The sequence below is a fragment of the Triticum aestivum genome, chromosome 2D (assembly GCF_018294505.1).
Source record: "Triticum aestivum cultivar Chinese Spring chromosome 2D, IWGSC CS RefSeq v2.1, whole genome shotgun sequence".
Classification (NCBI taxonomy): Eukaryota; Viridiplantae; Streptophyta; class Magnoliopsida; order Poales; family Poaceae; genus Triticum; species Triticum aestivum.
The window spans coordinates 393,602,105-393,674,193 of record NC_057799.1 but is presented as its reverse complement, the minus strand read 5'-3'; the positions used below and the strand labels follow the sequence as shown (position 1 = coordinate 393,674,193).

The 72,089-nt window shown below is 46.1% G+C and overlaps 3 protein-coding genes across 3 annotated transcripts; 2 read left to right on the top strand and 1 right to left on the bottom strand.

The window, feature by feature from the left end:
• The first annotated feature begins 39,930 nt into the window (after positions 1-39,930).
• On the top strand, positions 39,931-41,168 carry LOC123049400 (septin and tuftelin-interacting protein 1 homolog 1-like). The gene has a single exon (XM_044472325.1). The coding sequence runs from the start codon at positions 39,983-39,985 to the stop codon at positions 41,093-41,095; it is 1,113 nt and encodes a 370-aa protein (XP_044328260.1). The 5' UTR covers positions 39,931-39,982; the 3' UTR covers positions 41,096-41,168.
• A 990-nt stretch (positions 41,169-42,158) lies between these two features.
• On the bottom strand, positions 42,159-44,012 carry LOC123053364 (probable pectinesterase/pectinesterase inhibitor 51). The gene is made up of 2 exons (XM_044476827.1): positions 42,404-44,012; positions 42,159-42,307 (listed from the first exon to the last, which is right to left on the bottom strand). The coding sequence occupies exon 1, from the start codon at positions 43,990-43,992 to the stop codon at positions 42,607-42,609; it is 1,386 nt and encodes a 461-aa protein (XP_044332762.1). The 5' UTR covers positions 43,993-44,012; the 3' UTR covers positions 42,159-42,307; positions 42,404-42,606.
• A 144-nt stretch (positions 44,013-44,156) lies between these two features.
• LOC123053365 (uncharacterized) lies at positions 44,157-47,945 on the top strand. Its single transcript, XM_044476828.1, has 5 exons — positions 44,157-44,590; positions 46,289-46,374; positions 46,453-46,628; positions 47,078-47,186; positions 47,324-47,945. Exons 1-5 carry the CDS (start codon positions 44,275-44,277, stop codon positions 47,630-47,632), a joined length of 996 nt encoding a protein of 331 aa, XP_044332763.1. The 5' UTR covers positions 44,157-44,274; the 3' UTR covers positions 47,633-47,945.
• The last annotated feature ends 24,144 nt before the right edge of the window (positions 47,946-72,089 follow it).

Sequence of the window (72,089 nt, the reverse complement as noted above, 5' to 3'; positions counted from 1 at the left end):
ATGGCCAATATCATTTTGCTCCTTTGATCTCCATCTCCGGGGCGCCATGATCATCTTCGTCACCGGCATGACACCATGATCTCCATCATCATGATCTCCATCATCGTGTCTTCATGAAGTTGTCACGCCAACGATTACTTCTACTTCTATGGCTAACGTGTTTAGCAATAAAGTAAAGTAATTTACATGGCGTTATTCAATGACACGCAGGTCATACAAAAAATAAAGACAACTCCTATGGCTCCTGCCGGTTGTCATACTCATCGACATGCAAGTCATGATTCCTATTACAAGAACATGATCAATCTCATACATCACATATATTTCAATCATCACATCCTTTTGGCCATTTCACATCACAAGGCATATGCTGCAAAAACAAGTTAGACGTCCTCTAATTGTTGTTGCATGTTTTTACGTGGCTTCTATAGGTTTCTAGCAAGAACGTTTCTTACCTACGTAAAACCACAACGTGATATGCCAATTTCTATTTACCCTTCATAAGGACCCTTTTCAGCGTATTCGTTCCGACTAAAGTGGGAGAGACAGACACCCGCTAGCCACCTTATGCAACTAGTGCATGTCAGTCGGTGGAACCTGTCTCACGTAAGCGTACGTGTAAGGTCGGTCCGGGCCGCTTCATCCCACAATGCCGCCGAAACAAGATAAGACTAGTAGTGGCAAGAAAAATTGACAACATCTACGCCCACAACAAGTTTGTGTTCTACTCATGCATAGAAACTACGCATAGGCCTGGCTCATGATGCCACTGTTGGGGATCGTAGCAGAAATTTAAAATTTTCTACGCATCACCAAGATAAATCTATGGAGTCATCTAGCAACGAGGGAGAGGAGTGCATCTACATACCCTTGTAGATCGCGAGCGGAAGCGTTCAAGTGAACGGGGTTGATGGAGTTGTACTCGTCGTGATCCAAATCACCGATGACCGAGCGCCGAACGGACGGCACCTCCGCGTTCAACACACGTACAGAGCAGCAACGTCTCCTCCTTCTTGATCCAGCAAGGGGAAAGGAGAGGTTGATGGAGATCCAGCAGCACGACGGCGTGGTGGTGGAAGTAGCGGGATTCCGACAGGGCTTCGCCAAGCGCTACGGGAGGAGGGAGATGTGTCACGGGAGGGAGAGGGAGGCGCTAGGGGCTATGGTGCGGCTGCCCTCCCTCCCCCCCACTATATATAGGGCCCCTGGGGGGGCGCCGGCCTTGGGAGATGCAATCTCCAAGGGGGGCGGCGGCCAAGGGGGGTGGCTCCCCCCGCCCCAAGCCAAGTGGGACGCCCCCACCCCTAGGGTTTCCAACCCTAGGCGCAGGGGGAGGCCCAAGGGGGGCGCACCAGCCCACTAGGGGCTGGTTCCCCTCCCACTTCAGCCCATAGGGCCCTCCGGGATAGGTGGCCCCACTCGGTGGACCCCCAGGACCCTTCCGGTGGTCCCGGTACAATACCGGTGGCCCCCGAAACTTTCCCGGTGGCCGAAACTGGACTTCCTATATACAATTCTTTACCTCCGGAACTCCTCGTGACGTCCGGGATCTCATCCGGGACTCCGAACAACTTTCGGGTTACCGCATACTAATATCTCTACAACCCTAGCGTCACCGAACCTTAAGTGTGTAGACCCTACGGGTTCGGGAGACATGCAGAGATGACTGAGACGACTCTCCGGTCAATAACCAACAGCGGGATCTGGATACCCATGTTGGCTCCCACACGTTCCACGATGATCTCATCGGATGAACCACGATGTCGAGGATTCAATCAATCCCGTATACAATTCCCTTTGTCAATCGATACGTTACTTGCCCGAGATTCGATCGTCGGTATCCCAATACCTTGTTCAATCTCGTTACCGGCAAGTCACTTTACTCGTACCGTAATGCATGATCCCGTGACCAAACACTTGGTCACATTGAGCTCATTATGATGATGCATTACCGAGTGGGCCCAGAGATACCTCTCCGTCATACAGAGTGACAAATCCCAGTCTCGATCCGTGTCAACCCAACAGACACTTTCAGAAATACCTGTAGTGTACCTTTATAGTCACCCAGTTACGTTGTGACGTTTGGTACACCCGAAGCACTCCTACGGCATCCGGGAGTTACACGATCTCATGGTGTAAGGAAATGATACTTGACATTGGAAAAGCTCTAGCAAACGAACTACACGATCTTTGTGCTATGCTTAGGATTGGGTCTTGTCCATCACATCATTCTCCTAATGATGTGATCCCGTTATCAATGACATCCAATGTCCATAGTCAGGAAACCATGACCATCTGTTGATCAACGAGCTAGTCAACTAGAGGCTCACTGGGGACATGTTATGGTCTATGTATTCACACATGTATTATGATTTCCGGATAACACAATTATAGCATGAACAATAGACAATTATCATGGACAAGGAAATATAATAATAACCATTTTATTATTGCTTCTAGGGCGTATTTCCAACAACATGATGAACATGTTAGGTAGCATTCCACATCAAAACTTCTGTTTTTATAATTGACCTACACGAGGATGAGAAGGAGTTAAGCTTGGGGATGCTTGATACATCTCCAACGTATCTATCATTTTTATTGTTCCATACTATTATAGTATCAATCTTGGATTTTATATGCAACTATATGCTATTTTATATCATTTTATGAGACTAACCTATTGACCCTGTGCCAAATGTCAGTTGCTGTTTTTTTACCTGTTTTTGGTTTTCCAGGAAGTCAGTACCAAACGGAGTCCAAACACTACGAAACTTTTCGATGATTTTTTTCTAGACATAAGAGATCCTAGAAGCTTCAGGAGGAGACCAAAAGGAAAACAAGGAGACGGCAAGCCAACAGGGCGCCTGATTCCTTGTGGGCCCCTCGTGGCTCCATCTGACCTAATTCCACTTCTATAAATTCTCAAATATTGGGAAACCAACCAGGAGCCACCCGGAACACTTTTTCCACCAGTGCAAGTCTCTGTTCTTTTGTAATCCCTTCTGGAGGCATTTTTTGGTACTCTGCCGGGGGCAAAATAGATCACGGAGGGCTTCTACATCAACCTTACTGCCCTTCCAATGATGCGTGAGTAGTTCGCGACGGACCTGTGGGTCCATAGATAGTAGTTAGATGGTTTCTTCTCTCTCTTTGATCTTCAATACCATATTCTCCTCGATCTTCTTGGAGTTCTATCCGATGTAATTCTCTTTTGCGGTGTGTTTGTTGGAATTTGATGAATTATGGGTTTATGATCTGAATATTTATGAATATTAATGGAGTCTTTTCTAGAATTTATTATTCATGATTATTATAGATTTTATTTCTCTCTGATCTATCCGTTTGGTTTGGACAACTAGATTGATTTGTCTTGCAATGGGAGAGATCCTTTGCAATAGGTTCAATCTTGCGGTGCTCAATATCCCAGTGACAGAAAGGGACAAGACATGTATGTATATTGTTGCCATTAAGGGTAGAATGACGGGGTTTATTCGTATTGATTGGATTTACTTTGTCTACATCATGTCATCTCGCTTAAGGCGTTAATCTGTTTTTTTAACTTAATACCCTAGATGCATGCTTGATACGTCTCCAACGTATCTATAATTTATGAAGTATTCATGCTATTATATTATCCATCTTAGATGTTTTATATGCATTTATATGATATTTTATATGTTTTTTGGGACTAACCTATTAACCTAGAGCCCAGTGCCAGTTTATGTTTTTTCATTGTTTTTGAGTATCGTGGAAAAGGAATACCAAACGGAGTCCAATTGACGTGCCAATTTTTGATGATTTTTTATGGACCAAAAGAAGCCCCCGGAGTAAAAAGAGTTGGGCCAGAAGAGTCCCGAGCTGTCCACAAGGGTAGGGGCGCGCCCACCCCCCTGGGCGTGGGCCCCTATCTCGTGGACGACTTGGAGACCCCCCTGACGTGAAACCGATGCCAAAAAATCCTATAAAGACAGAAACCCCCAGAAAATAACCTAGACCGGAAGTTCCGCCGCCGCAAGCCTCTGTAGCCACGAGAAATCAATCTAGGCCCTCTCTGGCACCCTGCCGGAGGGGGCCATCATCACCGGAGGCCATGCAGGAGGATCCCGGAGGGGCCATCATCGCCATGAAGGCCAAGGACCAGAGGGAGAACCTCTCCCCATCTAGGGGGGAGGCCATGGAGGAGGAAGCACAAGGGGGAGAACCTCTCCTCCTCTCTCTCGGTGGCGCCGGAGTGCCATCGGGAGGGGAATCATCGCCGCGGTGATCGTCTTCATCAACATCACCATCATCATCACCATCCTCATCTCTTTTACGCGGTCCACTCTCCCGCACCCCGCTGTAATCCCTACTTGAACATGGTGCTTTATGCCACATATTATGATCCAATGATGTGTTGCCATCCTATGATGTTTTGAGTAGATATCCTTTGTCTTTGGGTTGATTGATGATCTAGAGTGGTACGAGTTGTATGTTTTATTTTGGTGTTATCCTATTGTGCCCTCCATGTCGCGCAAGTGTGAGGGATTCCCGCTGTAGGGTGTTGCAATACGTTCATGATTCGCTTATAGTGGGTTGCTTGAGTGACAGAAGCATAAACCCGAGTAAGGGGGTTGTGGCGTTTGGGATAAAGGGGACTTGATGCTTTAATGCTATGGTTGGGTTTTACCTTAATGATCTTTAGTAGTTGCGGATGCTTGCTAGAGTTCCAATCATAAGTGCATATGATCCAAGAAGAGAAAGTATGTTAGCTTATGCCTCTCCCTCATATGAAATTGCAATGACGACCACCGGTCTTATTAACAATTTCCTAGGACAATTCCGCATACCGATCCATCATTATTCCACACTCGCTATTTATAATATTTAGTAATATATTCTAACTTTATGATAACATCATCTACTTTTATATTTTAGCTCTCCGGTATCATGCAAAGTTATCCTCTTCATGCCCACAACGTAGTTTTTTTTTCTCGTTTCTAGTTGGAAGCAAACGTTCAGTGTACGTAGAGTCGTATCAGTGGCAGATAGGACTTGAGAGAATATTGATCTTACCTTTAGCTCCTTGTGGGTTCGATACTCCATACTTATCACTTCCACCTTTGGGAATTGCTACGATGATTCCCTGCACTTGGGGATTATCAATGCTGGATAGCGGCCGATGGGTGGAGTAATTGTTGGAAATATGCCCTAGAGGCAATAATAAAGTGGTTATTATTATATTTCCTTGTTCATGATAATTGTCTATTGTTCATGCTATAATTGTATTAACCGGAAACCGTAATACATGTGTGAATACATAGATCGTAATATGTCCCTAGTAAGCCTCTAGTTGACTAGCTCGTTGATCAATAGATGGTCATGGTTTCCTGACCATGGACATTGGATGTCGTTGATAACGGGATCACATCATTAGGAGAATGTTGTGATGGACAAGAACCAATCCTAAGCATAGCACAAGATCGTGTAGTTCGTTTGCTAGAACTTTTCTAATGTCAAGTATCATTTCCTTAAAATGAGATTGTGCAACTCCCGGATACCGTAGGAGTACTTTGGATGCATCAAACGTCACAACATAATTGGGTGACTATAAAGGTGCACTACAGGTATCTCCGAAAGTGTCTGTTCGGTTGGCATGAATCGAGACTTGAATTTGTCACTCTGTATGACAGAGAGGTATCTCTGGGCCCACTCGGTAATGCATCATCATAATGAGCTCAATGTGACTAAGGAGTTAGCCACAGGATCATGCATTGCGGAACGAGTAAAGAGACTTGCCGGTAACGAGATTGAACGAGGTATGGGGATACCGACGATCGAATCTCGAGCAAGTAACATACCGATGGACAAAGGGAATTGTATACGGGATTGATTGAATCCCCGACATCGTGGTTCATCCGATGAGATCATCATGGAACATGCAGGAGCCAACATGGGTATCCAGATCTTGCTGTTGGTTATTGGCTGGAGAGATGTCTCGGTCATGTCTGCATGGTTCCCGAACCAATAGGGTCTACACACTTAAGGTTCGGTGACGCTAGAGTTGTTATGGGAAATAGTATGTGGTTACCAAAGGTTGTTCGGAGTCCCGGATGAGATCGCGGACGTTACGAGGAGTTCCGGAATGGTCCGGAGGTGAAGATTTATATATGGGAAGTCCAGTTTCAGTCGTCGGAATGGTTTCAGGGGTTATCAATATTGTACCGGGACCACCAAAAGTTGTCCGGGGGTCCACCGGGTGGGGCCACCTGCCCCGGTGGGCCAAGTGGGCTGAACAAGGGTGGAAACCAGCCCCCTAGTGGGCTGGTGCGCCCCCCAAGGGCCCAAGGCGCCTAGGGTTGAAAACCCTAGGGGGTGGGGACGCCTCCCACCAAACTTGGGGGGCAAGTTCCCCCCTTGGCCGCCGCCCCCCTCTAGATGCATCTAGGGGGGCACCCCCCTCTCCCTTCACCCTATAAATAGAGGGGTGGTGGGAGGGCAGCCGTACCCCTTCCCTGGCGCAGCCCTCCCCCTCTCCAACGCCTCTCCCTCCTCCGTAGTGCATGGCGAAGCCCTGCCGGAGAACCACGAGCTCCACCACCACCACGTTGTCGTGCTGCCGGAGTTCTCCCTCAACTTCTCCTCTCCCCTTGCTGGATCAAGAAGGAGGAGACGTCCCCGGGCTGTACGTGTGTTGAACGCAGAGGCGTCGTCCGTTCAACGCTTGATCGGATCTTTCGCGATTTGAATCGCCGCGAGTATGACTCCATCAACCGCGTTCTTGTAACGCTTTCGCTTAGTGATCTTCAAGGGTATGAAGATGCACTCCCTCTCTCTCTCGTTGCTAGCATCTCCTAGATTGATCTTGGTGACACGTAGGAAAATTTTGAATTATTACTACGTTCCCCAACAGTGGCATCATGAGCTAGGTCTATGTGTAGATTCTATGCACGAGTAGAACACAAAGTAGTTGTGGGCGATGATTTGTTAAATTTGCTTACCTTTACTAGTCTTATCTTGATTCAGCGGCATTTTGGGATGAAGCGGCCTGGACGGACCTTACACGTACGCTTACGTGAGACTGGTTCCACCGACTAACATGCACTTGATGCATAAGGTGGCTAGCGGGTGTCTGTCTCTCCCACTTTAGTCGGATCGGATTCGATGAAAAGGGTCCTTATGAAGGGTAAATAGCAATTGGCATATCACCGTTGTGGCTTTTGCATACGCAAGAAACGTTCTTGCTAGAAACCCATAGCAGCCACGTAAAACATGCAACAACAATTAGAGGACGTCTAACTTGTTTTTGCAGGGTATGCTATGTGATGTGATATGGCCAAAAGGATGTGATGTGACATGGCCAAAAGGATGTGATGTATGAGATTGATCATGTTCTTGTACTAGGAATCACGACTTGCATGTCGATGAGTATGACCACCGGTAGGAGCCATAGGAGTTGTCTTAATTTATTGTATGACCTGCGTGTCAATGAAAACGCCATGTAATTACTTTACTTTATTGCTAACCGTTAGCCATAGTAGTAGAAGTAATAGTTGGCAAGACAACTTCATGAAGACACGATGATGGAGATCATGGTGTCATGCCGGTGACGATGGTTATCATGCCGCGCCGCAAAGATGGAGATCAAAGGCGCAAGATGATATTGGCCATATCATGTCACTTTATGATTTGCATGTGATGTTTGTCATGTTTACATCTTATTTGCTTAGAATGACGGTAGCATAAATAAGATGATCACTCACTAAAATTTCAAGAAAAGTGTTCCCCCTAATTGTGCACCATTGCGAAGGTTCGTTGTTTCGAAGCACCACGTGATGATCGGGTGTGATAGATTCTAACGTTCACATACAATGGGTGTAAGCCAGATTTACACATGTGAAACACCTAGGTTGACTTGACGATCCTAGCATGTACAGACATGGCCTCGGAACACGAGAGACCGAAAGGTCGAACATGAGTCATATAGTAGATGTGATCAACATGGAGATGTTCACCGTTGATGACTAGTCTGTCTCACGTGATGATCGGACACGGCCTAGTCGATTTGGATCATGTATCACTTAGATGACTAGAGGGATGTCTATCTGAGTGGGAGTTCACTAAATAATTTGATTAGATGAACTTAATTATCATGAACTTAGTCTAAAATATATTTACAATATGTCTTGTAGATCAAATGGCCCATGCTAATGTTGCCCTCAACTTTAACGCATTCCTAGAGAAAACCAAGCTGAAAGATGATGGTAGCAACTATAAGGACTGGGTCCGAAACTTGAGGATCATCCTCATAGCTGCCAAGAAAGCATATGTCCTTGAAGCACCGCTAGGTGACGCACCCATTTTCCCAGCAACTCAAGACGTTATGAACGCCTGGCAGTCGCGTAGTGATGATTACTCCCTGGTTCAGTGCGGCATGCTTTACAGCTTAGAACCGGGGCTCCAAAAGCGTTTTGAGCAGCACAGAGCATATGAGATGTTCTAGGAGCTAAAAATGGTTTTCCAAGCTCATGCCCGGGTCGAGAGATATGAAGTCTCTAACAAGTTCTGCAGTTGTAAGATGGAGGAAAACAGTTCTGTCAGCGAGCATATACTCAAAATGTCTGGGTTGCACAACCGTTTGTCTCAGCTGGGAGTTAATCTTCCAGATGACTCGGTCATTGACAGGATCCTCCAGTCGCTCCCACCTAGCTACAAGAGCTTTGTGATGAACTACAATATGCAAGGGATGGAGAAGTCCATTCCTGAGTATATTCAATGTTGAAATCAACGGAGGTGGAAATCAAAAAGGAACATCAAGTGTTGATGGTGAATAAGACCACTAGTTTCAAGAAAGGCAAGGGTAAAAAGAACTTCAAGAAGGACGGCAAGGGAGTTGCCGCGCCCGGTAAATCAGTTGCCGGGAAGAAGCCAAAGAATGGACCCAAGCCTGAGACTCGGTGCTTTTATTGCAAGGGAAATGGTCACTGGAAGCGGAACTGCCCCAAGTACTTAGCGGATAAGAAGGACGACAATGCCAAAGGTATATGTGATATAGATGTTATCGATGTGTACCTTACCAGCGCTCGTAGTAGCTCCTGGGTATTTGATACCGGTGCGGTTGCTCATATTTGTAACTCAAAACAGGAGCTGCGGAATAAGCGAAGACTGGCGAAGGACGAGGTGACGATGCGCGTCGGGAATGGTTCCAAGGTCGATGTGCTCGCCGTCGGCACACTACCTCTACATTTGCCTACGGGATTAGTTTTAAACCTCAATAATTGTTATTTAGTGACAGCTTTGAGCATGAACATTGTATCTGGATCTCGTTTAATGCGAGATGGCTACTCATTTAAATCCAAGAATAATGGTTGTTCTATTTATATGAGAGATATGTTTTATGGTCATGCCCCGCTGGTCAATGGTTTATTTTTATTGAATCTCAAACGTGATGTTACACATATTCATAGTGTGAATGCCAAAAGATGTAAGGTTGATAATGATAGTCCCACATACTTGTGGCACTGCCGTCTTGGTCACATTGGTGTCAAACGCATGAAGAAGCTCCATGCAGATGGACCTTTGGAGTCTTTTGATTATGAATCATTTGACACATGCGAACCTTGCCTCATGGGAAAAATGACCAAGACTCTGTTCTTCGGAACAATGGAGCGAGCAACCAACTTATTGGAAATCATACATACTAATGTGTGCGGTCCAATGAGCATTGAGGATCGCGGTGGCTATCGTTATGTTCTCATCCTCACTGATGACTTAAGTAGATATGGATATGTCTACTTAATGAAACACAAGTCTGAGACCTTTGAAAAGTTCAAGGAATTTCAGAGTGAGGTTGAGAATCAACATGACAGGAAAATAAAGTTCTTACGATCAGATCATGGAGGGGAATATTTGAGTCACGAGTTTGGCACGCACTTAAGGAAATGTGGAATTGTTTCACAGCTCACGCCGCCTGGAACACCACAGCGTAATGGTGTGTCCGAACGTCGTAATCGCACTCTATTAGATATGGTGCGATCTATGATGTCTCTTACCAATCTACTGCTATCATTTTGGGGTTATGCTTTAGAGACTGCCGCATTCACTTTAAATAGGGCTCCGTCGAAATCCGTTGAGACGACACCATATGAATTATGGTTTGGGAAGAAACCTAAGCTGTCGTTTCTGAAAGTTTGGGGATGTGATGCTAATGTCAAGAAACTTCAACCTGAAAAGCTCGAACCCAAGTCAGAAAAATGCGTCTTCATAGGATACCCTAAGGAAACTATTGGGTATACCTTCTACCTCAGATCCGAAGGCAAGATGTTTGTTTCCAAGAATGGATCCTTTCTAGAGAAAGAGTTTCTCTCGAAAGAAGTAAGTGGGAGGAAATATCTTTTGCAATCAGCCCCAAATCCTTGATTTGGCCAGGAAACCATCCTGATTGAATGTTTGAGTACTCGGAGTCTCTCGTAAGTATGGAAAGAAAGTTTCTGATTCTAGGGAAAGCTAGGATTTCACTTTTCTCTCAGCCATCGAGTTGGTGATCTACGTTTCACACGGCGCATGATTCCATGGATAGTTTCATCTGAGATCGTAACTTCTAATAAACGTGATTGACCCAATTCTGGATCATCTTCTGGAATCGTCTTTCTACGGATATGAAGGATAGAAATATGCTATTTGCTGCTATTCCATCTATTTGTGCATCAAGTCCGAAGAAGATCCGAAGGATCTCAATCGATGCTCGCCATCAAAAGATATGGGTCTAGCTGCTGCCCTAGCCGGAAAGAATGGGAGAGTGAGCCTTCAAACTTAGCAAACTGAAACATCTGAATAGCTAAAGGAAGGAAAATCAACCGAGACCCCGTTAGTAGCGGCGAGCGAGAGCGGGACAGTTCGACTTTCAACGATTAGGGAGGGGAATGAAACACTTGTCTTTCACAATCAATTCTTAGAACTTGACAAGGTACTGCCTCTCGAACCGGAGAGTAGCGCTGCTCAGGAAGATGTTTCTGTGGTGCCTGCACCGACTAGAGAAGAAGTTAATGATGATGATCATGAAACTTCGGATCAAGTTACTACTGAACTTCGTAGGTCCACAAGGACACGTTCCGCACCAGAGGGTACGGCAACCCTGTCCTGGAAATCATGTTGTTAGACAACGGTGAACCTTCAAACTATGAAGAAGTGATGGCGGGCCCGAATTCCAACAAATGGCTGGAAGCCATGAAATCCGAGATAGGATCATGCATGAAAACAAAGTATGGACTTTGACAGATTTGCCCGATGATCGGCAAGCCATAGAGAATAAATGGATCTTTAAGAAGAAGACTGAGTGGATGGTAATGTGACCATCTATAAGGCTCGGCTCGCTAAGGGTTATCGACAAGTTCAAGGGGTTGACTATGATACGTCTCCATCGTATCTACTTTTCCAAACACTTTTGCCCTTGTTTTGGACTCTAACTTGCATGATTTGAATGGAACTAACCCGGACTAACGCTGTTTTCAGCAGAATTGCCAAGGTGTTATTTTTGTGCAGAAATAAAAGTTCTCGGGATGACCTAAAACTTCACGGAGAATATTTTGGAATAAATAAAAAATACTAGCGAAAGAATCAAGACCAGGGGGCCCACACCCTGTCCACAAGGGTGGGGGCGCGCCTACCCCCCTGAGCGCGCCCCTGTCTCGTGGGCCCCCTGAGCCTCCACCGACCTCAACTCCAACTCCATATATTCATGTTCGGGGAGAAAAAAAATCAGAGAGAAGGATTCATCGCGTTTTACAATACGGAGCCGCCGCCAAGACCTAAACTCTCTCGGGAGGGCTGATCTGGAGTCCGTTCGGGGCTCCGAAGAGGGGAATCCGTCACTGTCGTCATCATCAACCTTCCTCCATCACCAATTTCATGATGCTCACCGCCGTGCGTGAGTAATTCCATCGTAGGCTTGCTGGACGGTGATGGGTTGGATGAGATTTATCATGTAATCGAGTTAGTTTTGTTAGGGTTTGATCCCTAGTATCCACTATGTTCTGAGATTGATGTTGCTATGACTTTGCTATGCTTAATGCTTGTCACTAGGGCCCGAGTGCCATGAATTCAGATCTGAACCTATTATGTTTTCATGAATATATGTGAGTTCTTGATCCTATCTTGCAAGTCATTAGTCACCTACTATGTGTTATGATCCGGTAACCCCGAAGTGACAATAATTGGGACCACTCCCGGTGATGATCGTAGTTTGAGGAGTTCATGTATTCACTAAGTGTTAATGCTTTGGTCCGGTACTCTATTAAAAGGAGGCCTTAATATCCCTTAGTTTCCAATAGGACCCCGCTGCCACGGGAGGGTAGGACAAAAGATGTTATGCAAGTTCTTTTCCATAAGCACATATGAATATATTCGGAATACATGCCTACGTTACATTGATGAACTGGAGCTAGTTCTGTGTCATGCTATGTTATAATTGTTGCATGAGGAATCGCATCCGACATAATTATCCATCACTGATCCAATGCATACGAGCTTTTCACATATTGATCTTTGCTTAGTTACTTTTCCGTTGCCACTGTTACAATTACCACAAAACTGCTACTGTTACTTTTGCCACTGTTACCGTTACTTCCATACTACTTTGCTACTAAATACTTTGCTGCAGATATTAAGTTATCCAGGTGTGGTTGAATTGACAACTCAGCTACTAATACTTGAGAATATTCTTTGGCTCCCCTTGTGTCGAATCAATAAATTTGGGTTGAATACTCTACCCTCGAAAACTGTTGCGATCCCCTATACTTGTGGGTTATCAAGACTATTTTCTGGTGCTGTTGCCGGGGAGCATAGCTCTATTCTTTGAGTCACTTGTGATTTATATCTGCTGATCACTATGAGGAACTTGAAAGACGATAAAACCAAAATTTATCCCTCAACTACGAGGGGAGGTAAGGAACTGCCATCTAGCTCTGCACTTGATTCTCCTTCTGTTTTGAGTAAACTTGCGACACCTAAACCTGCTTCTTCTATTAATTCTGATTTGTCGCATGTTATTGATGATGCTACTTCTGCTATGCATGATACTTATGATGAAACTACTTCTATGCTTGATAATACTGTGCCACTAGGTGAATTTCTTGATGAACAACTTGCTAGGGCTAGAGGGAATGAAATTATTGAAACTGATAATATTGATGAAAGTGATGATGAAGATTCTCCCCCTAGATATGAATTGCCTGTTGTGCCTGAGGGTTATGTTATGGATGAAGAAACTGCTAGAGATTTTCTTGCTTGCAATGATAGATATGATCTTAAGAAACTGTTAGCTAAGCTGAAAGAAAAGTCTTTGAATGCTAGAATGAAATATGACCCTGCTTTTGCTACTTCACCTATCTGTATTTCCGATAAGGATTATGATTTCTCTGTAGATCCTAAGATAATTACTTTGGTTGAATCTGATCCTTTTCATGGTTATGAATCTGAAACTGTTGTGGCACATCTTACTAAATTAAATGATATAGCCACCCTATTCACTCATGAGGAAAAATTCGTTACTACTATATCCTTAAATTATTTCCGTTCTCATTAAAGGGTGATGCTAAAACATGGTTTAATTCTCTTGATCCTGGTTGTGTGCGTAGTCCCCAGGATATGATTTATTACTTCTCTGCTAAATATTTCCCTGCTCATAAGAAACAAGCTGCTTTAAGGGAAATATATAATTTTGTGCAAATTGAAGAAGAGAGTCTCCCACAAGCTTGGGGGAGGCTTCTCCAATTACTTAATGAAATACTTGATATCTTTTATAATGGACTAACCGATGCTTCCAGAGACCACCTGGATAGTTGTGATGGTTGTGTTTTCAGGGAAAGAACTGTTGATCAAGCTGAATTGCTATTGAATAATATGTTGAGTAATGAAAATGATTGGACACTTCCTGAACCAACTCCTAAGCCAACTCCGAAGAAAAGGGGTATTCTATTTCTCAGTCCTGAAGATATGCAAGAGGCAAAGAAATCTATGAAAGAAAAGGGTATTAAAGCTGAAGATGTTAAGAATTTACCACCTATTGAAGAAATACATGGTCTTGGTAACCCGACACAGGTAGTAAAGGTAAATTCTCTCTATAGATATGATAAAGCTGAACTCCCATCTACTAAGTTTGCTAGCCAATGCTTGGATGAGTTTGATGACTTTATGGTTAAACAAGAAAACTTCAATGCTTATGTTGGTAGACAATTGAAATGTAATGCTTATATGATTGAACACTTGAGTGATTATATGTCTAGAGTTAAAGGTGACTTAAACTCATTAGTAAACATGCTTCTATGGTTACCACTCAAGTAGAACAAGTGCTTAAAGCTCAAAATAATTTGCTCAATGAATTAAATAACAAGAAAAATGATAATGCTGTTAGAGTTATGACTAGAGGGGGTAAAATGACTCAGGAACCTTTGTATCCTGAGGGCCACCCTAAGAGAATTGAGCAAGATTCTCAGAGAACTAATCTTGATGCACCTAGTCCTTCTAAGAGGAAGAACAAGAAAAATGATAGGACTTTGCATGCTTCTAGTGAACCTGTTGTTGACACACCTGAAAATCCCAATGATATTTCTATTTCTATGCTGAAACACAATCTGGTAATGAACATGAACCTCGTGATAATATTAATGATGATGCTCGGCCTAGCAATAACAATGATGTAGAAATTGAACCTGCTGTTGATCTAGATAACCCGCAATCAAAGAATCAACGTTATGATAAGAGAGACTTCATTGCTAGGAAGCACGGTAAAGAAAGAGAACCATGGGTTCAGAAACCCATGCCACTTCCTCCTAAACCATCCAAGAAAAAGGATGATGAGGATTTTGAGCACTTTGCTGAAATGATTAGACCTATCTTTTTGCGTATGCGTTTGACTGATATGCTTAAAATGAATCCTTATGCTAAGTATACGAAAGATATTGTTACTAATAAAAGAAAGATACCGGAAGCTGAAATTTCCACCATGCTTGCTAATTATACTTTTAAAGGTGGAATACCTAAGAAACTTGGAGATCCAGGAGTACCAACTATACCATGCTCCATTAAAAGAAACTATGTTAAAACTGCTTTATGTGATCTTGGAGCCGGTGTTAGTGTTATGCCTCTCTCTTTATATCGTAGACTTGATTTGAATAAGTTGACACCTACTGAAATATCTTTGCAAATGGCCGATAAATCAACCGCTATACCTGTCGGTATTTGTGAGGATGTGCCTGTTGTGGTTGCAAACGTTACTATCTTAACGGACTTTGTTATTCTTGATATTCCCGAGGACGATAGTATGTCGATTATCCTTGGTAGACCCTTTTTGAATACTGCAGGGGCTGTTATTGATTGCAACAAAGGCAATGTCACTTTTCATGTTAATGGCAATGAGTTCACGGTACACTTTTCGAGGAAACAACCTCAAGTCCACAGTATCAATTCTATTGGAAAAATCCCAACGATTACTATTGGAGGTTTTGAATTTCCTCCTCCTACTGTCAAAAAGAAATATGATATTCTTATTGTTGGGGACATGCATATCCCCATTGAGGTAACCTAGTGCTATTCGAAAATTCTCCGGTTTCATGCGATTCGGAATGAGTTTGTTAACAACACTTGATCAACCTTGTGAGTGGATTCCTTTTGATGAGCATGAGATGGATGAAGTTAGAAAGCACAACTCTCTGTACTCTCCGTTTACTTTCTGTTATTTAGATTAAATAAAGCAAAAATAGTATTTTCTATCTATTTTCTGAATTATCCTGGCAAAAAAGTACCCCGAAAATAAAAGTTCTCCAAATGCCCTAAAATTGAAATATGATTTTTTGTAGAGTATTTAAGAATATCTGGCACTAAGAACACATCAGAGGGAGCCACCACCTGGCCACGAGGGTCCAGGGCGCGCCCCCTGCCTCGTGGGCCCCACGTGGCCCCCCTCCATGTATTCCTGCACCCACATACTTCGTCTTCCTCCAGAAAAAATCACCACACAGCTCAAACTCGTGTTCTAGCTCGTTTTGCTGCGATTTTCGATCTCCTTGCTCAAAGCTCCACTCACAAAACTGCTTTGGGGGATTGTTCTTCGGTATGTGACTCCTCCAATGGTCCAATTAGTTTTTGTTCTAGTGTTTTATTCATTGCAAATTTTTACTGCTTAGGTGACCCTGTTCTTGAGCTTGCATGTCAAATTTATTTGGTCCCAAGTAGTTATAATGCATGATATAGTCTCTAGGCACTTGTGGGAGTAGTTGTTATCAATTTTCTTGAGTTTGGTTCACTTTTATTTTGAGTTACTAAAAGTTTCAGAATTTTTTTGGAAAAGAAAATGATGAAGAAAAATTGTTGAGAGGCTCTTCGAGCCGAAGCTCGAAGGATAAGCAAAGTGAGGAGGATAAGAAGCCCAAATATAATCTCCCTCGCACTGCGGAGGTTCGGCCGTGTGAATGGCCTTGTGATGAGTTCTTGAAGGCAGCCGGGATTCATGATGATTTTTATTATTTGGCTGAGAATGCAGGCCTCGCCGACTTCCTCTGCGACCAGCGTGAACAGTATCTCCTACTCACTAATATTTTTGTGCAAAATTTTCATTTCCATGCTAGGAGATCACCACCTTCAGTGGAGTTTCATTTATATGATGAATTTAAGGAGATGACCTTGTATGATTTTTGTCGGGTATGCAAGATACCCTTTGAGGGCAGCATAGAGGAACCACACCGTAATGATGTGGAAGGGTTTATTGATATGATTGATGTAGGGGAAACGAGGAAAGTTCCCGATGCAAGAATCACTAGCATACATTTTCCTGTTCTACGTTACTTTTCAATATTTGCTAGTAGATGCTTAATTGGTCGTGGAAACAGTGGAAACCATAGTGCCCCTGATATTGTTATTTTGCGCCATGCCTTGTTTCGTGATACTACCTTCAGTTTAGGCGCTATTGTTGCTAAACGGTTAAATCTGAACCGTACAAAGGGTCCCATCTTTGGAGGCATCTTTTCTTCGAGCCTTGCTGCACACTTTAACATACCTATTAGGCATTATGAGAAAGAGGAAAAGTTGCTGCCTCCTATTTTTCTAGATTATAAGAGTATGGTAGCACATGATTTTATTGTTAAAGATAAGAAGAAGATGCTTAAGTATAAATTGATATTTGATAAAAATTATTGTGAGATTATTACCTTGCCTGCACCCTCTTTGTTTAACATATTTTCAGGCACGTACCTCACCTTGCCGGGGGCCATTTATGCATATTGGAGCCTGACACAAGTTCCAGAGCCCGAGCCGGAGCCACAACTTGATCCTTACCGTCAGTCTGTTTATCAGTGGGACCGGAAGAGCTCACCAACCAGTGGCACCCCAAGGATCCTCCTCAGTACACTGGAGAGGACCCCTTTGATCCATGGGCATAGACCAACTTAGGCCAAAAGCCTAAGCTTGGGGGAGTATGTATTTCCCACCGACATTACATTCATGTTCACACACTCATTCTAGTTGTCGGTGCTCATACTTTTTCATTGTACTATCCATGTTAGTTTATTTTCTTTTCTAAGTTTCTTCTTGTGTGTTTGAATAACCTTGAGAAAAACCAAAAAAATTAGTTGTAGCTTTTAGCTAGTTTACTTTCCATGCTTGTAGTAGTAATAATTAAAAGAAAACCCAAAAAGATTTCTTGTTCTTCTTGTACTTGTTGGGAGCTTTCCCGTGTAAATAGTTTTATTTCGTTTCTTTTCTTTGGGGGTCGAGAGGAGAAGACCATAATGAAAATGTTGAAGTGGCTCTTATATTCATTATTGTTGATTTAACCAGGAACCCACATTACCTTGTCTTCTCCCTTGAATTAAATGCTTGCAGGTTCCAGCTTAGTCCAATGCACGTGCACCATTATTATTATCCACACCGTTCGGTCATGCAAGTGAAAGGCAATAATGACGATATATGATGGACTGATTGAGATGAGAGAAGCTGGTATGAACTCGACCTCTCTTGTTTTTGTAAATATGATTAGTTCATTGTTCCCGATTCAGCCTATTGTGAATGAAACATGTTTGCAATGACAATTAGAGATTATAGTTGCTTATGCCATGCTTAATTAGCTAAGAGTTTATAATGGTTTACCTTGCGTGCCAACATGCTATTAAAATGGTTGTGATGTGGTATGATAGGGTGGTATCCTCCTTTGAACGATTTGAGTGGCTTGACTTGGCACATGTTGACACATGTAGTTGAAACAAAATCAACATAGCCTCCACGATATTTATGTTCATGGTGAATTATATCCTACTCATGCTTGCACTCAGTGTTGATTAATTTTAATGCATGTTCATGACTGTTGTCGCTCTCTAGTTGGTCGCTTCCCAGTCTTTTTCTAGCCTTCACTTGTACTAAGCGGGAATACTGCTTGTGCATCCACTTCCATAAACCCCAAAGTTATTCCATATGAGTCCACCATACCTTCCTATATGCGGTATCTACCTGCCGTTCCAAGTAAATTTGTATGTGCCAAACTCTAAACCTTCAAATGAAATTCTGTTTTGTATGCTCGAATAGCTCATGTATCAACTAGGGCTGTCTATATCTTCCATGCTAGGCGGGTTATTCTCAAGAGGAGTGGACTCCGCTCCTCACTCACGAGAAAATGGCTGGTCACCGGGATGCCCAGTCCCATGATCAAATCAAATCAAAATAATTGCAAACAAAACTCCCCTAGGACTGTTGTTAGTTGGAGGCACCCGTTGTTTTGGGCAAGCCATGGATTGATGCTTGTTGGTGGTGGGGGAGTATAAACTTTACCATTCTGCTTGGGAACCGCCTATAATGTGTGTAGCATGGAAGATATCGAGATCTCTCGGTTGTTATGTTGACAATGAAAGTATGCTACTCAAAATATTATTTATCTCTATTTCAAAACCGAGCTCTGGCACCTCTACAAATCCCTGCTTCCCTTTGCGAAGGGCCTATCTATTTACTTTTATGTTGAGTCATCCTCCTGCTATTAAAAAGCACCAGTTGGAGAGCACCGCTGTCATTTGCATCCATTACTATTAATTTACATCGAGTATGACTATGACTGGATCTCTTTTACCATGAATTACAATGTTTAGTCAGTCCTTGATCTTCAGAGGTGCTCTGCATTTATGTTTTGCGGTCTTAGAAAGGGCTAGCGAGATACCATCTTGTTATATCATATTATGATTGTTTTGAGAAAGTGTTGTCATCTGAGATTTATTATTATTGCTCGCTAGTTGATTATGCCATTGATATGAGTAAACATGAGACCTAAGTGCTATTCTGAATATGGTTAGTTCATAATCTTTGCTGAAAACTTGAATGCAGCTTTACATATTTACAACAACAAGAGCAAACAGAGTTTGTAAAAGTTTTCCTTTATCATTTCAGTTTATCAACTGAATTGCTTGAGGACAAGCAAAGGTTTAAGCTTGGGGGAGTTGATACGTCTCCATCGTATCTACTTTTCCAAAAACTTTTGCCCTTGTTTTGGACTCTAACTTGCATGATTTGAATGGAACTAAGCCGGACTGACGCTGTTTTCAGGAGAATTGCCATGGTGTTATTTTTGTGCAGAAATAAAAGTTCTCGGAATGACCTGAAACTTCACGGAGAATATTTTTGGAATATATAAAAAATACTGGCGAAAGAATCAAGACCAGGGGGCCCACACCCTGTCCACGAGGGTGGGGGCGCGCCTACCCCCTGGGCCGCCCCTGTCTCGTGGGCCCCCTGAGCTCCACCGACCTCAACTCCAACTCCATATATTCACGTTCGGGGAGAAAAAAATCAGAGAGAAGGATTCATCGCGTTTTACGATACGGAGCCGCCGCCAAGCCCTAAACTCTCTCGGGAGGGCTGATCTGGAGTCCGTTCGGGGCTCCGGAGAGGGGAATCCGTCGCCGTCATCATCATCAACCTTCCTCCATCACCAATTTCATGATGCTCACCACCATGCGTGAGTAATTCCATCGTAGGCTTGCTGGACGGTGATGGGTTGGATGAGATTTATCATGTAATCGAGTTAGTTTTGTTAGGGTTTGATCCCTAGTATCCACCATGTTCTGAGATTGATGTTGCTACTACTTTGCTATGCTTAATGCTTGTCAGTAGGGCCCGAGTGCCATGAATTCAGATCTGAACCTATTATGTTTTAATGAATATATGTGAGTTCTTGATCCTATCTTGCAAGTCATTAGTCACCTACTATGTGTTATGATCCGGTAACCCCGAAGTGACAATAATCGGGACCACTCCCGGTGATGACCGTAGTTTGAGGAGTTCGTGTATTCACTAAGTGTTAATGCTTTGGTCCGGTACTCTATTAAAAGGAGGCCTTAATATCCCTTAGTTTGCAATAGGACCCCACTGCCACGTGAGGGTAGGACAAAAGATGCCATGCAAGTTCTTTTCCATAAGCACGTATGACTATATTCGGAATACATGCCTACGTTACATTGATGAACTGGAGCTAGTTCTGTGTCACCCTATGTTATAATTGTTGCATGAGGAATCGCATCCGACATAATTATCCATCACTGATCCAATGCCTACGAGCTTTTCACATATTGATCTTTGCTTAGTTACTTTTCCGTTGCCACTGTTACAATTACCACAAAACTGCTACTGTTACTTTTGCCACTGTTACCGTTACTTCCATACTACTTTGCTACGAAATACTTTGCTACAGATATTAAGTTATCCAGGTGGTTGAATTGACAACTCAGCTGCTAATACTTGAGAATATTCTTTGGCTCCCCTTATGTCGAATCAATAAATTTGGGTTGAATACTCTACCCTCGAAAACTGTTGTGATCCCCTATACTTGTGAGTTATCAGACTACAATGAGACCTTCTCACCCGTAGCGAAGCTAAAGTCCGTCCGAATCATGTTAGCAATTGCCGCAGTCTACGATTATGAGATATGGCAAATGGACGTCAAAACGGCATTCCTTAATGGTTTCCTTAAGGAAGAATTGTATATGATGCAGCCGGAAGGTTTTGTCGATCCTAAGAATGATGACAAGGTATGCAAGCTCCAGTGCTCCATTTATGGGCTGGTGCAAGCATCTCGGAGTTGGAATATTCGCTTTGATGAAATGATCAAAGCGTTTGGGTTTATGCAGACTTAAGGAGAAGCCTGTGTTTACAAGAAAGTGAGTGGGAGCTCTGTAGCATTTCTCATATTATATGTGGATGACATACTATTGATGGGAAATGATATAGAACTTTTGGAAAGCATAAAGGCCTACTTGAATAAGTGTTTTTCAATGAAGGACCTTGGAGAAGCTGCATACATATTAGGCATCAAGATCTACAGAGATAGATCGAGACGCCTCATTGGTCTTTCGCAAAGCACATACCTTGACAAGATATTGAAGAAGTTCAATATGGATCAGTCCAAGAAGGGGTTCTTGCCTATATTGCAAGGTGTGAAATTGAGCACAGCTCAATGCCCGACCTCGGCAGAAGATAGAGAAAAGATGAGTGCCATCCCCTATGCCTCAGCCATAGGGTCTATTATGTATTCCATGCTGTGTACCAGACCTGATGTGAACCTTGCTGTAAGTTTGGTAGGGAGGTACCAAAGTAATCCCGGTATGGAACACTGGATAGCGGTCAAGAATATCCTGAAGTACCTGAGAAGGACTAAGGATATGTTTCTCGTTTATGGAGGTGACGAAGAGCTCGTCGTAAAGGGTTACGTCGATGCTAGCTTCGACACAGATCTGGATGACTCCAAGTCACAAACCGGATACGTGTATATTTTGAATGGAGGGGCAGTCAGCTGGTGCAGTTGCAAGCAAAGCGTCGTGGCGGGATCTACATGTGAAGCGGAGTACATAGCTGCCTCGGAGGCAGCACAGGAAGCAGTCTGGATGACAGAGTTCATCACCGACCTAGGAGTCATTCCCAATGCATCGGGCCCGATGACTCTCTTCTGTAACAACACTGGAGCTATTTCCCTTGCCAAGGAGCCCAGATTTCACAAGAAGACCAGGCATATTAAGCGTCGCTTCAACTCCATTCGTGAATATATTCAAGATGGAGACATAGATATTTGTAAAGTGCATACGGATCTGAATGTCGCAAATCTGTTGACTAAACCTCTTCCACGAGCAAAACATGATCAACACCAGAATTCTATGGGTGTTCGATTCATCACAATGTAACTAGATTATTGACTCTAGTGCAAGTGGGAGACTGTTGGAAATATGCCTTAAAGGCAATAATAAAGTGGTTATTATTATATTTCCTTGTTCATGATAATTGTCTATTGTTCATGCTATAATTGTATTAACCAGAAACCGTAATACATGTGTGAATACATGGATCATAATATGTCCCTAGTAAGCCTCTAGTTGACTAGCTCGTTGATCAATAGATGGTCATGGTTTCCTAACCATGGACATTGGATGTCGTTGATAACGGGATCACATCATTAGGAGAATGTTGTGATGGACAAGAACCAATCCTAAGCATAGCACAAGATCGTGTAGTTCGTTTGCTAGAGCTTTTCTAATGTCAAGTATCGTTTCCTTAGACAATGAGATTGTGCAAATCCCGGATACTGTAGGAGTACTTTGGGTGCATCAAATGTCACAACGTAACTGGGTGACTATAAAGGTGCACTACAGGTATCTCCGAAAGTGGATGTTGGGTTGACACGAATCGAGACTGGAATTTGTCACTCCGTATGACAGAGAGGTATCTCTGGGCCCACTCGGTAATGCATCATCATAATGAGCTCAATGTGACTAAGGAGTTAGCCACAGGATCATCCGTTGCGGAACGAGTAAAGAGACTTGCCGGTAATGAGATTGAACGAGGTATGGGGATACCGACGATCGAATCTCGGGCAAGTAACATACTGATGGAGAAAGGGAATTGTATACGGGATTGATTGAATCCCCGACATCGTGGTTCATCCGATGAGATCATCATGGAACATGTGGGAGCCAACATGGGTATCCAGATCCCGCTGTTGGTTATTGGCCGGAGAGATGTCTCGGTCATGTCTGCATGGTTCCCGAACCCGTAGTGTCGTGGTTTTGTCACGGCAGATGTCCTAGAGAAAGGACTTAGTCATGGAGCCATCACTACGGGTTAGATTAAAGGGGTTAAAGCGGACAAGGGACGCAAGAGAGTTTTATACTAGTTCGGCCCCTTACGATGAAGGTAAAAGCCTACGTCTAGTTGTGATGGAATTGATGGGGTTTCGATGACCAGGGAGCGAATACGCTTTGCCTGGGTCTCAAGTTGTTGTATGTTGTCCTTGAACCGCCGCCGGGTCGTCCCCTTATATACATGGGTTGACGCCCGTCGGTTTACAGTCTCCGAGTCCGGCTCATAATCGTGTCCGGCTCGGTCTCTACTACTTCTATCTTACAACACAAGTTTACATATCAATGCCGGTTTGTGTCTACAGGCCTTAAACCGGCTTTGGGCACTGGGCCTTTATGAAGCGTCACTGTCTGTCTTCATGGCCTTCAGATACAGATGAACTACTTATGAGGTTAACCCGGCCTCTCCTGGCCGGTTTACGCCTAGTGGTAATATCCCCAACATTAGGCCCCAGATTGATTTGAACTGGTTCATGTCAATCCTCAATACTTAAGAAAATTTCTTCTTCAACATCTTCACACAATCTTGTAAACCGCCATGACATCATCTTCTAGGATCTTGGTAAACCGCCGTGACGTCACCTGTCATTAACGAGCCTCCGACAATCGACGCGACAGCATCGCCTCATATCCAAAAACTCGGCACGTCGATTTTCGCGTCTGTCGTTTATCTCCCTTATAAATAGGGCCAGGGGGTCTTTCCATTTTCCCCCTCATGCCTCTTCACTTCATCGTCATCCTCGCGACGCTCGACCCTTCGACCTCGGCCGCCGCCGTCAACCTTCGACTGCTACACCAACCCTGGCCGCTGCATCGACCTGAACGTACCACAGCTCCTCCGCGCGCCGCCGCTGCTCAACAGCCTCCGTAAGTCTCCCCTTTCTCTTACCATAGATCTGCACTTAGGGTTTCTGTCGTTCATCAGTGTTCGTCGCCGCCCTTCTTTTCCCTTATTTATATCCATGGATTAGATCCAAAAACCACATAGGTCTCGTGCGGTAGTAGTTTAAACCACATAGATCTCGCGCTTTAGCAGTTTCAGCACCCGTTTGATATCCAACTCATCTCATCTTGGTGAACCTTCAGTACACTGGAATTTAGGTCAGAATATATTTTGTTTTTCCTACGCGCGGTAGATCTGAAGTTACCATAGCAAGATGTGAAACTTGTTTCTTCCTTCTCTTACACCCTTTGAATACCAGATTGGCCGGTTTAACCTCACAGAAAAAATGATGACCCGGTAGATACCATTAGTCCCCTGTTGAACCGCCAATGCATTACACTGTTCCATTGCCAGACTCCGGTTTACGAATAACCAAATCTGGTTTACCAATATGCTAGTATCCTCATACCGCTGTATAGTTGTCCACTGTAAATCTTAAACCGGTAATACTCATGTTTCAGATTTTCCTTGTCATGGCCAAGCAAGTCTATGAGTGCAATTGGGCTCCCTCTCGAGTAACCGAGGAACAGTTAAGAAACCTTGTTAAAATGGGCGCTTTAGCCAAGAAAGATGTCATCCACTGGAGGGTCCCTGGCCCAGAAAATCCTCCTACACCCAAGGACGGAGAAGTAGTCGTTTTTGCTGATCATCTCGGACGAGGTTTTAGCCCTCCCGGTTCAAAAAATTTCCGGGATGTACTGGCTAGTTTTCAACTGCACCCTCAAGACATTGGTCCTAACTCTGTAACCAACATCTGCCACTTCCAAGTCTTTTGTGAAGTTTATCTGCAAGAGGAACCTTCAGTCGAACTGTTTCGGGATTTCTTTCACCTAAACCATCGCACAGAGTTCTCAGATGGACCCAATACGGAACTGGGCGGAATGGCGGTTCAGAAAAGGAAGGAAGTCACCTTCCCTCATCCCAAACTCCACAGTCATCCCAAAGAGTGGAACCAGACTTGGTTTTACTACATGGATACATCTCCATCTAATGAGAATCCTTTGCCGGGTTACCGCCCTGAACGTCTTAGCAACACACATCCTTTTCCTCAGAGGTTGATAGCAAGAGAACGGGCCAACTATGCTCCCCAATTATCAAAGCTTAGAGCCTTCATGGCAAACGGTTTGACAGGAGTTGATCTTGCTCGTTGCTGGATAAGCTGGAGCATTCTGCCCTTAAGCCGGCGCCCCGGTTTGATGTGTGAGTACACAGGTAGTTTGAAGGATGCTCAGCAGCGCATTGACATTCAGCTTACAGACGAAGAAGTCACTGAGGCTGTAAAGAAAATATTGAACGAACCGGAGGCCGTCTGTGCCCAAACCGGACTACTCCCTTTCTGCACCTTCAACAAACCACCAGCTGTAAGAATCATACAATCCTTTGTATCTGAATTTGCTTCTGTCCAAATATTCTCTGAAAGTGTGATTATTTTCTGACAGGGTGATGATCCGTTCTGGAACAAGAAACCATCACAAGACAAATTGTCAAAGCCACAAGACAAACCGGTCAAGCCAGTTCGTCCAAAGACCAAGGTTGTTAAGAAACCTGCCAAGAGAAGGACCACTGCATCCTCCGATCTACCAGCTGATGACGATGTGCGTAATCCGGAACCAGAGGTAGAACTTGACTCTCTTGGTTCATTTTTCGTACATCTCATTGACAATGATTATTATCAGGACGACGTTGAAGGCAGTCACGCTGAGGACGTAGAGGTAACTATTCTTTCCTCCGATTCAGATCCTCTGCCAACATCAAAAATCCGTCAAGCAAACCAGAAAGTAAAAATTTCTCACCCCCTTGCTTACTTGGACCCAAACTTTCTTTTGAAGACGCAGCAGCACGAAGCTTGCCGTACAACCCGGCACAGCGGCCAGGTAGTTACCTCCGCCGGTTTACCGAACAGTCCGGTTCGGAAACGCCGATCAGAGGTCTCTTATCCCATTGATACTTCATGCCCAAAAGCAGGTTGTTTTCGCCAGCCTCTTAACCCGTCTGATTCAAATTATCAGGGTACTTCTCACTCATCCTCTGGCGAGTCCTCGGCCACACAGCTTCCACCCCTCAAAACAGTTCCTGGGTGAGTTATGCACATGTCTTTATTCTTGATATGTTATCTTTTCATACTGTACTGATCCTTATGTTTATCTTTTCGCAGCGCCAAGCCAAGACCCAGCAAGAAAGCTCGGTTGAACAAACCGGCTGATGATAATGTAGCTGCTGAACCGGAAACAACTCCAGATTTGGAAGAAACCGACGCCGACGCCATGCTTCACGATCCGCCGCTTCAAGACCATGATTTCCTTGCTGAACAAGTGCAAGTTGATACTACAAGTCATGCAGACCGGCCAGCCAGCCCTGTCCGAACTGGTGACAAACCTGTCAGTCCAGCTAAGCACACTGATAAACCGCCAACTCCGGCGAAAGCTGCTGATGAACAAGATGATGACGTTATGATTACTGGCACTGGCCACACCACTCCTGGCAATCCTGTAGCTTTGTCAAAGCATACTGCCAAGGATGATCTCTCTGCTATCGGCAAAGGAAAATGGAATGCCGATTTATCAAGCTCCGCCCACCTCAATGTTCAAGATATTCACTCTGGCTTCTTGAACCGTCTGTATACCAGTCATGACTATGAAGCTAGTTTGGTAAACTTGATGAAGGAGCGATATGAGGTAACTACTGTTTTTATCCTTTGTCCAATTGCAGTTTATCGACTTCTAGTAGCCCCCAAGTGACGGTTTATGATACCAATCTAAACCGGGACTTTTGTCATAACTTAACTTTGCATATTTAGCCTCCAGGGACCGGATTACCTTGTTAAGATGAACCGGTTCCTTAAAATTTGCCATACTGCTCTTTCGCTGGTATAGTCCCCAAGGGCCGGTTTAACTTTATAAAGATGAACCGGGACTGTAGAAGAATTCCCATATCAACAGTTTTTTGAGCAAGCACACATTAGCCCCCAAGTGCCAAGCTTAATACTTGTATTGTGCTTGGGACTTGTAAAAATTTCTAAGTAAAAGCAAATATGCATTAGCCCCAAAGTACTAAGGGCATAACTTGTTATGTGCTTGGTACTTCAAATATGTATTGTCAACTCATTATGTATCTGTCTCTTTATAGGCTGAACTGAGCAAGAAGGAAAGCCAAACCGCTGACCTGCAAGAGAACATCAAGTCCCAACAGGCCGAAACTTCCAAAGCAAAAGATGAGCTGTCAAGCGCCTTAGCCGCTATGGAAAAGCTAAAGGAAAGCTTTGCCAAGGAGCGGGCGAATTGGAACACAGAGAGATCCGCTTTGCGGAAAAGAGCTGAAGATGCAGAAGCAGCTCTAAAACCGGTGGTAGACGAGCTGACTGGGGTAAAGCGGCAAGTACATGCGATGACCGCTGCTGTGTTTGGTAAGCATCTTGTCCTTAATACTGTCAACATATTTTCCCATGCGTTGCCGGTTTACTGACGTTTGCAATGATGCAGGAACTCGCATTAGTCATCTGGGCTCTGATGTTCAGAAGAAGCTGAAGGCTGCCTATACGCTGATAGAACAACTATATACCAGCACTCAACGAATTATCTGCACCGCTTCTCACAATAAGCCGCCCACGACATTAATCAAAGATACCTTAGACAGGCTATCTATACTGCCTGCCCGGGTAGAAGAGCTAAAGAGGTCTGCTGCAAGGGCTGGCGCTCTGACCGCGCTAACCCGGGCAAAAGCATGGGTGCCTGATCTTGACCCGACAGACGTGGCTAAAGGCTACCCAAGCTTGAAAGAAGACGGGTCAGAATTTTGCACTGAAGATCTCCGCGCCATAAACCGGGAAGTACGTCCACTGGCTTGTCAACTTGCTGAAGAAGCTGATCTTTCACATTATCAGGCGAGTTATGATATCAATAACAAGCGGGTTGCTGCACCAGCTCCTGAGGCTCAAAACCTGATCCCTCCAATCCGTAAGCACACTTATGCCCCTGATATTGAACCGTCCACCCTTATAAGTGATGAAGCTGTGTTTCAAGCTTTAACTGGGATCGACTGGACAACTGTTGACTTCCAACCGCTGGGGTAGAGATGAAGAAGTTGAACCGGTGCAAGATGACCCACAGCCGTCAGGTCAAGCTGATAAGCAATCATAATCCGGGGGCCGGTTTAGTCTGCCACGCTGCAATGCTTATTGATAAACAATTATCCGTTGGGCACTAAAACGCCTTGTAATAGGCTAGTTAAAATACTTGGTCTGTTATGCCTTCGTGCATATTTATCTGCAACTGATGTGTGTTAATCCGCCATGCTTAAGATATGATGTTCATAATCCATAGCTATTTATTCAAGCTGTTCCTGCAGAGAAGAAGCTTAAAGCGCCCTGGCGGTTTACCACCGGGCGGGTCATGATACCCAACTATATATATGACCAAGGTTTATAACCAAGGTTGTAAAACATAACCAAATATGGAAATATATGATACCTGTGACCTTTAGGCATAGTGTTGGCTGACCAACCTTGTAATGAGGGTAATAACCCTAATCCGGAGTAAAAGTATCTCCTGTTATATAATGCCGGTTTACAATAAACCCGTTCCGGTTTGTGATATAAACACCGGTTTATTCCATACTGGTGACTATGAGTCAAAACCAGACCGGACTGATAGTCTCCGGATTATAGCTTGGTCATGTACTGACAACTTGTAGTTGACAGCCTAACCGGGTTGATAAACACTGGTTTGAAAACATCACAAATCTTAGCAAAAGAAAAAGAAACTTAGCAAAAGGCAAATAAAACCGTTATAGTCGAGGCTTTTCACGGGCTGCCAGGCCCCAAATTTGATCAAGAGGTGTTGCTATGATTCGGGTTCGACCAAGCCCCCAAGTGATGCTGTGGCATTACGCCGATCAAGAGGCGTTGCTATGGTTCGGGTTCGACCAAGCCCCCAAGTGATGTTGTGGCTTTACGCCGATCAAGAGGCGTAGCTATGGTTCGGGTTCGACCAAGATCCCAAGTGATGCTGTGGCATTACGCCGATCAAGAGGCGTGGCTATGGTTCGGATACGACCAAGCCCCCAAGTGATGCTGTGGCATTGCGCCGATCAAGAGGCGTGGCTATGGTTCGGATACGACTAAGCCCCCAAGTGATGTTGTGGCATTGCGCCGACCAAGAGGTGTAGCTATGGTTCGGATACGACCAAGCCCCCAAGTGATCTGATATCAAGCTTTGAAAAGCTGAATCAAGGGGTAAACCGGACGCCGCTTTCTAAGCTCCATGTAACCACACATGATGTAAGAAAACAACAGATACCCCGCTTTAGCTGAGGTTCCGGTTTATTATATTGATCATAATATATACAATGTCATAATATGTACATAAGCAGAGCCTGTAGCTCAAGTATAGTAGGGCCAAAGATGAGCAATATTCCACGGCCGGTTGGTCTCCTCCTCCGATTTACGTGAGTCTTTGCGTTCTCGAACATCGATTAGGTAGTATGACCCGTTGTGCAGATTCTTGCTGACCACAAAAGGTCCTTCCCAAGGGGGGGATAGCTTGTGCATATCTGTCTGATCCTGGATGAGTCGAAGCACCAAATCTCCTTCCTGAAAGGTTCTGGTTCTAACCCGGCGGCTATGATAACGACGCAGATCTTGCTGATAAAACACCGAACGGGCTGCCGCCATGTCACGCTCCTCATCTAACAGGTCAAGAGCTTCCTGCCGTGCCTTCTCGTTGTCAGCTTCAACGTATGCCGCTACACGGGGCGAGTCATGACGGATGTCACTAGGAAGAACCGCTTTCGCTCCATAAACCATGAAGAATGGTGTGTATCCTGTCGATCTGTTGGGTGTGGTATTGATGCTCCATAACACTGAAGGTAGCTCCTCAACCCAACAACCCGGTGTCCGTTGCAAAGAAACCATAAGCCGGGGTTTGATGCCTCGCAAGATCTCTTGATTGGCCCTCTCCGCTTGACCATTGGACTGGGGGTGAGCCACTGATGATACATCAAGCCGGATGTGCTCGCGTTGACAGAACTCCTTCATGGGACCCTTTGACAGATTGGTACCATTGTTTGTTATAATGCTGTGTGGAAAGCCAAACCGGAAAATCACCTTTTTGATGAATTGAACCGCCGTGGCCGCGTCACACTTACTAACTGGCTCTGCCTCTACCCATTTTGTGAACTTATCAACCGCCACCAAAAGGTGGGTCTTCTTGTCCTTGGACCTCTTGAAAGGCCCAACCATATCCAACCCCCAGGTTGCAAACGGCCAGGTGATTGAAATCATCCTCAATTCTTGAGCTGGTACATGAGCCCGCCTTGAGAATTTCTGACAACCATCACATCTTTTGACCAAGTCCTCGGCATCAGCATGAGCTGTCAACCAATAGAAACCGTGACGAAACGCCTTGGCCACCAACGATTTTGAACCGGCGTGGTGACCACGATCCCCTTCGTGGATCTCACGCAAAATTTCATGGCCTTCCTCAGGAGACACACAGCGTTGAGACGCCCGTGTCACACTGCAATGATGTAACTCTCCATTGATAACAGTCATGGACTTGGACCGCCGGGTTATCTGCCTGGCCAGTTTCACCTTCTGGTAACTCGCCCCGGTTTATATACGCCAAATATGGAACCGTCCAATCCGGGATAACATGAAGAGCCGCCACCAATTGGGCCTCCGGATCAGGAACAGCCAAATCCTCTTCACCAGGGAGCTTGACGGACGGATTATGCAAAACATCCAAGAAGACATTAGGTGGAACCGGTTTACGTTGGGAACCCAGGCGGCTTAAAGCGTCCACCGCTTCATTCCTTCGCCGGTCCACATGATCAACCTGATAACCTTTAAAGTGACCTGCAACAATATCCACCTCACGACGATATGCTGCCATGAGTGGGTCCTTGGAATCCCAAGTGCCGGACACTTGTTGAGCCACCAGATCCGAGTCACCGAAGCACTTAACTCGGCTTAAGTTCATCTCCTTAGCCATCCGAAGACCATGGAGTAAGCCTCATATTCAGCTGCATTGTTAGTGCACGGGAACATTAAACGGAGAACATAACAAAACTTATCACCTCGTGGGGAAGTTAATATGACTCCAGCCCCCGAGCCCTCCAATTGCCTGGACCCATCAAAATGAATAGTCCAATAAGTATGATCCGGCTTCTCTTCTGGCGCTTGCAACTCTGTCCAATCATTGATGAAATCCACAAGTGCCTGAGATTTGATCGCCGTTCGGGGCATGTATTTCAACCCGTGAGGCCCGAGCTCAATAGCCCACTTAGCAATCCGGCCGGTTGCTTCCCTGTTCTGGATTATATCTCCCAAAGGAGCAGAGCTGACCACCGTGATGGGATGACCTTGAAAATACTGCTTCAATTCCGGCTTGCCATGAAAACCCCATACACCATTTTTTGCCAATGCGGGTACCTCTGCTTGGACTCAGTAAGTACCTCACTGATATAGTAAATCGGCCGCTGAACCAGATATTCCTTTCCTGCCTCTTTGCGCTCTACCACAATAGCCACACTAACAGCCCGAGCGTTAGCTGCCACATATAGCAACAACGGTTCTTTATCAACCGGAGCAGCGAGAATTGGCGGATTAGCTAGCTGCCGCTTTAAGTCCTCAAATGCTTCATTAGCGGCGTCACTCCAGACGAAGTTATCCATTTTCTTCAGCATCTGATACAAAGGGATGGCCTTCTCACCAAGGCGACTGACAAACCGGCTCAATGCGGCAATCCGGCCTGCCAGGCGTTGAACATCATTGATACACTTTGGTTTAGCCAAGGAGGTGATGGCCTTGATCTTTTCCAGATTAGCTTCAATGCCCCTGATAGACACCAAAAAGCCCAGGAGCTTCCCTGCAGGCACACCAAAGACACATTTGGCCGGATTAAGCATCATTTTATAAACCCGCAGGTTATCAAAGGTTTCCTTCAAGTCATCAATCAATCTCTCCTTCTTCCTTGATTTTACCACAATATCATCCACATAGGCATGAACATTGCGGCCGATCTGTTTATGAAGACAATTCTGCACACACCGTTGATAAGTCACCTGTGCACTCTTGAGCCCAGAGGGATAGCAGAAGGATCCAAAGGGAGTTATGAAGGTTGTCTTCTCCTGGTCCTTAACTGCCATTTTGATCTGATGATAACCAGAATATGCATCCAAAAAACTTAAATGCTCACAACCCGTTGTAGCGTCAATAATTTGATCAATACGGGGGAGGGCAAAAGGATCTGCTGGACAAGCTTTGTTGAGATCTGTGTAGTCCACACACATACGCCAAGTGCCATTCTTCTTGAGGACCAGCACCGGATTAGCCAACCACTCAGGATGGAATACTTCAACGATAAATCCAGCCGCCAAGAGCCTGGCTACTTCTTCTCCAATAGCTTTGCGTCTTTCCTCATTGAACCGGCGGAGAAACTGCTTGACCAGTTTATATTTAGGATCAACATTGAGAGTGTGCTCAGCGAGTTCTCTCGGTACACCAGGCATGTCAAAAGGCTTCCATGCAAAGATGTCCCGATTCTCACGGATGAACTGGATGAGCGCGCTTTCCTATTTCGGATCCAAGTTAGCGCTGATGCTAAACTGCTTGGACGAATCACCAGGTATGAAGTCAACAAGTTTAGTCTCATCAGCCGATTTAAACTTCAGGGCCGGATCATGCTCCGTAGTTGGTTTCTTCAACGAAGTCATATCTACTGGATCAACATTGTCCTTGTAAAACTTCAACTCTTCTGTTGCACAAACCGACTCAACATAAGCCGCATCACCTTCTTCACACTCCAGAGCAATCTTGCGGCTCCCATGCACGGTTATAGTTCCCTTGTGACCCGGCATCTTGAGCTGCAGATAGACATAACATGGCCGTGCCATAAACTTAGCATAAGCTGGCCATCCAAATAGGGCATGATATGGGCTGCTAATTTTCACCACTTCAAAGGTCAAGGTTTCTGATCTTGAGTCATGCTCATCTCCAAAAGCCACCTCCAAAGCTATCTTACCAACAGGATATGCCGACTTACCAGGCACCACACCATGGAACACCGTATTGGACGGTTTAAGATTTTTATCTGTAACCCCATGCGATGGAAAGTTTCATAATAAAGGATATTGATGCTACTCCCTCCATCCATGAGTACCTTAGTGAACTTATAGCCTCCCACCTGAGGTGCCACCACCAGAGCCAGATGACCCGGATTATCAACCCGGGGTGGATGATCTTCTCTACTCCACACAATCGGCTGCTCGGACCAGCGCAAATAATGGGGCACGGCCGGTTCAACGGCATTCACTATCCTTTTATGAAGCTTCTGATCGCGCTTGTCCAAGCTAGTGGTGAAGACATGATACTGTCCGCTATTCAACTGCTTTGGGTTGCTCTGGTAACCTGACTGCTGCTGCTGCTGATTGCCCTGATGATTATATCCACTTTGATTACCCTGATTACTTTGATTGTTATGTCCACCCTGATTGCCATGGAATCCTGAACCGGAATTTCCTTCGCCTGGACCGCCTCCTGATCCATGATCATACCGGAAAGAGTCAGAATTTTTGAACTCTTGCATGATGTAACAATCTTTCCAGAGGTGTGTGGATGGTTCCTCCTTCGTCCCATGCTTTGGACAGGGCTGGTTTAACAGATACGACAAACGGTCCGGGTTAGGATTTGGCATTCCATTGTGCCGGGGCGGTTTACCCTTACGCCGCTGGCCCTTGTCATGTGTATTAGTGGTAGCCACAAAGTCTAAACCGTGGTTCGCTTTACGCTTGCCGCCGTTTCCATGACCCGCCGGGTTGTGGTGCTACCCCTTGGCGTTGCCGCTCTTCTTTCCCTTCCCTGTCTTATCATCGTCAGACTCGGGATCCTTGGTACTATCAGAGTCGGCATACTTCACTAGTGCAGCCATGAGGGTTCCCATGTCATTACAATGACGTTTAAGCCGTCCCAACTTCAACTTCAATGGTTCAAACCGGCAATTGCCTTCCAATGTTAAAACTGCGGTGTCAGCGTTGATGCGGTCTGATGAATGCAAAATCTCCGAAACCCGGCGCACCCAATGGGTCGTTGACTCTCCTTCCTCCTGGACACAGGCAGCTAGGTCCATAATTGACATGGGCTGCTTGCATGTATCCTTGAAATTCTTAATAAACCGGGCTCTCAACTCGGCCCATGACCTGATAGAATTAGCCGGTAAGCTCTTTAGCCAAGTGCGGGTCGTTCCTTCTAGCATCATGGTGAAGTACTTCGCACATGCCGCATCATCCACGTCCAGCATCTCCATGGCCATCTCATAGCTTTCGACCCATGTTTCAGGGGATAAATCGGCGGTGTAATTCGGCACCTTGCGCGGGCCCTTGAAATCTTTGGGCAGGCACACATTGCGCAACGCCGGGACAAGACATGGCACTCCCAAGGAACTAGAGGTAACTCCTGGTTCCACCGATGTGGTTGGACGAACCGGAGTAAGCTGACGGGCCTCATGCTGTGCCGCTAACTCGGCCTCTCTGCGTGCCCGAGCCCGGTCCACCACCTCCTCAGCATCACCGGCACCACCCGTCGGGTTATGGCCACGGGGCGGATCACGGTTCCGCGCATTGCTTGATACTGCCGGTTCATCCATACGCCTGCTGTAACTCCGGCTTGGATGGGGAGTGGAATGAATCCGATCACGACTATATGAATAAGCCTCCTGTTGAACCAAGGCTGTCTGAAGAAGCTCCTTAACCCGACGCGTCTCGACCGCTGCTGGAGAATCACCTTCGATCGGGATGGCCGACAGCCGTGAAGCGGCAGCGACAATGTTGTCCATTGGGTTAGAATAATGACCCTGTGGCGTGGGGACATGAGGTACCACAACGTTGTTCTGACGAGGCGGATCCACCAAACGTGGCTGAACCGGCGCCCCTGCTCCGGGTGCCTCTGCCCGGTTTACCACCGGCGGATTACTGGTCCCTGCTCCTGGGGTGTTAAAGAGATTTCTAGCGTCATAAACCGGCGGCAGGCGAGATCGGTGCCTCCGCTTCAGGACTTCATTCGACGCACTCTGATCCAGCATAATCAGGTAAGCTTGTGCATCCAAAGCGGCACGCTCCGCGGCTATCCTGGTATCCTCAGCTGCTAAGTCGGCTTTTTCCTGGGTGATCTGATCTTTCACTTTCGTGATTTCCGCATTGTGTGTATCCTGATCCGCCGAGTTAACCTCCGCCATCAGCGTTGCCAACATATCAAACAAATCAGATAGAACCTGAGTCGGCAGTCACACAGGGCCTCCTGCCCCAGCCGCTGCCGCCGCTGCTGATCCGGAAATCATCGCCGCTGCGGTCGAAGAGTGGAGCGCTGGTTGCATGCCGGCCATGAAGATCGCCACCTGGCTTGGCAGATCAGAGGGGTCCGGAATACTGTCGCCATAGGAACAGCCCCCAATCCGGCCATCTTGTAACTGATATAACGACTCGGTCTCTCCAGTCGATGACTCGTCGCCGGAATAAACGACGGTCTCACCACCAGATTCCGATCTATCCTCAGATTCCCCTCCATGGATAACTCCTATGAAGGCACGCTTCATGACAGGCTTGACCCGGGCAGATCTCGCACGCTAAGCCATTTCGACGAGGTCGGTGCACATGTCCGGCTCAGGGCCCGGTTCGCCGATCTTGCCAATGAAAACGTGTACGCTACCAAAGGGGACCCGGTACCCGTACTCGATTGAGCCGGCCTCGGGGCCCCAGCCTGCATCGTCGATGTAGAGCTTGCCGCGACGACTCTTGGTCATCCGGCCCACAGCGTAACCCTTGAGTCCTTCGAAGTTGCCCTCCAAGAACTTGAAACCATCATGCGATAGCCCCACGGTGGGCGCCAACTGTCGTGGTTTTGTCACGGCAGATGTCCTAGAGAAAGGACTTAGTCGTGGAGCCATCGCTGCGGGTTAGCTTAAAGGGGTTAAAGCGGACAAGGGACGCAAGAGAGTTTTATACTAGTTCGGCCCCTTACGATGAAGGTAAAAGCCTACGTCTAGTTGTGATGGAATTGATGGGGTTTCGATGACCAGGGAGCGAATACGCTTTGCCTGGGTCTCGAGTTGTTGTCTGTTGTCCTTGAACCGCCGCCGGGTCGTCCCCTTATATACATGGGTTGATGCCCGTCAGTTTACAGTCTCCGAGGCCGGCTCATAATCATGTCCGGCTCGGTCTCTACTACTTCTATCTTACAACACAAGTTTACATATCAATGCCGGTTTGTGTCTACAGGCCTTAAACCGGCTTTGGGCCCTGGGCCTTTATGAAGCGTCACCGTCTGTCTTCATGGGCTTCAGATATAGATGAACTACTTATGAGGTTAACCCGGCCTCTCCTGGCCGGTTTACGCCTAGTGGTAATATCCCCAACACGTAGGGTCTACACACTTAAGGTTCGGTGACGCTAGAGTTGTTATGGGAAATAGTATGTGGTTACCGAAGGTTGTTTGGAGTCCCGGATGAGATCCCGGACGTCATGAGGAGTTCCGGAATGGTCCGGAAATGAAGATTTATATATGGGAAGTCCAGTTTCAGTCGCCGGAATGGTTTCAGGGGTTATCGGTATTGTACTGGGACCACCGAAAGGTGTCCGGGGGTCCATCGGGTGGGGCCACCTGCCCCGGTGGGCTAAGTGGGCTGAACAAGGGTGGGAACCAGCCCCCTAGTGGGCTGGTGCAGCCCCCAAGGGCCCAAGGCGCCTAGGGTTGAAAACCCTATGGGGTGGGGGCGCCTCCCACCAAACTCGGGGGGCAAGTTCCCCCCTTGGCCGCCCCCCCTCTAGATGCATCTAGGGGGGTCGGCCCCCTCTCCCTTCACCCTATAAATAGAGGGGGTGGGAGGGTAGCTGCACCCCTTCCCCGGCGCAGCCCTCCCCCTCTCCAACACCTCTTCCTCCTCCATAGTGCTTGGCGGAGCCCTGCCGAAGAACCACGAGCTCCACCACCACCACGCCGTCGTACTGCCGGAGTTCTCCCTCAACTTGTCCTCTCCCCTTGCTGGATCAAGAAGGAGGGAGACGTCCCCGGGCTGTACGTGTATTGAACGCGGAGGCGCCGTCCGTTCGGCGCTTGATCGGATCTTTCGCAATTTGAATCGCCGCGAGTACGACTCCATCAACCGCGTTCTTGTAACGCTTCTGCTTAGCGATCTTCAAGGGTATGAAGATGCACTCCCTCTCTCTCTCTCTCGTTGCTAGCATCTCCTAGATTGATCTTGGTGACACGTAGGAAAATTTTGAATTATTACTACGTTCCCCAATAGTAATAGTAGTAGATGCTGGCAGGAGTCGGTCTACTTGTCTCGGACGTGATGCCTATATACATGATAATTGCCTTAAATAGCATCATAACTATCAATTTCCCAACAACAATTTGTCTACCCACCGTATGCTTTGTGTTCGAGAGAGAAGCCTCTAGTGAAAACTATGGCCCCAGGGTCTACTTTTATTATATATAAATTTCAAAAATACCTTCCTACAATTTTATTGCCGTTATTTTATTTTGTGGTTTATTTTATCTATCTATCACTATTAGAATTAATCCTTGCAATTGACCGCCAAGGGGATTGACAACCCTCTTGTTTGCGTTGGGTGCTAGTATTTGCTTTTGTGTGTGTAGGTGGTGCTAATGAGATTTTGTGTGGTTCTCCTACTGGGTTGATAACCTTGGTTCTTAACTGAGGGAAATACTTATCTCTATTGTACTGCATCATCCTTTCCTCTTCGAGAAAATCCCAACGCAGCTCACAAGTAGCAGGCACTGGATCAAGATGTTAGGCCCAAAAAAAATAGAAGTACGTGGAAGTAGTAAACTAATGGGATGAAACAATAAAAGAAATATCAATACGTTGGAGACGTATCAGGTTTGTGTCTTGCTCAGAGATGCGAGGCGGTGGCAGCTCTTTCTAGATGGAATAAGGTCCTCCCCGCCTAGCCCCCGTTCCGATGGTGTTTCTAGTATCATCGGAGGGCGTGTAGAGGTTTTTCCCCAGCGGATCTCGTGGGATCTGGTCTTTGTTCGTCCGTGTTCGTGTATCTACAGGTTGGGTCCTTCCGATCTATGCTTCTCTTCATCTGCGGCGGTTGCTGTTCTGGTGCGTTGGGCCTATGGGGCCTTAGCACGGCGACTTCCCAACTGTCTACTACGTACAACAAGCTTTGACCGGCTCTGTTAACAGAGGGACAATGACGGCGGCACGCGTTCGGCTCGCTCCAGTGCTTGTAGTCGTCTCTAGGTGGTCTACGGACATGGATGCATTTTTTTACTTCTCGTGTTCTTTGTACTGCCTTGGCAGTTGATTAGTAGATCGAAAGTTTTCTCAAAAAAAAATAGTAATGTGCATGTGCGTTGTCACGGACGTCAAATATATTTTTAACACAATAAGAAGGCCACACTTGACAAATCTTGATGCAAAACAAATGGACAAAATAAAATTATATTTTGATTATAAAGTATAGATTTTGTCATTTCTTAAACTGGTCAAATAAGTATGTGCCAAATATATTGATTGATATTTATTTGCTTTTGAATCATGAAATTATGGGCTGCCCTACGCGTCGGCCGGTGGATTAGTTAAACACATCCGCCGCCTGGTTGGCCGTTGGATGGACGCGCTGCTGGCCGTCCAATGTACCACCCACGTTCTCCACCTCCCTTCTGCAACAAGTGCGGTGTTGCAGAAACAAGGGCCGTGCTACGCGTCCGCCGGTTGAAGTTCAGGAAAGATGGACCACCTCCCACGCCGTTAGATCTCCCCATGTGAGCGTCACGAATTGCAACAAGCTAGTTGTTACGCTCATCCCTCTGCAACAACGACTTTATTGCAAACCGCTCTGAAGCGTTATCGTGTGACTTCACGAATTGCAACAAGTTGGTTGTTGCCGAAACAGAGACTTTGTGCGGAGACGTGATGTAACTTTTGCAACTGCGGTGATGTCGCAGAAAAAATTGTCTCCACTTTTATGCAACAAAGGTAATGTTGCAGAAGTTTTTTTGCCTTCACATTCATGCAATGTAGGTGATGTTGCGGGAGCAAGTTTTGCAACATTACTGATGTTGCGGAATTTATTTGCAATGAATAGGGTTGGCCCAGGTAGTAGGGCCCAGGCACGTGCACCAAGTGTTCATGCGAGTCGCGCGGCCTCACGATCCAGTGGACCAATGCGTCGCGATCTGATGGCCGCGCGAGGACGGATGTAGCGAGAAAGATCGGCCAGTTGACTGAAAGCTTTTTCCTAAAATTATTGCTATTTATTGGGTTAACAAAGATGTCTGACGTACTAGATTTTACCATAGAAAAACAATCTATTTATGGACCATATATTGATCTCGTTTATTGGTTTAGGTTGGTTTGATTAAAATGAAAAACCGAGAAAATCGCTTGAGGATGGCAGGAAGGATGAAGAATTGGGGAAAAAAATTGAAGTAAGATGAAATTAATAATTAAAGTACATATTTACTTTTGAGTTGTACTACTATATATGAACCGGCGAGTCCAACACATACGAGGGTTCCTTTGGAAATAATCGTTGCGTACATGGTGCTACGTGATTCTAATTCCTTCACAAGAAAGAACTACTTTCTCCCTAAAAAAAATACTTTCCCCACGACGGGAGGCCATAGAGAATCGGTTTCACTAGTCAGAGTTCGGCTCGGACCGCTTTCAAGAAACAGAAAAGAAAAGAAAAGAAAAAAGGAAATCGGCTCAGACCTGGAGTCCAGGACTAGTCTCGTCTGACAGTCCGACTCGGACTTTGGGTTGCAACAGGGCTACTATATATTGACGCGCATCGGCGTATGGCCAAACACCATATCTCGCACCTGGTTTCCCGGGGGGCTGCACCAGGCGTTTCTTTCCCCTTTTGCTGCGTAGTCTGCATGGCGATGCTAGAGTCCAACATCGACTTCTCTACGCTGCTCGACACGAGCGACTCCGGCGAAGACAAGCCGCTCAATCCATCAGTTATGTCCGGCAGCTTCGTGTTCCTCCCCAGTCGGGCGGTGGCGAACATGATGCGGCGATGGAATTACCGGGAAGGCTCGGGCCTCGGCGCGCAGGGGCAAGGGATCGTCGCGCCTATACAGGCCGTCGTGCGGGTGCGGCGGCGTCCAAAGGCCGGCCTCGGCTACCGTGAGAAACCATACGACAATGGTCTCCATGTGCCGCCGGAGCCGCCCGTGGAGGAGGAGTGCCGTGAGTGGGAGAATATTGCACGGGCTATGCGGCTTGAGACGGAGTGCTGCGAGACGATCCTCGCGCTCCTACAAGACATGAGGCTTCAAGGGGACGACAGCGTGGAGACGATGGATGCGCTGAAGGCCATGGCCGAGTCCAAGAAGGGGCTCCATGGGAAGCGCATGCTGGGGACGTGGAAAGCCAGGCTGCCTTCTTCCGCCGCGCGCTACATAATCGAGCAGGTGATCACGCCGAGGATGGTCGTCGACGTGCGAGAGTGGAAGCCGTCATGGGATCCGGACTGTCACGACTGGCTACGCCCGTTGATTCCTCTCATCGGCCACTTACCCGAGAGCCTCTACGGTACCGTGGAGAGCAAGATCAGGAACGGTGACTACGAAGTCGTCTCGCCATGGAAGGAGTACCTTAGCCCGGTGCAATGGGACACCTTCAGCAAGCTTCACATCCTGCCAATGCTAACACGGTTAGTACGGGACATGAGGATCACGCCGCCGAAGCAAACCGACCCTTCCTTCCGGATGGTGATGTTGTGGGCACCTCTCCTGCGCGTTCAAGACGTGGTGTCGATCCTAGAAGCTGAACAGTTCTTTGACAAATGGGAAGGCGCGCTGCGACACTGGCTGCAAGCCGCGAAGCCCTCGTTGGGGGAGGCCACCGCATGGTGCACCGGCTGGAAGACGCTCTTCACGCCAGAGTTGCTCGCCGATGAAACTGTGCTCGCGCATCTTGATGCTGGCCTTGATATGGTCGATCCTGCAATGCAAGACCTCGACAGTCTTTTTAGCAAATTGTAGTCCGCATCTACTGCAATTTGTCTTGTATGGCAATTTCTGTTGTAAAGATGTAGTCACTTGTTATCTTCCAAAATAATCTCATGGAACATATCTACGATCTCAAATAGCTATAAGTTTCATCAGAGACATTGTAGATTAAGAAATGTTCCTTTTCTTGGGAGTCCCAAGGAATATATTTTCAGGCGAGTCCCGAGGAATTAATTGGAAAAACTTGTTTGTTTAATTTGCAGGAGACATAATCACGGAACAGATGTGTATCGTAGTGTATTGTAGTGTGCCGGAGTGATAATGACAGGAAAATGTTACTATCATCCTGCAGAAAATAAGTTATACCGGCATGCATGGAAAAATGTAACGATAGAAACATATCATCCAGACAACCACTTCATTATGTTGAGAACACTTGAACAATTTTCTTTTCTGGGTACGCGGTCGTTTACTAACAGTCCCAGATTTTGGAACAGATCTGCGACAAAATGCAGTGATGGCGCATGAAAATATCATAGTCGATTCTTCAGTAGTAGCATACAGATCAAGCTGTCGACAAATCATAAAGAAGCAACAACAATTTTAAGCCATCTTAATCTCCGCAAAAAGCACAAACGCGTCCAGAGTGAGTATGAGGTGTGATTCTTTTCTTTTTTTTCATCTTGCATATCAGTCACTGGAGCTCATTTTTACTTTGCAATGTGTACATAAGCTGCTGGAGGGAGGTAGATTGCAGTTGCAATAGGTGTACCATACTGAGCTGTTTATGATGATAATGGAGCATTTGGCAGGTCAATATCAAGTCGAGTTGGCTGTGAAAAAAAAATACTGGCTTATTTTAGAAAGGTTCCGCCTTGTTCATACCTCAACTGAACATTGTATATGGCAGATCAGTTATCCTTGTCACATGTACGTCTCACTTTATCACTTTTGCTTGTAAACGCTCTTAGATTAGTTTACAGAGGGAGTAGCTTGGAACATGAGAGATGCGTGCATGTTTGTATGTCTGATACCAATCCAACAAATTAGTCAGTGACTGACATAAACTGACAACCAAACAATGACAAGCAAAAAATAGATAGCAGAAAGATGCTTCCATCACACATAGTCAGGTTGGATTGGAATGCATAATTGCAAATCTACCATCATACCATGATGTGCTTTACATATGTACAATATCGACCTGAATACCACACGACTACAATAGACAAGTTCCTTGATATTCTGCAGCAAAACCAATTTTCAGTAGTCACTCCAGAAAACACATAATGTATTTACAAAAATGTAGCTGAATATACAAAGCAAAAACTGAAGGAAAACCTGTGAGTAAAAAGGAACAGCAGAAACCAGATCACTTCGGGTTATGTACCAACTACCAAGTCAATACAGTTAGTTACTTGACTCCAGATCCTGTGAGCGTGGCTTACTTGCAATTCAGAAGCATCAAGGGTTGGATACTTTTGCATTTAGCTGTTGAAGCTCCACCAAGAATCGCTAATCTGAACATTAACTTTGCACTATATTTAGTACACAATCCATTCATGTCCTTGAATAAAGTTCTCTACTGAGTAGAATGTGACATGCTGTTCTGGTGTCTGACTGCTCCACCCGACCCTTGATGTCTGATTTGCACCAGGGCCTCGACTATCAAACTCCCCATAATACAATGTCTTGAGTGCAAAATCCCCTCGCCAAGGAAGCCAACCCTCCGGCCTGACAACCTTGCCTAAATAACAGCTGACAAATAGTGTCCTTGCATACTCCTTCCATGGACGCCCCAAGTAGAGCCGGTACGACTGTGGCTTTGCCTGGAACAACACAACGAAATCTTTGCTGCCATCCACTGTGCAATTTTGAAACACAAACCCTGTGGTCTGCCCTGGATCAATCCTCCCATTTGCTGCCACCACATTGCGCGCGCTCTTCCCAGACCCCTCTGCCCGCGGCACCGTCTCAATCACGCATTCCTCAAACATAGCCGCGGCATTCCCAAACACAAAATCCACAGTTCCAGTAATATGGCATCGGCGATACAATTGCCGCATTGTGCGAGCATACAAGGTGTCCTGATGCCCTCGGAACTCCACATTCTCCAGCACCGACCGGTCGCTGTCTGACCGGAACGCAACCGCCTGGTGAGCTCCTGCCCCAGCAGTATTCTCAAATGTGATGTCCCTCGCCCGGAAGCCATCGCCAACGACAGCCACCGTCGCGGTGTCATAAGTGCCAAGACCTTCGATCCCGACGCTCCGTGAGGCAGTGATCACGGTAGCCCCCATTCCCTCACCCACCAGCAAAATGTTGGTCTTCTCGAACGGAACTACGACGTTTTCCTTGTATATACCTGCAGAGACGGTGATGAGGAAGTGCCCGGCAGTGTAATTCGGCGCCGCATTGACGGCGTCTTGCACGTTGGAGAAGTCGCACGCTGGATTGGACTTGCAGACGGTGGCGGCCGCACGGATCCTCGCCGGAAAGGCTGCGAGTGTGGAGTAGAAGGAGGCGGGTTTGGGGTCTGCGGTTAGCGTCTGCGGGGTGAGGGAGTTGAGGAAGCGGGAGGTGAGCGGGTGGGAGGGGAAGGCGGGGAGCGACAGGAGGTGGGAGCAGTCGTACTGGCACTGGAGCGAGGCGGAGGCGAGGTGGAGCGCCGCGGGCAGGTCGCCGGACTCCAGCGCGGAGAGCGCGGCGCGGAGGCGGTGGAGCGAGAGGGAGAGGTGGTCGGCGCACGGGTGCGCGTAGGAGGCGGGGGACGGGTGCGCGGCTATGGCCGCGCGGAGGAGGAAGGCGGGGGCCGCGGGTCCCCCCGGCGGCGCGGTGGGCAGGAGGACGAGCAGCGCGAGGAGCGCGAGGGCGGCCGCCGCCGCGGCGACGGGGAGGAGGCGGCGGCGGCGGGGGTGGGCCCGCGGCATTTGGGAAAGAGAGAGAGAGAGAGAGAGAGATCCCGATGCCCCACTAGATTGCGTTCGTCTTTGTTTTCAGTATACTCCAAGGTTTTGTTTTCTAAGGAAGCGGGGTCGTGTGATTCCATGTTTTCCCCGTTCGAAGGCGTATTCCTGGGAAGGCGATTTTGGGACGGCGTACCTTTTAACCAACCGATAACTCTGATAAGCAACCACCACTTCGCTCCGGTGGTGCTCTGCCGCTCTCGTTCTCTCTGTTTCAATCCTTGTGCGTGCGTGCTGGGTTAAAAGATGGATTTGCTCTCTGGGAGAGTGGTTCACGGGTGCTCGCCGTCCTGGAGAGGCGTCAAATCGCTGAGATTCCCTCCCCTGCTTGGTTCTTGGGCCGCCGGCAGCAGCGCGTTTCCTGGATGCTCCTGCGCGCTAGCTGTTTGTAGAAATGGGTCAGCGGTGGTGCCCTTTGCCAAGAAGAAGAGGAAGGGGTACAGCGTGGAGCCGCCTGATGGAGAGGAGACGAAAGATGGTGCTTCTGATGAGATAGAGGGTATGGTCGAGGATGTTGATGGCGAGGAGGAGGGGGGCGACGAGGAGGATGCTGGCGATGACGGTAACGCTTTTCTGTATTCTGGTGATGTTTCATTGCTTTCTTTTCCTCCATCGCCGGTGGAAGGATGGAGGAATTCTGTATTTTCGCTCCATTTCTTCCATCACTGCACATACTATGAAGCATTTGGGGATCCAAATATTCATATACTTGTAGCCTCTGCTGAATGCAGGTTATAAGGTACTATAACATGCACCGTCAGAAAATTGCAGTAGATTGTATGTGCGTGGGAGTACAGCAGTGTGTATCTTCTGCAATTTGCACTTGTCACTCTAATTCAGGCCAGTTGGAACAATATTTGTGAACAGATGGCATTCATCACTTGCGCAGCCAATTTATTAATTGAACTTCATACTAGTTTAGTTGGGTGCTTCAAATACACTTCATGAGTGCAGTGCAGTGATGTTTGATGTGAGGTCAGCTCCCAATTATGGAATAAGATCCCCAATCCCTCGGTTGGATACTTTTATCATTTGAACTAGAAGATATTTTTCAGTTTGGGCTGTAAGCAAATTAGAGATAAGATATGTGATTTGTTACTTGATTGGTTTTTTTGGCCTCTATATAAAGAGAACCCTCCACAAAAAGTTAATCAAGCAAGAATTAGAAAATTAATCCTTCTATCTGGCGCATGGGGCTAGAACCCTTCCCTTATCTCGCCTAAAACCCACAGTTGATGTCCTACTCGTCTAAAAACACGAGTGCAGTGCTAAACCTGGGTTGCGCAATTGTTCCCATTTATGTAAGTTGAATCTATGCAGGATATGTTCAATCTTTGAACAAAAAGATTCACTCCTATGTATTATTGTATTCTCCTCAGCTATTAGTACAACAACAACAACAACAACAACGCCTTTAGTCCCAAACAAGTTGAGGTAGGCTAGAGGTGAAACCCATAAGATCTCGCAACCAACTCATGGCTCTGGCACATGGATAGCAAGCTTCCACGCACCCCTGTCCATAGCTAGCTCTTAGGTGATACTCCAATCCTTCATGTCTCTCTTAACGGACTCCTCCCATGTCAAATTCGGTCTACCCCGCCCTCTCTTGACATTCTCCGCACGCTTTAGCCGTCCGCTATGCACTGGAGCTTCTGGAGGCCTGCGCTGAATATGCCCAAACCATCTCAGACGATGTTGGACAAGCTTCTCTTCAATTGGTGCTACCCCAACTCTATCTCGTATATCATCATTCCGGACTCGATCCTTCCTCGTGTGGCCACACATCCATCTCAACATACGCATCTCCGCCACAGCTAACTGTTGAACATGTCGCCTTTTAGTCGGCCAACACTCAGCGCCATACAACATTGCGGGTCGAACCGCCGTCCTGTAGAACTTGCCTTTTAGCTTTTGTGGCACTCTCTTGTCACAGAGAATGCCAGAAGCTTGGCGCCACTTCATCCATCCGGCTTTGATTCGATGGTTCACATCTTCATCAATACCCCCATCCTCCTGCAGCATTGACCCCAAATACCGAAAGGTTTCTGGGGTACCACCTGGCCATCAAGGCTAACCTCCTCCTCCTAACACCTAGTAGTACTGAAACCGCACATCATGTACTCAGTTTTAGTTCTACTAAGCCTAAACCCTTTTGATTCCAAGGTTTGCAGTTGTATTAACATTTTTTATCCACCGAGTAACCAAATAATGTGTTATATACTGGTATCAATAAAGCAATTATGTCCCCGAAACCTTGCAGATATAGTGGATGACGATGACAGCGACAATGATGATGACTATGATTTCGAAGATGAATTTGAGAGTGATGATGAACAAGACCTTTATGTAAGGTTTCTTTTTTCCATTGAAACTAAAACTTACGCCATTAACCATTGACCACGGATGTGCATTGATATATTGGAGGTTGGAGATGGAGGTGCTGGTGGTGGAGTATCACTTGCTGGTACATGGTGGGGCAAGGAAGCTTTGGCATTGGCCGAGGAGGTTTCAGCATCATTCGATGGCGACTTGAAAATTTATGCTTTCAAGGCAACTGCAAATTTAGAAATCAGAGTTCGCATTGAGAAGATGTCCACTAGGTATATATCAATATTAGTACAGGCATATGCTGAGCTTCCAGAATTTGTCTTGTTTATGTGAGTTTGTTGAAGCCTCGAGTGATTGGGATTAGTGGATGATAAAGTGATTATTAATAGGTTTTAACCGTCTGTTTCAAGGGTGAGTAACTTTAAATATTCCAATATTCAGGGAATATAAAGGCAGGCACACAACTGATACTCGTAGCTGACATAATTTTCATGTTAATTATCTTTTTCATTAGAAGGCCATTGACATTCTTGGGAAATAAAAACATAAACATGGATTAAGATTATATCTCCCTCGCAAAAAATATATGGTACTTACATTTGAAAGCATAGAACATAGTATGTATTAGTTGCTGATATCATTAGTGCCAAAGTTGTCTTTTTGTAGCCTTCTTCTATTTTTCGTCATTTGTCTTGATTTCTCATTAAGCACTTGTTACTAGGTATGGTTCTCCAACTATTGATGACATTGAAGCGTACACAATTGCGTACCGTGCAAAGTTGGATGATGCAGAGTCAGCAGGCAGGATACCAAAGAACGTATCCTTGGAGGTACTCTCCCTCTATAACCATATCAAGAACTAGCTAAAGCCTTATCTGGATACTCTGGCACAAACTGATAGCATCAATAAAAAAAATCTCTATGTGATGCTTAGCACTAAGGCATACTTCCACTAATCACTTTGAAGGTGTCATCCCCTGGTGTGGAGAGAGTCATCCGTGTCCCGGACGACCTTGAACGCTTCAAAGAACGGTCGATGTATGTCAGATACGTTATGACAAGCGAGGATGCAGCCACGGCCCAGGAAGGCGACGGTGTGTTCAGGCTCATTTCGTACGACGTGGACCTGTGTGAGTGCACCTGGGGCATAGCCGATGTTAAGATAAACCGGCAGCAGACCGGCAAGGGCAGGCCTCTGAGCAAGAAGCAGAGAGAATGGCGTCTGCAGACGCCGTTCGAGTCGCTGAAGTTGGTCAGGGTGTACTCTGAATGTTGAGCAGCTTCTTTGACTAAATCATTGTTTCCATCCGAGGTAACTTTTACAGAACCTCGTCCAATTTTGCTGAACTACCACTGATAGTCCAGTGTACGTGCAGTAGCTAGATTGTTGCACCATTTGTTCATATCCAGTGGTGAGATGAGTTCTTTTCTCTTCTACTTAACAGATAACACCTGAACTGTCCCTGTCCTGAAGTTTTGCCCTCTTGTTTGCCTCTTACATAGTTATATGGCAGCATTCCCTGCATGTATTTACTTGATTGATCCATTAATTGTTTCATTTGGCCCTGATATACAATCCACTTGTCGAATTAGTAATCTCTTGTCAACGAGAATGGATTACGTGTTCGACCGAATGTGCTGCTGAGTAGGAAAGTTGATCCAGTACAGCCACTAGACCAGCTAGTATAAATAAGCAGTGACTTTATAAACATGACCAGAGGAATGTTGATCAAGCGCATGCATGTCATACATAAGCATCTCTGATGCAATTGGTTATTGTTGTGCCGCTCGTGTGTATGCTTGCGTGCTAGTTGGACATTTGGACAAACCAACTAAGGTGAGAATTTGAGATAGAAGGATATCATATCCTCCGTAAAAGTAGCTCAAAATTGTGCATTTGCTTCATGTCCCATTACAGATTTGGTGTTTCGCATATTGAACCTATGATTGTATGAAAAAAAAATTGTGCAACTTCTTTTGAGGGAAAAAGATTGTGCAACTTCAGGTCAACTAATTTGAGATAGAAAGATATCCTATCCTCTGTAAAAGCAACTAAAAAATGTCCCATCTTAACTGTTACAGATTTGCTATTTCACATTTCAGATTGTGCAACTTGTTTCTTTTTTTGTGGGAAAAAGATTGTGCAATTTCAGGTCAACAAATTTGACACTATATGCCAAGTTGCACACCTTAAAAACCTAAAATTGCAGATAATGTAGCAAATACACAAAATATCCAGCTGGACATCCAGACAAAACAACCTCATTGTTACACAGTACGTCTAGCTTTGAATAAGTTTCAGCTTGTAGATATGTTCCACTGTCTTTTGTATTTGGTAGAAACTGAGTGATGGGAGCTCAGCCAATCAACTAGGCATATATATGTGCGTCAACTTTGTATTCAATGATATGTTCCGTATTGAACTATTGATCCATTTTGTTTGCAGACCTTCCTGACGATTAAAGAAGTTAGCATACATACAGTATTTGTTATGATGTCGAACAAGATGATAATTAAATCTCAAGTGAATGTCCCAACAAAAATAGTTAATGTGGCAGATCTTCGATCTAATATCTAACCGGCGACCCCTCAAAAAGAAACCGGCGACCCCTCAAAAAAAGTATCTAACCGGCGAAGTGCAAGCTCATGACCGGCGAGTTGCTTCTACGGTTGCGCCACACAGACTGCACATGCCATTAGACCAAGCAAGCACGAATACACGCGATTCCACACTGTGAGTTGCTTGTACTTACGCAACAGAAGCTAGCCATATCCAACTGGTGAAGTAGTAACCTACAGGTGCATGCTGCCTCAAGAAAAAGCTAATTAACAGTTGCTTGTGCTGCCAACAAAGAACAAACTACACACGGAGATATTGGACCAAGCAGGGACAGTCGTGTGATTTCACACTTCACAATCATGCATGGATTGAGCATACTGCATGCACTGCTCTTGCTACTTCTTGATCGTATGTATATCTAGCCCGCCACCCCCAGCCCGCAGTATGTAGTCTCAGTGAGATAAACATTGATATGCAGACTGCAGAGCCACCACCAAGCTAGCAAAAATGTCTCCACCACCATATTCAAGGTACGGTCCGCACTCACCACCACCTCCTACGCCGCCGCCGCCATCGCCGAATCCCCCTTACCAGTCACCGCCACCTCCTACACCGTACCCCACTTATCTGTCACCACCACCTCCTACGCTGCCGCCGCCGCCGCCGTCGCCGTATCCCCCTTATCTGCCACCACCTTCTTACCCACCATCGACTCGTCCCGCTCTGCCGCCAACCCCATATCCCGATGCACTAACACCTTATTATGGTCCACTTCCGCCACCGACGTCGTCTCCTGACCCGGATGTCCCAGTCCCAGCGTCGCCTTATTATGATCCAACTCCGCCGCCGACGCCGTACACCGGCATCCCAGATGTCCCAACGCCTAACTATTATGATACTTCCGGCTCCAACACCGTCTATACGCCGTCCCCACCGCCGGCGGGGGGAGGACGACACGTCCTCGTGATAGTGCTGGTCCCGATCGCCGGACTGGTCCTCCTTGGGCTGCTGGCGGGGCTCTTCCTGCTCGCGCGGCGGAGGCGGATGAGGAGGGAGGAGCCGGCCGAGTGCCCGGAGGAGGAGGAGGATGTTCCTGAGTACGTGAGCGTGCAGGAGCAGGCTGTGGTGGTCGACGAGGTCGTCGTCAGGCACACACACGAACGAGACGATGGCAAGTGCTAGACATCATGGCCCGGCCTGACGTCCTGACCTTCAGGCTATCAGCCTATCACGTACTGTACCTGCTCGTGTGTGTTGCCATGCTTAGTGAGTAGTGACTCTGTTAGTGTGGTGTGTGATTAGTTGGATTATTTGGTTTCACGGCAAAAACGGTTATGGTAATAAGTGTTTACAGCCGGTGCGCCGGCTGAAAATTGCGCCGGACGCACCCGCGTCTCGTGGGGCCCCGCACCGCTTTGCTGCTTTCCCTTATCTTCTTCCTTCGATCTAGAGCGTTCTGGCCACAATTCCCCACCGCGGCTACCCACCACTCCTTCTCCTTCCTCCACCTCCCCTCCCCATCGGTGCTGCCCACCTCTCCCTCTCCTTCCTCCGCCTCCCTCACCATCGGCGCTCCCCACCTCTCCCCTCCTTCCACCTCAAGCCGCCAGAGCTGCCACAAGCGGGCGGGGCTGCGACGACCATCCAACGGCGACTGCCGCGAAGCTTCAGCACCGGTGCTACGACGGGGCATCGACTGGTGTTGTGGACGGGAGAAGCCTTCGGCGCCGTGGACAGGAGAGCCCACCGGTGGTTCGACTTCAACGACGCCCATTGCTGGAACCGGCTCATGGCGGTGCTGGAACCAGCACTAATTTTTGCTACCATCGGCACTTTGGTTTGCTAGCACCGACGTCATTTTTTGCACTTTGCTACAACCGGTGTTTTGATTTGCTGGAACCAGCTTTAATTTTTGCTACAACTGTCGCATTCGCTTTTTGCTGGAAGAACGCCCAAATTTGCTACTTCTACAAATGGTGTTTTAATTTGCTGCAACCAGTTTCAATTTTTGCTACCATCGGTGTCTTTGATTTTGCTAGAACATCCTTCCACAAAGGCCCCATTTTTGCATTTTTGTTTCCACTGTTTTTGGTTTTGTTGGAACTAACACAAAGATTTGCTACTACCGCTGTTGGCTCCGAGCCATGGTTTTCTGCTGCTGAGGTTTTTTTGCTGGAACCGACATTTTTTGTTGCAACCGCCTTCGCGTTTTGCTACGACCAGCGGAGCTTTTTGCTACATCCATGCATGGCTCCAGAGTCGGCGAGAAACACAGGAGACGACGACGACGGTGAGGGGCGGCAACCGGCGGCGAGGGGCGGCGATCGGCGGCAAGGGCGGGGACCGGCGAGACGCGAGCGCCTGCCGCAGGCCGCGGCGGCGGCGCTGCCTTCCCACGAGGAAGGAGGAACCGAGATCGAAAGCAAAGCACGATGCAACTTTTTTTTTCTGTTATGAGACCCAGATCGAACGGGTCAAATATGCTGAATCGGACGATCGCGCGATGACCGGCCCAACTGTTCGGCCGGTGCGCCGGCGCCTATCAGCGCCCCTGGATCGGCGAGGAAATCCTTGCTCATTAGGGAGAGCCAATTTGGCTCGCTCTCGATGGCAAAATCACATGGCGCTAAAATAATCCACGTGGAACTTTAATTACGGAGACTTATGGCAGGAGTTAATGCATTGCGGAGTGTATGGCACGAGTAGTTTTGTACTGGAACATACGCCTTTATTTTTATACTCCAGCAAAAGCAAATAACCAAACGGGCACCCAAGGCAAGGCTGGCAAAGCTGAGTTGAGCTAGCTGGGCTAGCTTAGCTATAGCCTACCCAAGCAATCCAACCAAACGTGCCCGTGCATCACTTGTTGCTTGAAACGTAGTACTAGCATGCGTGGAAAATGCTGGCTTGTTTAAGTGTGTCCATGTAATAATCGTCGTGCTCTTCCATGCATGGTCGTCCTTGTGGTACTGTATTTCGATGCACGCTAAGTATCTGCATTTTTTACTTCACGACATATATATACAGACATGTATTGCGATATATGTATATACGGATGTTTTTCAATATGGCAACAACATTTCTTTTTCTTAACAAAGCTTCGCCCTCTCCCTTTCTTCTTCATGCATGTCCGGCTCTCAAGAGCTAGCCGAACCTCGAGGCGGGGCAACCATCAACATGTAATTAATGATTACCGTTGGACGAGCAGAGGCTGAAGTAGAACCGGTGTCCCCTCCCCTAGGCTTAGAGGCCGGGATCGCTCGGCCGTTCAAGGTCATGGAAGAACAACCATTTGGGGGAAGTAGGCGGGCTGTTTAACGACGTTAGAGAGGACACATGGGCATATGCCAGTGGTAGGATGTGGCGTTGGGGGTGGATCTTGTTGCCGGGAGTAGATAGCAATTAAGGGATAGTTCGACAGCTAGGGAGCGGTCTCGTCGAGCTATTGGGATGAGGGGGTAAAGGTGTAGGCCTTATTCGGTTTGAAGGATTTTTGTAGAAAAAACATAGGAACAAAGATTCCGGAGAAAAAAAATTATATATGCATTCGGTTTGTAGGAAATGCATACATGAATTTCGTAGGAATACTACTCATTTTCTATGTTTTCGGAGAAAACTACACATCCACTCAAAACTCATTCACGCGTAGGAACGAGGCAAATCAATTTCTTAAGATGACAAGTGTCATCCTATCAAATTCCTATACTGCTTCTAATTCCTACGTTTTGATTTTCTCCAAACCGAATGAGCCTTAAGGGCCCATCTCTTGCGTCTTATCGTTGCAATACTAGTGATTTTGGATTGTCATGCAAAACTTTCAGTTGGCCCATACAACTTTCCATGTTGATAGAAAAAACTTCATATTTGTAACATATTCTTTCTGTGATAGCACTAATTTCTATTTTATACAAGTTTTTTTACTTGATAATATTGACTTTGTTTATGTAGAAAAACACTTTCCATTAATTAACCAACTGATACAGCAGAGTCGCTGGCAAGCAAAATTAAAACGAAGTCCGCATGTGCTCCTTCCAAACAGTGGATGACACGTCCTCAAGATAACCAAACTGCGCGAAAGAGTGTGCGACAAAGTTACATACACGGCAACAAAACACAAACTCATGCCTATCAAACTGGAGTGCGCGCTTGCTTCTAGCCTCGCGATACATGGCCCTAGTTTCGCCTGTCAGAATTTTCGAAGTTTAGGGCCTGCATGAGTGAGAGGGAATCAGACTCCAACATGACCCAATTTGCCACCAATCGCAGAAGACATGCCATGGCCTGCACATGCAGTGAATTTCAGACTTTGAGAACATAAACTTTCCATATGGATCGAACAGTCATAATGCACTTGGCGATCACACAAGAGCCTACTGGGCCATGGCCCAAATACTTTCGTACAGGATCGCTCTTGTAAAAAAGGCACGCTCTACGTCAGGTGTTGCTGAAAAAAATGTTGACCAGTTGACCGCTCCCTGTTCACCAGCTGGTCGTTGACCATTGACTTTACTAAAAAAGTACATGAAAATGAAAATTGTTCGCGCATTTGAAAAATTGTTTGTGATTTCATGGATTTGAAAAAAAAATATCACGGGTTTTGAAAACAGAGGTTCATAATTTTAAAACAATTCACAAATTTGGAAAGAGTTCATCGATTTTGAAAAAAAAGTTCACAAAAATTGGAAAAGAGTTCACCTATATTAAAAAAGTTCATCAATTTTGAAAAATATGATTTTCAAAAAATTTCACGAACTTGGGAAAAAGTTCATCAATTTTGGAAAAAAACATAAATTTATTTAAAAAATCACAAATTTCTAAAAAAGTTCATAAATTTTGTAAAAAAACATCACTCTGGAAAAAAATGTTGGGAACGTTGCATGGAAAACAAAAAATTTCTACGCACACGCAAGATCTATCCATCGAGATGCATAACAACAAGAGGGGAGAGTATATCTATGTACCCTCGTAGACCATAAAGCGGAAGCGTTTAACAACGCGGTTGATGTAGTCGAACACCTTCGCGATCCAACCGATCAAGTACCGAACGTACGACACCTCCGCGTTCAGCTCGACGACGTCCTCGCCTTCTTGATCCAGCAAGACGAGCGAAGTAGTAGATGAGTTCTGGCAGCACGACGGCGTGGTGACGGTGATGGTGAACTTGTTCCCGCAGGGCTTCACCATGCACTGCGGAAAACTAGACGGAGGACTAAACTGTGGAGAGGGGCGCTGCACACGGCTAAGAGATTGTCGTCGGTTTGTGCGGCGCCGCTCCTTCTCATATATATAGGTGGGGGGAGGGGAAGCAGCCTTGGGTGGGCCCCAAGGTGGCCGGCCGGCACCCTTGGGCGTCTACCCTTTGGTGCCCCCTTCCTTGTTTGCCTGCGGGGGAAGGCAGGAGGGGTGCCCCCCCCTTTCCTTCCTCTTAAGTGGAGGGAAGGAAAGCGGGGCTAGCCGTCCCCCCTTTCCATCCATAGGGCCGGCGGCCAAGGGAAGGGGTGCACCAGCCACTTGTGGGCTGATGTGTTCCCCCCTCTTGGCCCATAAGGCCCATTAACCTCCCAGGGCTTCCCGGAACCCCTTCGCGTGATTCGATGACTACCCGATACACTCCGAAACCTTTCCGGTAACCAAATAGCATCGTCCTATATATCAATCTTTACCTCCGGATCATTCCGGAGCTCCTCGTCATGTCCGTGATCTCATCCGGGAATCCGAACAACATTCAGTCACCAAATCACATAACTCATATAATACTATATCGTCAACGAACGTTAAGCGTGCGGACCCTACGGGTTCGAGAATGATGTAGACATGGCCGAGACGCCTCTCCGGTCAATAACCAATAGCGGAACCTGGATGCCCATATTGGTTCCTACATATTCTACGAAGATCTTTATCGGTCGAACCTTATGACAACATACGTAATTCCCTTTGTCTGGTGGTATGTTACTTGCCCGAGATTTGATCATCGGTATCTTCATACCTAGTTCAATCTCGTTACCGACAAGTCTTTTTACTCGTTCCGTAATACATCATCTCGTAACTACCTCCTTAGTCATTTTGCTTGCAAGCTTCTTGTGATGTGTATTACCAAGAGGGACCAGAGATACCTCTCCGATACACGGAGTGACAAATCCTAATCTCGATCCATGGCAACTAAACAGACACCTTCGAAGATACCTGTAGAGCATCCTTATGATCACCCATTTACGTTGTGACGTTTGATAGCACACAAGGTATTCCTCCGGTATCCGGGAGTTGCATGATCTCATAGTCGAAAGAATATGTATTTGAGATTAAGAAAGCAATAACAATAAACTGAACGATTATATGCTAAGCTAACGGATGGGTCTTGTCCATCACATCATTCTCCTAATGATGTGATCCCGTTATCAAGTGACAACACATGTCGATGGTTAGGAAACCTTAACCATCTTTGATCAACGAGCTAGTCTAGTAGAGGCTTACTAGGGACACGGTATTTGTTTATGTATCCACATATGTATTTAAGTTTCCGATCATTACAATTCTAGCATGAACAATAAACTTTTATCATGAATAAGGAAATATAGTAATAACAACTTTATTATTGCCTCTAGGGCATATTTCCATAAAAAAATCACCAATTTTACAAAAGTAAATCATCGCTCTTGAAAAAAGGGAAACTCTATAGATCATCCGGCGGGTCACAGCCCCGCATCCGTCACCTTGTGTGTGTTGGGGAACGTAATATTTCAAAAATTTACCTACGATCACGCAAGATCTATCTAGGAGATGCATAGCAACGAGCGGGGAGAGTGTGTCCACGTACCCTCGTAGACCGAAAGCGGAAGCGTTTGACAACGCGGTTGATGTAGTCGAACTTCTTCTGGTTCCGACTGATCAAGCACCGAATGTACGACACCTCCGAGTTCTGCACACGTTCAGCACGATGATGTCCCTCGACCTCTTGATCTAGTTGAGGACGAGGGAGAGTTCCGTCAGCACGATGGCGTGGCGACAGTGATGATGAAGTTACCGGTGCAGGGCTTCGCCTAAGCACTACGACGATATGACTGAGGTGGTAAACTGTGGAGGGGGGCACCGCACACGGCTAAGAGATTATCTGTTGTGTTATTGGGGTGCCCCCTGGCCACGTATATAAAGGAGGGGGGAGAGAGGAGGCCGGCCAGGTTGGGCGCGCCAGGGGGAGTCCTACTTGGACTCCTAGTCCAAGTAGGATCCCCCCTTTTCCTTTCTTCCACCGGACGGAAAGGGAAGGGAGAGAGGGGGGAAGGAAAGAGGGGGGCCCGACCCCCTCCCCTAGTCCAATTCGGTTTGGGCAAGGGGGGGAAGGGCGCCCCTCTGATGTGGCCCTTTCTCCTCTCCTCCAATAAGGCCCAATAGGCCCAATACTTCTCCCGGGGGGTTCCGGTAACCTCCCGGTACTCCGGAAAAATGCCCGAACCACTCGGAGCCATTCCGATGTCCAAATGCAACCTTCCAATATAAGTATCTTTACCTCTCGACCATTTCGAGACTCCTCGTCATGTCCGTGATCTCATTCGGGACTCCGAAGAAACTTCGGTCATCAAATCACATAACTCATAATACAAATCGTCATCGAACGTCAAGCGTGCGGACCCTACGGGTTCGAGAACTATGTAGACATGACCAAGACATATCTTCGGTCAATAACCAATAGCGGAACCTGGATGCTCATATTGGTTCCTACATATTCTACAAAGATCTTTATCGGTCAAACCGCATAACAACATATGTTGTTACCTTTGTCATCAGTATGTTACTTGCCCGAGATTCGATCGTCGGTATCATCATACCTAGTTCAATCTCGTTACCGTCAAGTCTCTTTACTCGTTCCGTAATGCATCATCCCGCGACTAACTCATTAGTCACATTGCTTGCAAGGCTTATAGTGATGTGCATTACCGAGAGGGCCCAGAGATACTTCTCCGATATACGGAGTGACAAATCCTAATGTTGATCTATGCCAACCCAACAAACACCTTCGGAGATACCTGTAGAGCCTCTTTATAATCACCCAGTTACGTTGTGACGTTTGATAGCACACAAGGTGTTCCTCTGGTATTCGGGAGTTGCATAATCTCATTCAGAGGAACATGTATAAGTCATGAAGAAAGCAATAGCAATAAAACTAAACGATCATTATGCTAAGCTAATGGATGGGTCTTGTCCATCACATCATTCTCTAATGATGTGATCCCGTTCATCAAATGACAACACATGTCCATGGCTAGGAAACTTAACCATCTTTGATTAACGAGCTAGTCAAGTAGAGGCATACTAGGGACACTCTGTTTTGTCTATGTATTCACACATGTACGAAGTTTCCGGTTAATACAATTCTAGCATGAATAATAAACATTTAGCATGATATAGGGAAATATAAATAACAACTTTATTATTGCCTCTAGGTCATATTTCCTTCAGTCCGCATGTCACGTGCCCCATGGCCACCACCACTAGTTTTTGCAACAGACCTGTTGTTGCAATCTCTCTCATTGCAACAACGGCTCTGTTGCAGGATCTGGATCTTGAGAGAAGTCACCGCTCGTGCTCCTCCCGAGCTCACGTCGAGTCATGTCTCCCCGCGCTGCTCCGACTGCCCCCAGCTCCCGTCGAGTCGCCGCATCCCCGGGCAGCTCCGACTGCCCCTAGCTCCTGTTAAGTCGCGCTCCTCCCCGTGACATAACCTGGTTTACTAGAGTCAATAATCTAGTTCACATCGCTATGTGATTAACACCCAAAGAGTGATCATGTTTTGCTTTGTGAGAGAAGTTTAGTCAATGGGTCTGGCACATTCAGAGCCGTATGTATTTTGCAAATTTTCTATGTCTACAATGCTCTGCACGGAGCTACTCTAGCTAATCGCTCCCACTTTTAATATGTATCCAGAATTCCAGATTGAGACTTAAGAGTCATCCGGATCAGTGTCAAAGCTTGTATCGACGTAACCCTTTACGATGAAATTTTGTCACCTCCATAACTGAGAAACATCTCCCTATTCCACTAAGGATAATTTTGACCGATGTCCAGTGATCCACTCCTGGATCACTATTGTACCCTCTTGCCAAACTCATGGTAAAGTAACAATAGGTCTGGTACACAACATAGCATACTTTATAGAACCTATGAGGCATAGGGAATGACTTTTCATTCTCTTTCTATTTTCTGCCGTGGTCGGGTTTTGAGTCTGTACTCAACTTCACACTTGCAACACAGGCAAGATCTCCTTCTTTGACTGTTCCATTTTGAACTACTTCAAAATCTTATCAAGGTATGTACTCATCGAAAGTCTTATCAAGCGTCTTGATCTATCTTTATAGATCTTGATGCCCAATATGTAAGCAGCTTCACCGAGGTATTTCTTTGAAAAACTCCTTTCAAACACTCCTTTATGTTTTCCAGAAAATTCTACATCATTTCTGATCAACAATATGTCATTCACATATACTTATCAGAAAGGTTGTAGTGCTCCCACTCACTTTCTTGTAAATACAGGCTTCACCAAAAGTCTGTATAAAACCATATGCTTTGATCACCTTACCAAAGTGTATATTCCAACTCCGAGATGCTTGCCCCAGTCCATAGATGGATAGCTGGAGCTTGCACACTTTGTTAGCACCTTTAGGATTGACAAAACCTTCTTGTTACATCATATACAACTCTTCTTTAAGAAATCCATTGAGGAATGTAGTTTTGACATCCATTTTCCAGATTTCATAAAATGTGGCAGTTACTAACATGATTCGGACAAACTTAAGCATCGCTACGAGTGAGAAAGTCTCATCGTAGTCAACACCTTGAACTTGTCGGAAAAAAATTGCGACAATTCGAGCTTTGTAGATAGTAACACTACTATCAGCATCCGTATTCCCCTTGAAGATCCATTTATTCTCAATGGCTTGCCGACCATCGAGCAAGTCAACCAAAGTCCACACTTTGTTCTTCATACATGGATCCCATCTCAGATTTCATGCCCTCAAGCCATTTTGCGGAATCTGGGCTCATCATCGCTTCCCCATAGTTCGTAGGTTCGTCATGGTCAAGTAACATGACCTCCAGAATGGGATTACCGTACCATTCTGGTGCGGATCGTACTCTGGTTGACCTACGAGGTTCAGTAGCAACTTGATCTGAAGTTTCATGATCACCATCATTATCTTCCTCACTAATTGGTGTAGGAATCACTGGAACTGATTTCTGTGATGAACTACTTTCTAATAAGGGAGAAGGTACAATTACCTCATCAAGTTCTACTTTCCTCCCACTCACTTCTTTCGAGAGAAACTCCTCTAGAAAGGATCCATTCTTAGCAACGAATATCTTGCCTTCGGATCTGTGATAGAAGGTGTACCCAACAGTCTCCTTTGGGTATCCTATGAAGACACATTTCTCCAATTTGGGTTCGAGCTTATCAGGTTGAAGATTTTTCACATAAGCATCGCAGCCCCAAACTTTAAGAAACGAAAGCTTAGGTTTCTTGCCAAACCATAGTTCATACGGTGTCGTCTCAACGGATTTAGATGGTGCCCTATTTAACGTGAATGCAGCTGTCTCTAATGCATAACCCCAAAACGATAGTGGTAATTCGGTAAGAGACATCATAGATCGCACCATATCTAATAAAGTACGGTTACGATGTTCAGAAACACCATTACGCTATGGTGTTCCAGGTGGCGTGAGTTGTGAAACTATTCCACATTGTTCTAAATGAAGGGCAAACTCGTAACTCAAATATTCGCCTCTACGATTAGATCGTAGAAACTTTATTTTCTTGTTACGATGATTCTCCACTTCACTCTGAAATTCTTTAAACTTTGCAAATGTTTCAGACTTGTGTTTCAGTAAGTAGATATACTCATATCTGCTCAAATCATCTGTGAAGGTCAGAAAACAACGATACCCGCCGCGAGCCTCAACACTCATCGGACTGCATACATCAGTATGTATTATTTCCAATAAGTCAGTGGCTCGCTCCATTGTTCCGGAGAACAAAGTCTTAGTCATCTTGCCCATGAGGCATGGTTCGCAAGCATCAAGTTATTCCAAAAGCCCATCGGCATGGAGTTTCTTCATGCGCTTTACACCAATATGACCTAAACGGCAGTGCCACTAGTATGTTGCACTATCATTATCAACTCTGCATCTTTTGGCATCAATATTATGAATATGTGTATCACTACGATCGAGATTCAACAAACCATTCACCTTGGGTGTATGACCACAGAAGGTTTTATTCATGTAAATAGAATAACAATTATTCTTTGACTTAAATGAATAACTGTATTGCAATAAACATGATCTAATCATATTATGCTCAACGCAAACACCAAATAGCATTTATTTTAGGTTCAACACCAATCCCGAAGGTAAAGGGAGTGTGCTATAGTGATCTTATCAACCTTGGAATCACTTCCAACACACATCGTCACCTCGCCCTCAACTAGTCTCTATTCATTTTGTAACTCCTGTTTCAAGTTATTAATCATAGCAACTGAACCAGTATCAAATACCCAGGGGCTACTATGAACACTAGTAAAGTACACATCAATAACATCTATATCATATATACTTTTGTTCACTTTGCCATCCTTCTTATCCGCCAAATACTTGTGGCAGTTCGGCTTCCAGTGACCAGTCCTTTTGCAGTAGAAGCACTCGGTTTCAGGCTTTGGTCTAGCTTTGGGCTTCTTCCCGGGAGTGACAACTTGCTACTAACATCTTTCAACTTATTTTTCTCTAGGAACATATCAAAAAATAAACGGGGAACTACATCGCGAGCTATTGATCTACAACATAGATATGCAAATACTATCAGGACTAAGTTCATGATAAACTAAAGTTCAATTAATCATATTACTTAAGAACTCCCACTTAGATAGACATCCCTCTAGTCATCTAAATGATCACGTGATCCATATCAACTAAACCATGTCCGATCATCACGTGAGATGGAGTAGCTTTCAATGGTGAACATCACTATCTTGATCATATCTACTATATGATTCATGTTCGACCTTTCGGTCTCAGGGTTCCGAGGCCATATCTTCATATGCTAGTATCGTAAAGTTTAACCCGAGTATTCTACATGTGCAAAACTAGCTTGCACCCATTGTATGTGAACGTAGATCTTATCACACCCGATCATCACGTGGTGTCTCAGCACGAAGAACTGTTGCAACGGTGCATACTCAGGGAGAACTCTTATGCCTTGAAATTTTAGTAAGGGATCATCTCATAATGCTACCGTCGTGTTGGGGAATGCGGTAATTTCAAAAATTTCCTAAGATCATGCAAGATCTATCTAGGTGATGCATAGAAACGAGCCGGGAAGAGTGTGTCCACGTACCCTCGTAGACCGAAAGCGGAAGCGTTATATCAACGCGGTTGATGTAGTCGTACGTCTTCATGATCCGACCGATCTTAGTACCGAACGTACGACACCTCCGTGTTCAGCACACGTTCAGCTCGATGACATCCCTCGTAATCTTGATCCATCTGAGGTCAAGGGAGAGTTCCATCAGCAAGACAGCGTGGTGATGGTGATGATGAAGTTACCGGCACAGGGCTTCTCCTAAGAACTACGATGATATGACCGAGGTGTGTTTCTGTGGACGGGGGCACCGCACACGGCTAAGATAAACATTTGTGTGCCTTTGGGGTGCCCCCTCCCACGTATATAAAGGGGGGAGGGAGGAGGAGGCCGGCCAAGGAGGAGCGCGCACCAAGGGGGGGCAATCCTAATCCAAGTAGGTTTGCCCCCCTTTCCTATTCCTACTAGGAGAAGGAGGAAAGAGGAGGAGGGGAGAAGGAAAGAGGGGGTCGGCCCACCAAACCATAAACCAATTCAGTTTGGGCCTAGGGGGGCACGCCCCACACCTTGCTTGCTGCCCTCTTTCTCCACTAGGGCCCAATAAGGCCCATAGACTCCCCGGGGGGTTCCGGTAACCTCCCGGTACTCCGAAAAATACTCGATACACTTCGGAACCCTTCCGGTGTCCGAATATAACCTTCCAATATATCAATCTTTAGGCAACTAAGGATAACTTTGACCGCTGTCCTATGATCCACTCCTGGATCACTATCGTACCCCCTTGCCAAACTCATGGCAAGGTACACAACAGGTTTGTTACACAAGATGGCATACTTTATAGAACCTATGGTTGAGGCATAGGGAATGACTTTCATTCTCTCTCTATCTTCTGTCGTGGTCGGGTTTTGAGTCTTACTCAACTTCACACCTTGCAACACAGGCAGAACTCTTTCTTTGACTGTTCCATTTTGCACTACTTCAAAACTTGTCAAGGTATGTACTCATTGAAAAAACTTATCAAGCGTTTTGATCTATCTCTATAGATCTTGATGCTCAATGTGTAAGCAGCTTCACCGACGTCTTTCTTTGAAAAACTCCTTTCAAACACTCCTTTATGCTTTCCAGAAAATTCTACATCATTTCTGATCGACAATATGTCATTCACATATACTTATCAGAAAGGCTGTAGTGCTCCCACTCACTTTCTTGTAAATACAGGCTTCACCGCAAGTCTGTATAAAACTATATGCTTTGATCAACTTATGAAAGCGTTTATTCCAACTCCGAGATGCTTGCACCAGTCCATAGATGGATCGCTGGAGCTTGCACACTTTGTTAGAACCTTTAGGATCAAGAAAACTTTCTGGTTGCATCATATACAACTCTTCTTCAATAAATCCATTAAGGAATGCAGTTTTGATATTCATTTGCCAGATTTCATAAAATGCGGCAATTGCTAACATGATTCGGACAGACTTTTAAGCATCGATACAAGTGAGAAAATCTCATTGTAGTCAACACCTTGAACTTGTCGAAAACATTTTTGCGACAATTCGAGCTTTGTAGATAGTAACACTACTATCAGCGTCTGTCTTCCTCTTGAAGATCCATTTTATTCTCTATGGCATGCCGATCATCGGGCAAGTCAACCAAAGTCCATACTTTGTTCTCATACATGGATCCTATCTCATATTTCATGGCCTCAAGCCATTTCGCAGAATCTGGGCTCATCATCGCTTCCTCATAGTTCGTAGGTTCGTCATGGCCAAGTAACATGACCTCCAGAATAGGATTACCGTACCACTCTGGTGCGGAACTTACTCTGGTTGACCTACGAGGTTCGGTAGTAACTTGATCTGAAGTTTCATGATCATCATCATTAACTTCCTCACTACTTCCAAATTCGGGAGAAGGTACAATTACCTTATCAAGTTCTACTTTCCGCCCACTCACTTCTTTCGAGAGAAACTCCTTCTCTAGAAAGGATCCATTCTTAGCAACAAATATCCTGCCTTCGGATCTGTGATAGAAGGTGTACCCAACAGTTTCCTTTGGGTATCCTATGAAGACACATTTCTCCGATTTGAGTTCGAGCTTATCAGGTTGAAACTTTTTCACATAAGCATCGCCGCCCCAAACTTTAAGAAACGACAGCTTAGGTTTCTTGCCAAACCACAGTTCATATTGTTGGGAATCGTAGCATAATTTAAAATTTTCCTACGTTCACCAAGATGCATCTATGGAGTCTACTAGCAACGAGGGGAAGGGAGTGCATCTACATACCCTTGTAGATCGCGAGCGGAAGCGTTCCAATGAACGTGGATGACGGAGTCGTACTCGCCGTGATCCAAATCACCGATGACCGAGTGCCGAACGGACGGCACCTCCGCGTTCAACACACGTACGGTGCAGCGACGTCTCCTCCTTCTTGATCCAGCAAGGGGGAAGGAGAGGTTCATGGAGATCCAGCAGCACGACGGCGTGGTGGTGGATGTAGCGGGTCTCCGCAGGGCTCCGCCGAGCTTCTGCGAGAGAGAGAGAGAGGTGTTGCAGGGGAGGAGGGAGGCTCCCAAGGCTGTTGTGTGCTGCCCTCCCCCCCTTTATATAGGCCCCCTGGGGGGGCGCCGGCCCTGGAGATCAGATCCAAGGGGGGGCGGCGGCCAAGTGGGGGGAAGGGGTGCCTTGCCCCCCAAGGCAAGGGGGAACTCCCCCCTAGGGTTCCCAACCCTAGGCGCATGGGGGGAGGCCCAAGGGGGGGCGCCCCAGCCCACTAGGGGCTGGTTCCCTTCCACTTTCAGCCCACGGGGCCCTCCGGGACAGGTGGCCCCACCCGGTGGACCCCTGGGACCCTTCCGGTGGTCCCGGTACAATACCGATAACCCCCGAAACTTTCCCGGTGGCCGAAACTGGACTTCCTATATATAATTCTTCACCTCCGGACCATTCTGGAACCTCTCGTGACGTCCGGGATCTCATCCGGGACTCCGAACAACTTTCGGGTTTCCGCATACATATATCTCTACAACCCTAGCATCACCGGACCTTAAGTGTGTAGACCCTACGGGTTCGGGAGACATGCAGACATGCAGACATGACCGAGACCCCTCTCCGTTCAATAACCAACAGCGGGATCTGGATACCCATGTTGGCTCCCACATGTTCCACGATGATCTCATCGGATGAACCACGGTGTCGAGGATTCAATCAATCCCGTATACAATTCCCTTTGTCAATCGGTATGTTACTTGCCCGAGATTCGATCGTCGGTATCCCAATACCTTGTTCAATCTCGTTACCGGCAAGTCTCTTTACTCGTACCGCAATGCATGATCCCGTGACTAACGCCTTAGTCACTTTGAGCTCATTATGATGATGCATTACCGAGTGGGCCCAGAGATACCTCTCCGTCATACGGAGTGACAAATCCCAGTCTCGATCCGTGCCAACCCAACAGACACTTTCGGAGATACCCGTAGTGCACCTTTATAGTCACCCAGTTACGTTATGACGTTTGGCACACCCAAAGCACTCCTACGGTATCCGGGAGTTGCACGATGTCATGGTCTAAGGAAAAGATACTTGACATTGGAAAAGCTCTAGCAATCGAAACTACACGATCTTTTATGCTATGCTTAGGATTGGGTCTTGTCCATCACATCATTCTCCTAATGATGTGATCCCGTTATCAATGACATCCAATGTCCATAGTCAGGAAACCGTGATTATCTGTTGATCAACGAGCTAGTCAACTAGAGGCTTACTAGGGACACTTTGTGGTCTATGTATTCACACATGTATTACGATTTTCGGACAATACAATTATAGCATGAATAATAGACAATTACCATGAACAAAGAAATATAATAATAACCATTTATTATTGCCTCTAGGGCATATTTCCAACAGTCTCCCACTTGCACTAGAGTCAATAATCTAGTTACATTGTGATGAATCGAACACCCATTGCGTCCTGGTGTTGATCATGTTTTGCCCTAGGGAGAGGTTTAGTCAACGGATCTGCTACATTCAGGTCCGTGTGTACTTTACAAATATCTATGTCTCCATTTTGAACACTTTCACGAATGGAGTTGAAGCGACGCTTGATATGCCTGGTCTTCCTGTGAAACCTGGGCTCCTTCGCAAGGGTAATAGCTCCAGTGTTGTCGCAGAAGAGAGTCATCGGGCCCGACGCATTGGGAATCACCCCTAGGTCGGTAATGAACTCCTTTATCCAGACTGCTTCCTGTGCTACCTCCGAGGCTGCCATGTACTCCGCTTCACATGTAGATCCCGCCACGACGCTTTGCTTGCAACTGCACCAGCTTACTGCTCCTCTATTCAATATATACACGTATCCAGTCTGTGACTTCGAGTCATCCAGATCTGTGTCGAAGCTAGCGTCGACGTAACCCTTTACGACGAGCTCTTCGTCACCTCCATAAATGAGAAACATATCCTTAGTCCTCTTCAGGTACTTAGGATATTCTTGACCGCTGTCCAGTGTTCCTTGCCGGGATTACTTTGGTACCTTCCTACCAAACTTATGGCAAGGTTTACATCAGGTCTGGTACACAGCATGGCATACATAATAGACCCTATGGCCGAGGCATATGGGATGACACTCATCTCTTCTATATCTTGTGCCGTGGTCGGGCATTGAGCCGTGCTCAATTGCACACCTTGCAATACAGGCAAGAACCCCTTCTTGGACTGATCCATATTGAACTTCTTCAATATCTTGTCAAGGTATGTACTCTGTGAAAGACCAATGAGGCGTCTTGATCTATCCCTATAGATCTTGATGCCTAATATATAAGCAGCTTCTCCAAGGTCCTTCATTGAAAAACACTTATTCAAATAGGCCTTTATACTTTCCAAGAATTCTATATCATTTCCCATCAATAATATGTCATCCACATATAATATGAGAAATGCTACAGAGCTCCCACTCACTTTCTTGTAAACACAGGCTTCTCCATAAGTCTGTGTAAACCCAAACGCTTTGATCATCTCATCAAAGCGAATGTTCCAACTCCGAGATGCTTGCACCAGCCCATAAATTGAGCGTTGGAGCTTGCATACTTTGTTAGCATTCTTAGGATCGACAAAACCTTCCGACTGCATCATATACAACTCTTCCTTAAGGAAGCCGTTAAGGAATGCTGTTTTGACGTCCATCTGCCATATCTCATAATCATAGTATGCGGCAATTGCTAACATGATTCGGACGGACTTCAGCTTCGCTACGGGTGAGAAAGTCTCATCGTAGTCAACCCCTTGAACTTGTCGATAACCCTTAGCGACAAGTCGAGCTTTGTAGATGGTCACATTACCATCTGCGTCCGTCTTCTTCTTAAAGATCCATTTGTTTTCTATGGCTCGCCGCTCATCGGGCAAGTCAGTCAATGTCCATACTTTGTTTTCATACATGGATTCTATCTCGGATTTCATGGCTTCTAGCCATTTGTTGGAATCCGGGCCCGCCATCGCTTCTTCATAGTTCGAAGGTTCACCGTTGTCTAACAACATGATTTCCAGGACAGGGTTGCCGTACCACTCTGGTGCGGAACGTGTCCTTGTGGACCTACGAAGTTCAGTAACTTGATCCGAAGCTTCATGATCATCATCATTAACTTCCTCCCCAGTCGGTGTAGGCACCATAGGAACACTTTCCCGCGCTACGCTACTTTCCGGTTCGGAAGGGGTGACCATCACCTCATCAAGTTCCACTTTCCTCCCACTCAATTCTTTCGAGAGAAACTCCTTCTCCAGAAAGGACCCGTTCTTGGCAACGAAGATCTTGCCTTCGGATCTGAGGTAGAAGGTATACCCAATAGTTTCCTTAGGGTATCCTATGAAGACGCATTTTTCGATTTGGGTTCGAGCTTTTCAGGTTGAAGTTTCTTGACATAAGCATCGCATCCCCAAACTTTTAGAAACGACAGCTTAGGTTTCTTCCCAAACCATAATTCATACGGTGTCGTCTCAACGGATTTCGACGGAGCCCTATTTAAAGTGAACGCGGCAGTCTCTAAAGCATAACCCCAAAATGAGAGCGGTAAATCGGTAAGAGACATCATAGATCGCACCATATCCAATAGAGTGCGATTACGACGTTCGGACACACCATTACGCTGAGGTGTTCCAGGCGGCGTGAGTTGTGAAACTATTCCACATTTCCTTAAGTGTGTACCAAATTCGTGACTTAAATATTCTCCACCACGATCTGATCGTAAGAATTTTATTTTTCTGTCACGTTGATTCTCGACTTCACTCTGAAATTCCTTGAACTTTTCAAAGGTTTCAGACTTGTGTTTCATTAGGTAGACATACCCATATCTACTTAAATCATCAGTGAGAGTGAGAACATAACGATATCCTCCGCAAGCCTCAACACTCATTGGACCACACACATCGGTATGTATGATTTCCAATAAGTTGGTTGCTCGCTCCATTGTTCCGGAGAACGGAGTCTTGGTCATCTTACCCATGAGGCATGGTTCGCACGTGTCAAATGATTCGTAATCAAGAGACTCCAAAAGTCCATCTGCATGGAGCTTCTTCATGCGCTTGACACCAATGTGACCAAGGCGGCAGTGCCACAAGTATGTGGGACTATCGTTATCAACTTTACATCTTTTGGTATTCACACTATGAACATGTGTAACATCACGTTCGAGATTCATCAAAAATAAACCATTGACCAGCGGGGCATGACCATAAAACATACCTCTCAAATAAATAGAACAACCATTATTCTCGGATTTAAATGAGTAGCCATCTCGAATTAAAGGAGATCCAGATACAATGTTCATGCTCAAAGCTGGCACTAAATAACAATTATTGAGGTTTAAAACTAATCCCGTAGGGAGATGCAGAGGTAGCGTGCCGATGGCGATCACATCGACCTTGGAACCATTCCCGACGCGCATCGTCACCTCGTCCTTCGCCAGTCTCCGTTTATTCCGTAGTTCCTGTTTTGAGTTACAAATATGAGCAACCGCACCGGTATCAAATACCCAGGAGCTACTACGAGTACTGGTAAGGTACACATCAATTACTAGTATATCACATATACCTTGGGTGTTGCCGGCCTTCTTCTTGTCCGCTAAGTATTTGGGGCAGTTCCGCTTCCAGTGACCACTTCCCTTGCAATAAAAGCACTCAGTCTCGGGCTTGGGTCCATTCTTTGACTTCTTCCCGGTAACTGGCTTACCGGGCGTGGCAACTCCCTTGCCGTCCTTCTTGAAGTTCTTCTTACCCTTGCCCTTCTTGAACTTAGTGGTTTTATTCACCATCAACACTTGATGTTCTTTTCTGATCTCTACCTCAGCTGATTTCAGCATTGAATATACCTCGGGAATGGTCTTTTCCATCCCCTGCATATTGTAGTTCATCACAAAGCTCTTGTAGCTTGGTGGAAGCGACTGGAGGATTCTGTCAATGACCGCGTCATCCGGGAGATTAACTCCCAGCTGAGACAAGCGGTTGTGAAACCCAGACATTCTGAGTATGTGCTCACTAACAGAACTGTTCTCCTCCATTTTACAGCTGAAGAACTTGTCGAAGACATCATATCTCTCGACCCGGGCATGAGCTTGAAAAACCAGTTTCAGCTCCTCGAACATCTCATATGCTCCATGTTTCTCAAAACGCTTTTGGAGACCCGGTTCTAAGCTGTAAAGCATGCCGCACTGAACGAGGGAGTAATCATCAGCACGCTGCTGCCAAGCGTTCATAACGTCTTGGTTCTCAGGGATTGGTGCTTCACCTAGCGGTGCTTCTAAGACATAATCTTTCTTGGCTGCTATGAGGATGATCCTCAGGTTCCGGACCCAGTCCGTATAGTTGCTGCCATCATCTTTCAGCTTGGTTTTCTCTAGGAACGCGTTGAAATTGAGGACAACGTGGGCCATTTGATCTACAATACATAGTGTAAAGATTTAGACTAAGTTCATGATAATTAAGTTCATATAATCAAATTATTTAATGAACTCCCACTCAGATAGACATCCCTCTAGTCATCTAAGTGAAACATGATCCGAATTCGACTAGGCCGTGTCCGATCATCACGTGAGACGGACTAGTCAAGATCGGTGAACATCTCCATGTTGATCGTATCTTCTATACGACTCATGCTCGACCTTTCGGTCCTCCGTGTTCCGAGGCCATGTCTGTACATGCTAGGCTCGTCAAGTGAACCTAAGTGTATTGCGTGTGTTCCGAGGCCATGTCTGTACATGCTAGGCTCGTCAACACCCGTTGTATTCGAACGTTAGAATCTATCACACCCGATCATCACGTGGTGCTTCGAAACAACGAACCTTCGCAACGGTGCACAGTTAGGGTGAACACTTTCTTGAAATTATTATAAGGGATCATCCTACTTGCTACCATCGTTCTAAGCAAATAAGATGCAAAAACATGATAAACATCACATGCAATCAAATAGTGACATGATATGGCCAATATCATCATGCTCCTTTGATCTCCATCTTCGGGGCACCATGATCATCTTTGTCACCGGCATGACACCATGATCTCCATCATTGTGTCTTCATGAAGTCGTCACGCCAACGATTACTTCTACTTCTATGGCTAACGCGTTTAGCAATAAAGTAAAGTAATTTACATGGCGTTTATTTAATGACACGCAGGTCATACAAAATAATAAAGACAACTCCTATGGCTCCTGCCGGTTGTCATACTCATCGACATGCAAGTCGTGATTCCTATTACAAGAATATGATCAATCTCATACATCACATATATCATTCATCACATCTTCTGGCCATATCACATCACATAGCACTTGCTGCAAAAACAAGTTAGACGTCCTCTAATTGTTGTTGCAAGTTTTTAAATGGTTTGTAGGTTTCTAGCAAGAACGTTTCTTACCTACGTATGACCACAACGTGATTTGCCAATTTCTATTTACCCTTCATAAGGACCCTTTTCATCGAATCCGTTCCGACTAAAGTAGGAGAGACAGACACCCGCTAGCCACCTTATGCAACTTGTGCATGTCAGTCGGTGGAACCAGTCTCACGTAAGCGTACGTGTAAGGTCGGTCCGGGCCGCTTCATCCTACAATGCCGCCGAAACAAGAAACGACTAGTAGCGGCAAGAAGAATTGGCAAACTCAACGCCCACAACTGCTTTGTGTTCTACTCGTGCATAGTAACTACGCATAGGCCTGGCTCTGATACCACTGTTGGGAATCGTAGCATAATTTAAAATTTTCCTACGTTCACCAAGATGCATCTATGGAGTCTGCTAGCAACGAGGGGAAGGGAGTGCATCTACATACCCTTGTAGATCGCGAGCGGAAGCGTTCCAATGAACGTGGATGACGGAGTCGTACTCGCCATGATCCAAATCACCGATGACCGAGTGCCGAACGGACGGCACCTCCGCGTTCAACACACGTACGGTGCAGCGACGTCTCCTCCTTCTTGATCCAGCAAGGGGGAAGGAGAGGTTGATGGAGATCCAGCAGCACGACGGCGTGGTGGTGGATGTAGCGGGTCTCCGCAGGGCTACGCCGAGCTTCTGCGAGAGAGAGAGAGGTGTTGCAGGGGAGGAGGGAGGCGCCCAAGGCTGTTGTGTGCTGCCCTCCCCCCTTTATATAGGCCCCCTGGGGGGGCGCCGGCCCTGGAGATCAGATCCAAGGGGGGGGCGGCGGCCAAGTGGGGGGAAGGGGTGCCTTGCCCGCCAAGGCAAGGGGGAACTCCCCCCCTAGGGTTCCCAACCCTAGGCGCATGGGGGGAGGCCCAAGGGGGGGCGCCCCAGCCCACTAGGGGCTGGTTCCCTTCCACTTTCAGCCCATGGGGCCCTCCGGGACAGGTGGCCCCACCCGGTGGACCGCCGGGACCCTTCCGGTGGTCCCGGTACAATACCGATAACCCCCGAAACTTTCCCGGTGGCCGAAACTGGACTTCCTATATATAATTCTTCACCTCCGGACCATTCCGGAACCTCTCGTGACGTCCGGGATCTCATCCGGGACTCCGAACAACTTTCGGGTTTCCGCATACATATATCTCTACAACCCTACCGTCACCGGACCTTAAGTGTGTAGACCCTACGGGTTCGGGAGACATGCAGACATGACCGAGACCCCTCTCCGTTCAATAACCAACAGCGGGATCTGGATACCCATGTTGGCTCCCACATATTCCACGATGATCTCATCGGATGAACCACGGTGTCGAGGATTCAATCAATCCCGTATACAATTCCCTTTGTCAATCGGTATGTTACTTGCCCGAGATTCGATCGTCGGTATCCCAATACCTTGTTCAATCTCGTTACCGGCAAGTCTCTTTACTCGTACCGCAATGCATGATCCCGTGACTAACGCCTTAGTCACTTTGAGCTCATTATGATGATGCATTACCGAGTGGGCCCAGAGATACCTCTCCGTCATACGGAGTGACAAATCCCAGTCTCGATCCGTGCCAACCCAACAGACACTTTCGGAGATACCCGTAGTGCACCTTTATAGTCACCCAGTTACGTTGTGACGTTTGGCACACCCAAAGCACTCCTACGGTATCCGGGAGTTGCACGATCTCATGGTCTAAGGAAAAGATACTTGACATTGGAAAAGCTCTAGCAAACGAAACTACACGATCTTTTATGCTATGCTTAGGATTGGGTCTTGTCCATCACATCATTCTCCTAATGATGTGATCCCGTTATCAATGACATCCAATGTCCATAGTCAGGAAACCGTGACTATCTGTTGATCAACGAGCTAGTCAACTAGAGGCTTACTAGGGACACTTTGTGGTCTATGTATTCACACATGTATTACGATTTCCGGACAAT

Bases quoted from the DNA above. Each gene is read 5' to 3' on its own strand.
- LOC123053364 (XM_044476827.1), bottom strand. From the start codon at position 43,992: ATGCCGCGGGCCCACCCCCGCCGCCGCCGCCTCCTCCCCGTCGCCGCG.
- LOC123049400 (XM_044472325.1), top strand. From the start codon at position 39,983: ATGGCGATGCTAGAGTCCAACATCGACTTCTCTACGCTGCTCGACACG.
- LOC123053365 (XM_044476828.1), top strand. From the start codon at position 44,275: ATGGATTTGCTCTCTGGGAGAGTGGTTCACGGGTGCTCGCCGTCCTGG. The intron at 46,629-47,077 runs GTATATATCAAT...ACTTGTTACTAG, and splicing joins ATTGAGAAGATGTCCACTAG to GTATGGTTCTCCAACTATTG. The intron at 47,187-47,323 runs GTACTCTCCCTC...ATCACTTTGAAG, and splicing joins CAAAGAACGTATCCTTGGAG to GTGTCATCCCCTGGTGTGGA.